The sequence below is a fragment of the Benincasa hispida genome, unplaced genomic scaffold, assembly GCF_027475165.1.
Source record: "Benincasa hispida cultivar pf3 unplaced genomic scaffold, pf3_genome.v1.1 HicScf715, whole genome shotgun sequence".
NCBI lineage: Eukaryota > Viridiplantae > Streptophyta > Magnoliopsida > Cucurbitales > Cucurbitaceae > Benincasa > Benincasa hispida.
The window spans coordinates 1-57,477 of record NW_028326839.1 but is presented as its reverse complement, the minus strand read 5'-3'; the positions used below and the strand labels follow the sequence as shown (position 1 = coordinate 57,477).

At 34.0% G+C, this 57,477-nt stretch overlaps 4 protein-coding genes, 1 long non-coding RNA gene and 1 other non-coding gene across 9 annotated transcripts; 4 read left to right on the top strand and 2 right to left on the bottom strand.

Moving 5' to 3' along the window:
- Positions 1-23,912: 23,912 nt before the first annotated feature.
- Positions 23,913-26,889, top strand: LOC120075886 (14-3-3 protein 7-like). Of its 2 annotated transcripts, XM_039029620.2 has the most exons (7): positions 23,976-24,312; positions 24,696-25,002; positions 25,249-25,336; positions 25,474-25,583; positions 25,717-25,865; positions 26,560-26,597; positions 26,691-26,889. In XM_039029620.2, the coding sequence occupies exons 1-6, from the start codon at positions 24,246-24,248 to the stop codon at positions 26,589-26,591; spliced, it is 753 nt and encodes a 250-aa protein (XP_038885548.1). In that variant the 5' UTR covers positions 23,976-24,245; the 3' UTR covers positions 26,592-26,597; positions 26,691-26,889. The 2 variants fall into 2 exon arrangements, with proteins under 2 accessions (XP_038885547.1, XP_038885548.1); XM_039029619.2 differs by having other exon boundaries at positions 23,913-24,312; positions 26,560-26,889.
- Positions 26,890-26,963: 74 nt separating this feature from the next.
- On the bottom strand, positions 26,964-29,340 carry LOC120075885 (uncharacterized). Its single transcript, XM_039029618.2, has 4 exons — positions 28,705-29,340; positions 28,231-28,323; positions 27,573-27,640; positions 26,964-27,480 (listed from the first exon to the last, which is right to left on the bottom strand). Exons 1-4 carry the CDS (start codon positions 29,338-29,340, stop codon positions 27,366-27,368), a joined length of 912 nt encoding a protein of 303 aa, XP_038885546.1. The 3' UTR covers positions 26,964-27,365.
- Positions 27,370-29,655, top strand: LOC150029993 (uncharacterized). Its single transcript, XR_016527222.1, has 2 exons — positions 27,370-27,661; positions 28,679-29,655. It is a non-coding gene; the product is annotated as an uncharacterized LOC150029993 (long non-coding RNA).
- Positions 29,656-35,099: 5,444 nt separating this feature from the next.
- LOC120075773 (multifunctional methyltransferase subunit TRM112 homolog A-like) lies at positions 35,100-38,706 on the top strand. 3 transcript variants are annotated; one of them, XM_039029437.2, is made up of 4 exons: positions 35,224-35,364; positions 35,446-35,525; positions 35,748-35,799; positions 37,921-38,706. In XM_039029437.2, the coding sequence occupies exon 4, from the start codon at positions 37,957-37,959 to the stop codon at positions 38,323-38,325; it is 369 nt and encodes a 122-aa protein (XP_038885365.1). In that variant the 5' UTR covers positions 35,224-35,364; positions 35,446-35,525; positions 35,748-35,799; positions 37,921-37,956; the 3' UTR covers positions 38,326-38,706. The 3 variants fall into 3 exon arrangements, with proteins under 3 accessions (XP_038885366.1, XP_038885365.1, XP_038885364.1); XM_039029438.2 differs by lacking the exon at positions 35,748-35,799 and having other exon boundaries at positions 35,100-35,364; positions 37,877-38,706; XM_039029436.2 differs by lacking the exon at positions 35,748-35,799.
- Positions 38,707-39,639: 933 nt separating this feature from the next.
- Positions 39,640-39,711, top strand: TRNAP-UGG (transfer RNA proline (anticodon UGG)). The gene has a single exon. It is a non-coding gene; the product is annotated as a tRNA-Pro (tRNA).
- A 10,180-nt stretch (positions 39,712-49,891) lies between these two features.
- Positions 49,892-55,102, bottom strand: LOC150029991 (uncharacterized). Its single transcript, XM_090310185.1, has 8 exons — positions 54,525-55,102; positions 54,298-54,438; positions 53,968-54,195; positions 52,819-53,029; positions 51,704-51,840; positions 51,055-51,135; positions 50,542-50,608; positions 49,892-50,454 (listed from the first exon to the last, which is right to left on the bottom strand). Exons 1-8 carry the CDS (start codon positions 54,863-54,865, stop codon positions 50,146-50,148), a joined length of 1,515 nt encoding a protein of 504 aa, XP_090166311.1. The 5' UTR covers positions 54,866-55,102; the 3' UTR covers positions 49,892-50,145.
- Positions 55,103-57,477: the final 2,375 nt, after the last annotated feature.

The following is a 57,477-nucleotide window of genomic DNA, read 5'->3' as shown; positions in this document are numbered from 1 at the left end:
GAAATATTTTAGGAAGAGATTAGGATAGAAATTAATAAGGCATTAGTTCAGCAATTCGAATAAGGCATCATGAGAAGCCTAGGCAGGGTGAAGGCGATTGAAATTTTGAGAAATCTTTAGTTTTATGCTTGAGGGCAAACATTGTTTTAAATTTGATGGTGTGATAACTGGTAGAAATACAAGTTATTAAAGCTCAAATTATTAAAATAATGAGAGAAAGTGATGTTGAAATAGACAATATTATGATTGAATGCGCCAAACTAAAAGAAATTGTGATCGCTAATGCTCATCACATAAAAGCAGTTAAATTGCGTTATTCTGTGCAAGTACAATGCGATGGTGCGTCTGAAATTGCGATCCAAGGGAACAATGCGATGGCGCATTTGAGTTTGCGATCTAAGAGTACTTTAAAAAATGATCACGTAAAGACCTTACATAAAGGCGACAACATAATAAAAGATGATGGGACGTAAAGCTGATAACGATCAATTCTGAAATACGGTTGATGGCTGGTGAAGACCATACCGTTGCAAATACATTGAACTTCCAGTGACTTTCAGACGACGTAACAGGGTATGGAAATTAATGTCGCCCATCCATGCAATCATTAGTGAGAAGAATTGCTTCGCCTAAAAGTCTATAAATACCCAATGTTACCAAACCAGAGTTAGCGCGCAAAGAGAGGAGGCGAAGCTGAGGGAATGGAATTCTTGCGAAGAAATTAATTTTCGGAGAGGTCGCGAGACTGCCGAAAACAACACCTAACCCTTGCAAGAGCAAGATTCTATAAATCGGAAAGGAGTTAAAGTGATAAGAGCAGTGTAAAAAGCCAGAAAAAGCAAGACATAGCTTACCTGGCTTGATACTTCTTACCCCATTTATTGTTTTATACTCAACACTTTATTTGCAAAAATGGAAACTTCATTTCAATTTATCAGTCTCTCCACACCATGCATGAGTAACTAAATTTGTGAATGGGTTGAGAAGTATTTAGCTGGCATGACTTAATCTATGCACTTTATGCGATCATCTTGTCTTATGTATGCTTCATTCATCATTTGAACTACTTGAGAGAGTAGTCTAAAGACAAAATCTAGGCTTAAGAGAGTTGAATTAGATCGCATAAGCAAGAGTAGAGACTTAGAAATAAGTTCTATCTGCTACATTCCATACACATTGCATGCATCCTAGAAATAGGAAATGTGGCATTATGCATTGAGAAATGTAGTGCTTAATATTTATGTATAGCATGATCGCATGACTTGTACAAAATATTAAGAAATGCTAGCTAAATCTCTTATCAACCTCTTCATCGCATACTTGTCACAACACCACCCTTTCATCGCTTCGCATTTAATTCCATCGCATCGGAAAATCTAAATTAAATCACCATCTACCTCTTTATCACCATCGTAATAGAATCAGAGAGTCTGTCGCATATCTATTTAGTAATCCCTGCGTTCGACCCTGGACTTGCCAGGACCCTAAGAAGGCTTATACTTGGGCTTTGTTAGAAAAACTTGTATGATCATCGCATCCACACATCCCTACATCACATGATAAATCAACGCATCAGTTTCCTTCCTCGAAGAACAGCAACCCTTACTCCAAACTTCTTCACGAATGACTTAAACTTCAAACTAACTTTGAATTACAGACTCGATAGCAATTAATTATGCCCTTAAAACACAGGGGCCTTTACAATTAATTGGAAATTTAAAAGAATTAATCAAACTGAGGTTTCATCCCAGAAAACTCCATTAATCCGTACATCCACAAACAATTTAACTATTAAACAGAGAGTAGATATGCTGCACCCACCGAGAATATATATGCAATTCTTTGCATCAATAAAATTGGAATATCAGAAACCTAGCTCTGATACCATTGAAGGAACTCTAATATAAGAGTACTTATGAGCGAAAGCGGATATTTCCAATTTCATTGTGACAGAATTACCACACATATATTCTAACATACAGATTTGCATTGTAAAAACTAATTACTGACATGCTTTAACAATAAATACAAAAGACCAAGAGAACGTACCAGTTGAAGACTTTCTTCAATCGAACTCGATCCAACGCGAACGAACTCCTCTCACTCTTTCTCGCCCAGCAAGAAATCGCACAACAGCACCACGGTCGTCTACACAACCAGTAGCGCACGAACACCAAGAAATTGAGGACGACACCACCACTCGTAGCCCTCAGTATTCTTAGAGTGAGAATCCAAAGGGTAGACTTTGATGGAATTGGTAAAGGGGAGGAGGAAAAGTGATATTGTACTATGAACAAGCAAGTGGGAGAAAAGGGAAGACTATCATATAGTCAGGTATGCTTGATCGTTTAGATTGGGGTACATGATCGTGTAGGTATAGCTAAGTGATCGTCTATCAAAAGGTAAGCGATCGTTTAGTTCTGCTCAGCGTGCTAAGCGATCGTCTGGTAAATGTAAGCAATCGTTTAAGAAATCGCGGGCGATCATTTAGTACGCGGGTGCGCGATCATTTAGGAAGGTGGGCACTATCGTATAGCTTCTCAATGGTAAGTGATCGAATACCACACACTGTGAACTAATATTCGGATATCTTGCAAAATGAAAACTATTTTCATTTTATTCTTCAGTTATAAAAATTGAATCGAACTTCCTACTTTCACACGAATTCGAAGAAAAACTCGGCCAATTATCTCATAACCACCTAATTAATTAATTAATTAATATAATCATATTATATTCTTAACCTATAGTTTAATATTATATATCAACTATAGTGTTTTCTCCTCTACTTGATATAAATCATATTTATATCCAATTTCCCCCCAGAATAATTTATCCCATACATTTAATCAATCATATCATATATAATTAACCAATTCAATTATATCATATATAATCGAACTCCCTCTTGTCAATTTGAACATTTCAAACTGACCCAAAAATTGATTCTCAACTTTTATCCAAGCTACCAAGGGGACCTTATGGACCTATGGCTCGAAACTCCAACCGTACGTGAATAGCTGACTAAACTCTTTAGCCACGAGATCCACCATCCGTTAACTGCCAGACATTCCACTAAAGACCGACAGCTGAACTTTACCACTAATATATTTATGTGTCCATTGGATATAACCAATCATGAGTACGGTAACCCTTCACAGATTCTCATAAGTATAACTGAGCCAATTTACCATTTTGCCCCTGTAGTTATATCTCACTCCTTAAGTATCATTGATCCCTCTAATGAACAATACAACATAGTCAACCTATGTGTGAACACCTCTCGGGCCATGAAAAGGTGTGTGGCGCTATATCGTTCAAGCCCTGGAATCAACCTTTAAGGGAGCTATCTATCTACTTACCCCTACTTCGAGGAAGGAGTGAATTCCATCTTGTGTAGCTGAGTTCCCAGCTCCCAAATCAGATGAATCCCCAAAGTGTTAGGTTTGAGTCGGCGGCCTGGCCACTGGCACCTATGCAAATCAAAAGACCACCCTCAATGGCAGGAGTTCCCAACTCACTCAGGATTGAAGTCATGTTACCTATGGTCATCCTAGTGAAGTGAAGTCTTTATCATGAACGGTGTTATATAATGAGACGTTAACACTTCGTGGTCAAGTCTTATACAAACTCTTTGTATAGGACACCCCCGCTCGCATGTCCCCTACACGAATTATCAGGATCAGACCATCTGTGACAAGTCACAACACTTGTAACTCTTCCATAAAGCGGGTCGCATCCGTAGCATTGTCAGGATAAGGTTTCCCTCCTATATCCATATACTACAGACCATTTTGATTATCCCTTAAGACATGATCCACTTGTATGTCACCACATACATGCTTAAGTTATATAAAGACAACCAGGGATTTTAGTTTATTGGTTTGTGGTAAAACAAATAAACATTTAGATGAGCAAAATCAAGAAGTGAAGTAAATATCATATATTATACATCACAAACGTTCGTACAAATTGTTTACAAACTACAGGACACGAGACTTTAGGGCATCAAACCCAACAGTAAGTACTTTCTCTTTTCTTTCCTAGTATCCTCAAATTGAGTGATCTCCCATCCTATGCACACGATATGTTAAAACATTTTCAATATTTAATAGCTTTCTAAATGTTAAATGTTGAGTTAAAGGTTTGAGTGTTTCTTCATTAAAAGATGAAAAACGTAATGTCAAGATATGTTAAAACATTATATATTTGTTACTAAGTTTATGAATTAAATATTCAAAATCAATGTTCACTATAAATAGGCCTCTCACATTGCTCTCAAAACACACCAGCAATATTCAACATATCTTTCTCTCTTACTTTTTCTTATTAGTTCTTTTAAGAGAAATTGGCCAAAAGAATGGCGTTTTAGTTATGGGCTTTGAGTTTAACCTTTCAGTGTAGAGTGGTTGATATTATAAAAAGATACAACACACGACAGAGGGCTTAAATCTTTTTAAAAGAGAGCGAGATATCTGTGTCTCATCCTAATTGTTTACGTGCCTGTTTCTCAATATTTTCTCCATTTTCCTTTGTTATTTGTAATTTCCTCATCAATTTTAAGGAGAATCATAGAGGAAGTCCACTATTGAGAAATCAAATGAGAATGTCAGAGATCTCAACAAGCCATTTTGATTTAAGGGAGCACACTTTAAGAGATAGAAATGGAAAGTATTATTCTACCTTAATCTTCTCAAAGTGACCTATGTCCTCATAGGAAAAACCCAAAGAAGATTGATACTGAAAACATGGACCTTGAAGAGTTCATGGGAAACCAAAAGAAAATTGATAAGTATGAGAAAGATGAGTACAAATGTTGGTATTATCTTTTAAATTGTCTTGTTGATCATTTTTATGATTATTATGATACTACATTCACATCTGCCAAGAAAATATGGAAAGCTTTGCAGAGTAAATATGATACTGAAGAAGAAAACGCGAAAAATATGTTGCAAGTTGCTTCTTTCGCTTCCAAATGGTGGATGAAAAATTTGTGGTAGAGCAAGCACAAGACTTTCAGATGATAGTGGCTGAAGTAGCATCTAAAGAGATTAAGATTGGAGACAATCTTATCGTTATCGACATAATTGATAAGCTTCCACCATCATGGAGAAAACATCAGGAAAAAAAAAAGTGTCATAAGCAAAAGGGAATCTCTCTGGAAGTAGTAATTACTCGCATTCGTGCGGAGGAAGAGACAAGAGGGCAAGATGCTTTGATTAAAAAAGAAAATCTTTTCTAATGATAATTTATCTAATGGTCATATTCCTAAAAACAGTCATTTAAAGCCAAAGAAGAGTCATATGAAAAAGAATAATACGTCTCAATTTCTAATAAGAGAAATCCAATGGCAAGTGAATTTATATTCCTAAAAAGAAAATCTTTTATTCTTTCCTTCTAGACACACATTACTATAAATGTATATATATTTAAAATCTTTTCTCTTCAAAACCAAATTCCAAAATTAAAAGTTAATTTCCCAATTTAAATTAAATCTTCAACTTTAACTTAAATGTCAAATTAATGCGACGTGAAAATCCAAAGTTTTTCCTTTAAACAACTAAATCTCAAAATTAAAAAAATGTCCTCAACTAATACAAAAATCATAAATCCAACTTTACGAACTTACTGGTTGTTACATTCTTTCCTCCTTAAAGAACTTTCATCCTCAGAAGTTCATGCCTGAAAAAGTTCCAGGTACTGAGCTTTCATCTCATCATTTCACTCCCAAGTAGCCTCCTCGAACTGGTGATTCTGCCACAAAACCTTTACAATTGCTATTTCAGCGTAACGTCTTCACCACTTCGGCGAGAATCTACATAGGCTTCTCGTCATAACTCAAATTCTCATTCAGCCGTAATGGTCCATAGTCCACCACATGCGTTGGATCTGTCACATATTTCCTCAGCATCGAAACATGGAAACATTATGAATCGAGGAAAGTGATGGTGGTAATGCCAATAAGTAAGCCACAAGGCCAATTCATTCCAAGACCTCGAAAGGCCCAATACATTGTGGACTCAGCTTTCCTTTCCTTCCAAACCTCAGAACAACTCTCATGGGTGCCACCTTCAAGAACACCTTATCACCAGTTTCAAATTTTAAGTCTTTATGTCTCATGTTGGCATAACTTTTCTATCTGCTCTGAGCTGTTTGCATACGACCCGAATCTTTTGTATTTCCTCATTCGTGGTATGTACTAGCTCAGGCCCTAGCAACTTCCTTTCTTCTACCTCATCCCAACAAACCAAAGATCTGCAACTCTTCCCATAAAGGGTCTCAAATGGCGAAATGCCAATAGTAGCCTGGTAGATGTTGTTATAAGCAAACTCCATCAAATTTAGGTGAGAATCCCAACTTCCTGAGAATTCTATCACACAGGCACGAAACATATCTTCTAATATTTGGTTCAAACGTTCTGTCTATCCATCAGTTTCTGCAGGTGAAAAGCTGTACTAAAATCCAACCGAGTACCTACAGCTGCTTGAAGACTCTTTCAAAAGTTGGATGTAAAATGAGGGTCTCTGTCTGACACAATGGACACAAGTACATCGTGCAATCTCACCACCTCTTTCATGTATGTCTGTGCCCACTTATTTACTAAAAAATTAGACTTCCCTAGTATGAAATGTGCTAGCTTAGTGAATCGGTCTACTACAACCCAAATCATAGTGAAGCCTTTTGCTTCCGAGGCAACCCCACAATGAAGTCCATAGACACATGCTCCCACTTCCACTCTGGAACGCTTAAGGGCTGCAATAAGCCTGTTGGCATCTATCTCGAGGCTTTCACTTCTGACACACCAAACACTTACTGACGAACTCAGGTATCTCCCTCTTCATGTTGTTCCACCAGTAGTAATGCTTCAAGTCCTGGTACATCTTGATACTGCCTGGATGTATCGAGAATAAGGAACTGTAAGCTTTTGTCAATAATTTGCACTTAAGATCACTATTTGTTGGTACGCATAAGTGTCCCTAATAGAGAAGACCATCCTCTGCGGATACGGAGAACTCACCACCCTGTCCTGACTCCACCTTATAAACTTTCTCGATCAGATAAGGATCACTCCGTTGAACATCTATAATCCTTTATCTTAAACTTGGTTTCATTGATAACTGCGCCAACTATGTCACTTCCTCTACTACTACTGCAATCTCTTCCCGCTTTAGGTCCTTGCATAAAGAAATCTATCTGGTAATGAGGGTTGTTGAATGAGCTACCTTTCTACTTAGGGTGCATCAGCCACAACATTCGCCTTCCCTGGGTGATATAAAATCTTACAAACATAATCCTTCACAAACTCCAACCACTTATGTTGTCTCATATTCAATTCATTCTGAGTGAAGAAGTACTTTAAACTCTTATGGTCATTGAAAATCTGTATCCTCTCCCCATACAAATAATGTCTCCAGATCTTTAAAGCAAAAACCACTACTGCCAACTCCAGATCATGGGTGGGGTACCCCGTTCATGGTTCTTCAACTGACGAGAGGCATAAGCAACCACTTTACTCTGCTGCATCAGCACACATCTCAATCCTTTCTTGGTGGTGTCATTGTAAATAACGAAACCACTTGATCCATCTGGCACTGTAAGAATGGGGGCTGAAACTAACTTCTACTTGAGATCCTGAAAACTACCTTCACAAGCCTCACTTTAGATGGCGAAGCTCCCTTTCTAGTCAACTGAGTCAAAGAAGTGTCTATACGAAAAAAATCCTTCACAAATCGCCTGTAGTAGCCTATTAACCTCAGAAAACTGCGCATCTCGCTGATTGTGGTTGGGCGGGGCCAGCTCGAAACTACCTCAATCTTTGTAGGATCCACGGAGACTCCTTCCTTCGACACCACATGCCTTAGAAAGAACACTGACCCAACCAAAACAAACACATAGAAAACTTAGCATACAACTTATTGGCCCTCAGCGCCTTTAAAACTTTTCGCAAATGCTCCTCATGTTCTATCTCGTCTTGGAATAAACCAAGATATCATCAATGAAAACTATCAAAAAGACCGAATAGATAGCTGTTTATTCGGGATTATCCTTTGATCTGCATAGGTGAGAGTAGTCCAACAACATTGCTCAATAAGCCTCCCATTTTGGGGATAAGACTGGATAGATAGCTGGGGACATAGCTTTGCAAGAAGGAATTCACTCCTATCCGACTTAGGGTCAGTAGATAGGTTGTTCTCTTAAGTGCTAATGCCTAGTTTTGAACAACGGGGCCCCGATGATTTATAGGTTGTACTATAAATCAATTGTTCAATAGATGATAGTGGGAGCTTAAGAAGCAAGATGTATTTACAGGAGAAAAATGGTAATTTTGACCCAACTGTAAATATGAACGACCTATAAAGGATCGACTTACCGATTATGGTTAGAATGGATAAAAATACATCTACAGCGAGGAGAGTGCAACTATCGAGCTATAGTGGTATGTCTTGATAGTTAACGAATAGTGATTTATTCAGCTTAAAGAGTTTAACCGATTAATTGCAAATCGTTGGAGTTCATGATCTGTAGGTCCATAAGGTCCCTCTACTAGCTCGTAAATTGGATTAATGAATTGAGTAATTTTGATGAGATTTAAAATTAGGGTTAAGAATTTGAAATGTTCAAATTCAATTAGGATTTCAATTAATTGAATTCGATACAATTGAAATGTTTAATTTTATCAAAATTAAATTGGAGAATCAATTAATGTTTAAATTATGATTTAAATGTTAATTACATGAAATTGAATTCATTGTAGTGAAATTGGTGTTTTATTTATTTAATATTAAGATATTAAATTAATAAAATTTATTAAAAGGTTTAATTAATTAGTATTTATTGGTTTTTTTCTAAAATTAATTAATTTTATAAAACAAATAAATTAGTTTATTTGTTAAATAAAATTTATTTTTAGAAATCAATTTTTGAGATTTAAATAAGAAAGTGGAAAATGGAAATTTTCAAAATGTTGGAAAATTCCACTTTAGGTGCCAAACACCTTATTCACCAAAATCCACTCAATCTTTCATTAATTTCATGAATTAGGTGTTGGCCTTCATGCAAGCATTCTAAATGCATGGTAAAGACTCTATAAATTGATACTTTAGGCTAAAGAAATAGCCACGCATGTGGTAATGGGCAGAAATGCACGTTATTATAGTGCAAAGATATAAAACAATGCAGAATCGCGACGGTAAAAATATATAATATTGCGTCCAAAAGCATTAAGTTTACAGCATTGTGGTCGCATGCGTCCATCGCATTAAAACAGCTAACCCATGTATTTTATGCAGGAAAATGCGTTAACGCAAGGCGAAATTGCGATCCAAGGAAATTAGCGTACGAGCGCATAAGAGATTGCGACCGCAAGGCTGTACGATCGTTTGCGTTCATGAAAATCTGCCCAAGAAGGTGGCCGCATATAGCCAGCACATCAAGATGAAAGCTTAATAAATCACGATGGGATAGAAAGCTGATGATGGTCGATTCTGAATTAAGTTGACAAGTCGTTAACGACATACTGTAGCAAGTACACTCAACTTTTCAGTGACAAATATTCAGCGCATCAGACAAAGAATTAATGACATCCCATCAGTGCAATCATTCGAGAGAAAAAGCTTTTCACCCTGAAGCTCTATAAATATCGAAGGCCACCTTTGTTTAAGAAGTTCGGATAGTTTGGTTCTGCTCCTCAGACTTTAGAGTTCTTCTTCACCATATACTTAGATTTTACATACTTAGAAGGCAAAAGCAAGTGAAGGGAGATTACGTCGAGAGATCATCCTAGTGAACTCAGAAAGTGCCAAGAAGCATAGAAAATAGAGAAAGGGCCAACTCTTGTGGAAGCAAGAACATCTTTTGGGCAGAATAGAGATAACTCAGTGTAAAAGCCTTGGGAAGCAAGATATTGCTACAAGCTCTCTACCCTTATTTTTCCATTGCCATTTCTATTCTGAACTTATTTATAAAATGGAAATTGCATCTTTATATATGTCCACTCTCTTTACATTATGCATGAGTAGCTAAATCTGTTGAATGGGCTGAGAAGTACTTAGCTAACATAACCTAGGATCTTCACTTTATGCGATCATCTTGTATTATGTATGCGTCATTCGTCCTTTAGAGATACTCGGGAGGGTAGTCTAAGGATAGAATCTAGGCTTGGAAAAATTAGATTAGAATCTAGGCTCGGGAGAGTCAGATTAGAACCGCATAATCAAGAGATATAAGCTTAGGAATAAGTTCTGTTTGTTATTAACGCATCGCATGCACCCTAGAGATAGGATATGATTGTATGCGGTCACCTTGTATCTGTGCGCATCTTTCATCATCACATAGGCAAGAAGTAGAGACTTAGGAATAAGCTCTATAGACATCATCGCATACATCGCATGCGTCCTAGAACTAGGAGATATCGTATTTGCATTGGAAAATGAATTGTTGTCGCATGAGTGTAGCATGATCGCATAGCTTGAACGCATTCTCAGGAAACGCTAGCTAAAGACCTTCTCAACCCGTTCATCTGCATACTCATCGTATCTTTCGCATAATTAACTCTTTCCTCAAATCCACCGCATACACTTTATACCTTAAACAACAAACCATCCAACGCATTGATTCATTTGTTACCGCAAAGTAATCAAAATTTACCATCGCATACTGTGTCCTTAGTCCCTGTATTCGGCCCTAGGCTTACTGATACGTTATTTTATGAAGTGAAATTATGGATGAAATGCGGATGGAATTGCGTTGAGCACTCAAGTTTTCTCAGTGGAATCCAAGTGTAAACCCCACTGAGTTCCTGGTAAGTTCAGGGTCGAACTCAGGGACTTGGGAAAACAGGTTGTGATGGAATCTCTTATTTATATAGTTCTAATCTTGCTCTCTCGAGTCTAGATTCTAACCTAGCTCTCTTGAGTCTTAGGTTCTTTCTTTAGACTCTCTCTCGAGTAGATCTAAAGGGATATTTGGCACAGCATAATATAAGATAATCGCAAGCAATGAACTTCCTAGGTCATGTTAACTTAGTTCTTCTCAAACCATTTGACTAGTTTAGCTACTCATGCGTACTAAGAGAGTGAACAGATGTAGAATAAGAACCTCCATTGTATAAATATAAAGTTGAAGTACAAAACAACAAGGCAAGAATAGAATAAAGAGCTTGGTAGCAATCTCTTGATTCCCAGGCTTTTACACTGTCTTTCTACTCATGTCAAAAGATAATCTCGCTCTCTACTTCTACGCCTCCGGGTTCTCTCTCAAGTTGCCTAGATCGATCTTCCGGTGTCTCACCTCTTCTCGTGCTCCGCCTTAAAATAAAAAGGAAACTATGAACACGGCTAAAGCTCTTAAATTCGTGAACAGGTGAACTTCTTTTCTGAAGGATGCCTTCATTATTTATAGAGCTTCCAGGGTGGAAGGCGGCTTCTCTCTTATGATTGCACAGATGGGATGGCTTTAATTCCCTGACTGATGCGCCGAATATTTGTCACCGAAAAGCTGAGTGTACTTGTTATCGTTAGCGGCTATCAACTTAATTCAAATTCGACCATCATCAGCTTTTTGTCCCATCGTGATTAATTATGCCTTTCAGCCAGATGCACCCACCAAGTTGCGCCGACCAAGTTGTGGCAATCCTTCTTCAGCAACTGTTTGTAACACAATCACCGTAAAGTTTTGCGGTAATGCTACGTTTGACCAATGATTTCCTATGATCGCAATTTCCGCTTTGCGTCAACGCATATTCTGCATAAAAATACAAAAATTAACTGTTCCTATGCGATGAACGCGTGCGACCGCAATGTAATAAACTTAATGCTTTTTGGACGCAATCTAACACATTTTATCAACGCAAGCTAGCATTGTTTACGAACTTAGCACTATGATAACATGCATTTCTGCCTGTTATCACTTACCAGGTAACTTAGTAGGATTTATACTTGGATCTTGTTGAGAAAACTTGCATGCACAACGCATATTTCACCAACACATTCTACACCATTATTTCATTGCATTAAACACACATCAGCATGCTGAAGATACTTCCCAATATTCTGTAGAAATTAAATGAATAGGGTCTTATAGTTCCGCCTTGCACATTGTCTTCAAAATTAGGGGGTATGTTCATACTATTCTAGAATATCTGAAAATGGCGGGCCACGCTGTGAAACCCGGATCTCCATTTTCCTACTTAAGTAAGTGATGTAGGGTTAATTAGGAGAAAGTTAAATCCTATGTTATGTAAATAATCTAATAATTTTACAATTGTCATAATAACTGTAATAATTGTCACCTTCTGTGGATCAACAATTAGTAAGAGTGAATGTAAACTTTAATGGTTAGGTATTATAGTTACGATAACCATATTTGATCCTAGAGTATGAGTAGAGGGGACCCTAAAAGGATAAAAAGAAGAGAAAACCTTGAAGACTTAAATCCTGAATAGTGAAGAAAGGATTGAAGAACTGAGGAAAATATAGAAAATTATTTGGGAAAATTCGTGTGGAAGTTGCACGGAGATAAACCATATTCACAATAGCTAACGAGATTGGAAAGAATGAGAGTGGAGAGAGCGACACCAGCGAGAGAATGGGAAAGAGCGAGATTGATTTGAGTGGGAGAATGGGAGAGAGCGAGATTGATTTACGCGAGAGAATGGGAGAGAGAGCGAGAGTTTAAGCGAGGAAGTTGGAGAGAGCGAGAGTTTGAGCGAGAAAATGGGAGAGAGCGAGATCAGCGAGAAAGTGGGAGAGAGCGAGAGCAGCCTGAACGCCTTATTCGAACGTCACGCCCACGCGATCGAAGGAAACCACCTGTGCATCGAACGGTCGGGCATTTATGCATTGAATTTGGCAACGATCTTATAGATTATGCATTGAAAACCCTAAATTGAATACAAACAAAGCTTGAAGACGTAAGGGCAAATGTCAATTAAAATTTAGGTGTCCGATTAAGAGAAATTCTTAAACCCTAAGAAATTGTGTTAGATGCGTTTGGGAAGAACACATTGAACCAAGGTGAAGTCAGCCTACGTTGATAAAGGGAGGATTAAACATATGGCCATACAGCCAAGTAGGTGGTGTCAACACCATAGAAGGTTTGGACGCCTATAAATAGAGCCTTTGGGATTTCATTTCCAAATCACAAATCATAAAATTCGTAAAAAGAGGGGGAGAGTAGAGTGCATTGGACAGTGAGGATGAAGAAGAATGCATCAATTTGAGATGAGGAGATCTCCCAATCTACTCGAGCGTTTGATGTAATCCTAAATGCATTTGAAAGATAAGAGAGTCTAGTTTTCATGGTGAGGCTGTCGAAGAAGAAGCTCTAAGGAATTGGGCTGAAGAATGAGAAAAAGACAGAGGGGTCGAGCTATCGGGTAAGTTGGGCTAGACTTGATGTTTTTGATGATTCCGGCTAAACCATGAAGAGTTATGAGCTAAGATTTTATGGTAAGCTTCTTGAGACATTTTAGAATAGTTTTGTAGAAGGAAGTATCTCAATCTAAGGTTTAGAACTATGAGTAATCTAAGCTGTAAATTGGATCTGAATTCTAGGGGTAAAAAGGGAGCCCGAGGTAGAAAAGGGAACTATTAGAAAGACTCCTAAACAATTAATGTGAGTGTTATAGCTTTTATAATTAACACATAGTGTGAGTGTTATAGCTTTGATCATTAACACATATTGTGAGTGTTATAGCGTTATAGTTCCGATATATCGTGAGTGTTATGTTGCTTTGATAAATAAAGAATATTGTGTGTTTATACAGTGTTGATAGTAAATGCATATTATGAGTATTCACTTAGCTTTATTCTTTGATATTGGAATATATGCATCTGTAGATACAAAATACATGCTTTTGGTGATAGGATAATTGCCATGATATTGTTTGTGTGTGACTGTGGAAACTAAGATTATGCCCGGGATATAGTTAGCATACTTAACAAAAGGTGCTTGGCGGGAAAAATATGGTCGGCTTCGGTCGGCGGAAAAATATGGCCGGCTTTGGTCGACGAAAAATAATAGTCGGTGACGACCGGCGGGAAATATGGTCAAGTACTTAAGCATGACTAGCGGGATAAATAAAATGGTCGATGTGTACATTGGCGGGAATTGAGGTCATAGGAAGGTTTCCATAGATGATTGTATTGATTGATGATATGATATGCATGCTACGTATAGCTTTTGGGATAAAGATTACTGGTTGCATGATTATATCTTTGACTGTGCATGAGTTATAATGCGAGTGTTGGCATGTGATTGATTTTCCAAAAAATGATGATTTTCAAAGTGATTTCTATCTTAAAAGAACCACTCACTGGGCTTAGTAGCTCACACTCTTCAAAATGTTTTCTTAATCCCTCTCCTCCCCTAGATAGTGAAAGATGAGGAGTTCTAGGGTGCTGCTAAGGTCAAGGTCTGCCACATGCCCCCATTATACTTCCGGAGGGTTTTTACGGTTGTCGTTGTAAACTTTGTTGTTAAGTCCTTAAGTTGTATAAATGTTATATCACTGTCGTAATAAAAGATGGACCTACTTAATCCGTTATAGTTTATCTCCTTGACTTAATCATTTCGCTGTGTATAAGTTATAGTATGGTATCAGAGTTATTCCGCAAGAATCATTAGGCAATAAGTGTCAGCTCAAGGGTTGATAACTGCTATAGTCGTAGCCCTCTCCCAGGCTAAGAAGGTAGTCTGGGGGCAGGGTGTGACATACGCTTATAGAATTACTAAGTGTTAGTAAGTTCTTGACCGAAAACGGTAGCTAAAAGACTATTGGAATATGAGTTATTCTGGAAATAATATTTAGTCAAGTATATCTTGTTTTAGTGAAGGAATGTTTGACTGCCTCAGGTAGCACTTATTCTAACTCACTGTAGTATCGTTGCAAATAAATAAAGAAATATGAATACTTTATTAATTTTTGCTAAAATTGGAATTAATTTCATAAGTTTAATAGAATTTGTTTAATTTTTCAGCAATGTCGAACTCCATTATACAACTTCTTGCTTTCGACAAATTTAGTGGAGAGGGTTATTCGAACTCCAATCAAATTTAAACACAATATTAGTAGTTGATGATCTGAGGTTTGTGTTGACGGAGGAATGTCCTCCTATTGCCAATTCGACTATAAACCGAAGAGTTCGGGATGCTTATGATAGGTGGGTAAGGGCAAATGAAAAGGCAAGGGCCTATATCTTAGCGAGCATATCTGATATGCTCAACAAGAAACATGAAGTCATGCGCATAGCCCGTGAAAGTATGTTTATAACTCGCACATGAAAGATGGATCCAATGTCAGGGAACATGTCCTAAACATGATGGTTCATTTTAATGTTGTAGAAGCTCACGGGGCTACCATAGACGAAACGAGTCAAGTTAGTATGATATTAAAGTCTCTTTCGAAGAGCTACCTAACCTTCCATACTAATGCCATAATGAATAAAATTAATTATTTACAGGGGAAAACAGTAATTTTGACCCAGCTATAAATATGAACGACCTGTGAAGAATCGACTTACCGATTATGGTTAAAATGGATAGAAATATATCTACAGTGAGAAGAGTGTAACTATGAGCTATAGTGGTATGTCTTGATAGTTAACGAATAGTGATTTATTTGGCTTAAAGAGTTTAACCAATTAATTGTAAATCGTTGGAGCTCATGATCTGTAGGTCCATAAGATCCCTCTACTAGCTCGTAAATTAGATTAGTAAATTGTGTAATTTTGATGAGATTTGAAATTAGGGTTAAGAATTTGAAATGTTCAAATTCAATTTCGATTTCAATTAATTGTATTCGATACAATTGAAATGTTTAATTTTATCGAAATTAAATTGGAGAATCAATTAATGTTTAAATTATGATTTAAATGTTAATTACATGAAATTGAATTTATTGTAGTGAAGTTGGTGTTTTATTAATTTAATATTAAGATATTAATTAATAAAATTGATTAAAAGGTTTAATTAATTAGTATTTATTGGGTTTTTCTAAAATTAATTAATTAAATTGATTTTATAAAACAAATAAACAAATAAATTAGTTTATTTGTTAAATCAAATTGATTTCTAAAAATCATTTTTTAAGATTTAAATAAAAAAGTGGAAAATGGAAATTTCCAAAATGTTGAAAAATTCCACTTTAGGTGCCAAGCACCTTATTCACCAAAATCCACTCAATGCTTCGTTAATTTCATGAAGTAGGTGTTGGCCTTCATGCAAGCACTCTAAATGCATGGTAAAGACTCTATTAATTGAAGCTTTAGGCTAAAGAAACAGCCATGCATGCTGAAGATACTTCCCAATATTCTACAGAAATTGAAACCCATATAAACCTTCCTCAAATTCATCTAAATTCAGCTTAATTTAGTGTTTCCACCACACAATCCTTGCTAGAGTTTAGTAGAAAAGATCTTTTTGGTGGTCTGCTTGAAGTTTGAAACACCAATTCGTGATATCCTGCTGAAATTGAGGAGGATCCATCAAAGGTAATTTATTACTCAAACCCTCTTATAAAATAGTTTTGAAAAGCATGTTTTAAACTCAAATTAAGTGTAATTAGAGTGCTTATTGATTCTGATTTCTTTCATTGCATGTTAGTATACTCTGGCTGCTAGAACCATGAACGAGTGGCGCAAGCTCTATGTCGTACGAAGGCGCAAGCTCTCATGATTTATAGGTGGGGCATGACGGCAGCTTGGGCACAGGGAGAGGCACGGTGCGGACGACGAGGAGGTTGGTAGTGAGCAGAAAATGACTAGGTGTGGTGCGTTGGCTTGCTTCGAGTAGGTGTCGGCGGCGGTGGAAGAAAAGGGTTTTTTTTTGTGTGTGTGTTGGGGGGGGGGGGGGGGGGGGGGGGGGGGGAAGGAAGATATTTTTAAAAGAAAATAAAAAATAAAGTAAAATATTATTTGGTTTTACTTTATTTTATTTTATTCTTTCCTTCTAGACACACATAACTATAAATGTATATACATTTGAAATCCTTTCCTCTTCCTCTTCAAAACCAAATTCCAAAATTAAAAGTCAATTCTCCAATTTAAATTAAATCTTCGACATTAACATAAATGTCAAATTAATGCGACGTGAATATCAAAAGTGTTTCCTTTAAACAACTAAATCTCGAAATTAATAAAATGTCCTCAACTAATACAAAATTCATAAATTCAACTTTATGAACACACAGGTTGTTACACAAGGAGTTAGATGAATAGGGGTAAAACGATAATTTGACCTAGCTATACTTATAAGCGTTGTGAAGGGTCAATGCACCGTTGATTGGTTATATCTAATGGACACAGAAATATATTTGTAGTGCGAAGAGTGCAACTGTCAATCATTAATGGAGTGAACAACAGTTAATGGAAGTTGATTAATTTAATTAAAGAGTTTAATTAATTAATCAACTACTATTAGAGCTTCAACCTATAGGTCCATAAGGTCACCTCAATAGCTCAATTGAGATAAGTGAGAATCGAATTAATTTTGATTAATTTGAATAGTTCAAATTAATATAGGGAATTAATTATATGAGATATAATTAATATAATGTATATGATACGTTATAATATAAAGTTTTATTTGAGATAAAAATAAATATTTAAATATGATTCAAATATTAATTATATGAATGTGATTCATATAAATACTATAGCTTAAATGAGAGAATGTTAAACTATAGTTTATATTATATATGATATAATATAAACTATAGTTTATATATTATAGTAGATATAACATATAATTTTAATATATGATATATATAGCAAATTGGTTAATATATATAATTTAAAAGTGTTTTTTTTAATTAATTCGTTATGGAGGGAGATATTTCTTCCCCTTTATTCTCCCGTGATGTGTAAGTGGGGAAGTTGGTTTCTGGGATCCATCTTCTCCCTACAATCAACGTAGAAAACATTCATCCTATCCCACTAAAGATCTGCAAAATTTTCTCTCAACAAAATTCCCTCCCTACCAAAATTAAAACGAAGCCCACACACTCTCGTCAATTCTCACCCTTCAAGAATACCGAGGTTTGATTATGCTGGTGTCTTGTATTGGGTTATGGTGTTGCTGCAATTTTTTGGTGTGTTTGAGCCTCTGGGAGAATTTGTTAAGTTCATGACCAGAAGGGAAGCACGAAGATAATCTGGTCTTCAAAGGTGAGTGAAATCTTCATCCCTTAATTCCTCTAAAAATTTTGTATAGCATGTTTAATTAGAATGTATTCTATCTTTTCGTCCTTTGAAATTATGATTGTTTCTGTAAAAATAAAACTGGAGCTATGATCCACTTCTGCATCAGGTGTTCACACATCCTTTAGAGTTATCTTCTTAATAAAGTTGGCTTTAAACAGACTATGGAATCTGATCAGTATATGATAACAAAAAAAGGAAACTTTTGTTGGAAAAAGTTATGCCTGTGATGGAATATTTAAATTGAACATTGAAAATATCAATAAAGCAATCTACTCGTTCAGTTTATATGCTCTAATATTTAAATTTTTTGCATGCTCATTTATGTCATATAAATAATAAATATGTGGGGATGATGAGTAGCCTTGGATTAATTCCTAGCTTAAAAAGTAATTTTGAGAAATGTGAAATATGCAGCAAAGCTAAAATCACAAAAGGACCTCATAAAAGTGTTGAAAGAAATACTAAATTAATTTGTGTGAATTTGAAGATTTTTAACTAGAGAATGAAATAGATATTTTATCACTTTTATCAATGTTTTTTAAAAAATATACTCATGTTTATTTATTGAAAAATAAAAGAGTGATGCTTTTGAGAATTTTTTTTTTTTTTAAAAAAAAAACTCCTCGAAGTTGACAATTTGGTAGAAAAATTAAAAGAATTAGAAGTGATAGAGGTCAAGAATATGAATCATCTGAATTCAAATCATTAGGAACTATTCATGAGATTGTTCTCCCATATTCACATACTTTTAATGGAGTAGCAGAGAGGAAAAATAAAACCTTAACTGGTTTGATTAATGTTATGCTACTAGAATCAAGTGCATCTTTTAATCTTCAGGGTGAAATGGTTTTGACTACTTGTCATGTGTTAAACAGAGTGCCACATAAAAAGACAAAGATTACATCTTTCAATTATGGAAATGGTATAAGCCAAATTTGGGATATATAAGAGTTTGGGGATGTTTAGCTTTTTTATGACTAATAGATTCTAAAAGGCCAAAATTAGGGTCTAAAGCTACCACTTCTGTTTTTCTTAGATATGCAATTAATAGATAGGCTATAGATTTCTTGATATTGAACATAATGTGATTTCTGAATCAAATAATGCAATTTTTCATGAAGAAAATTTTCCTTTCAAGTCAAGAAATAGTGGAGGTCAAAGTAATGAACAAACTTCTAAGTTTGGTTCCTCTACTCCTAGTGATGACAATGATAACAATTCTCTAGTTGAACTGAGAAGGAGTAAAAGAGCAAGAATTGTGACAAATTTTATGTTTACAATGTTCAGGAAACATTAATATTTTTGCAAGAAGTTTTAACATCTCCAGATGCAATTTTCTGGAAAGAGGTTATAAATGATGAGAAGGAATCATTAATTTCTAATAAAACTTGGAAATTAGTTGATTTACCACCAAATTGTAAAACTATTGAGTGTAAATGAGTCGTAAGAAAAAAATTGAAACCAGATGGTAGTATAGACAAATATAAAACTAGATTTGTCGCAAAAGGTTTTAAACAAAAGGAAGATTTTATCTTCTTTGATACCTTTTCTCCAGTTACAAGAATCACATCCCATTAGATTGTTACTTGCAATTGCTACAATTTTTTATATGGATATTCATCAAATGGATGTGAAAATAACTTTTCTAAATGGTGATTTAGAATAAGAAATTTATATGAACCAACTTGAAGGTTTTATAGAGCCTAGACAAGAGAACAAAGTTTGTAAGCTTACTACTCCATATATGGCTTAAAGCAAGCTCCAAAGCAATGGCATGATTTTTGCATGCTAAACAATGTTTATAATTTATAAACGAAATGAAGGTAACAAGTGCATCTATTATAAATCAAGAAAAGATTCTCATGTTATTATTAGCCTATATGTTAATGAATTATTGATCTTTGGCTCAAATAATTTTTGTTATAAATGAAACAAAAAAGTTGTTGAGCACTCATTTTAATATGAAAAATCTTGGTGAGGCTAATTTTTCTTAGTATGGTCTGTTTCGTTCTCCCTCCAGCATGAATGTGTTGTATGTCTCTCTCGTTTCTCGGCTTTCTTGGAATGTGTTGTATTCTTTTCATCTCTTCGTTCTAAGCTTTGGTCTCTGCATGTATTTTTTTTGTTTTCTATGTACAGTCTCTTCATTTCTCATTTTTTTGATTCGGGGTTTTTTGGTTCTCTATATGTCTTATTATTTTCATTCGTTTCATTGTAGATCTGGTAGATACAAATGATTTTTTGCTAGTCTAACCAATAGTTTGGGTTTTTTTTTAATTTTGTAGTAGATCTAGGTTTTTTTGTTCATATCTTTTTTTTTTTTTTTTTGTGATTACTTTGTTCTACACCAAAATTTTGTATTAAATTCGTCTTGATTTCCTCATACATGTTTTGATATTATTTTTTTATTTCGATTCTAGTTGTCCAAAGCAAAACCTTAATAATTTTTTCTTCCTATTGTCTACTGTTCCACTTGCTCAAATGGGTTATATATATATACGTTATTAAATTCGTCTTTGTTCTTCCTCATACATGTTTGTTATTCTTCATTGCATGTTTGATGTTCTTCCTTCTTTGTTTGATTTTTTTATTCAGGACTGTTAAAGGTTCTATTTTGCAATTCCGATTCCGGACTGTCCAAAGCAAACCTTGATAATTTTTTTCTTCCCACAGTCTATTGTTCCACTTGCTTGAATGGTTTTTTTTTCTTTCAATCCATTATATGTTATTAAATTCTTCTATGTTATTCCTCATGCATGTTTGATATTCTTCCTTGCATGTTTAATGTTTTTCATTCCATGTTTGATTTTCTAATTCGGGACTGTTGAAGGTTCTATTTTTATTTCGATTTTGTACTGTCTAAAGTAAACCTTGATAAATTTTTTCTTCCTACTGTCTACTATTCCACTTGGTCAAATGAGTTTTTTTTTTAATCCATTTATATGCTATTAAATCTGTCTCTGTTCTTCCTCATGCATGTTTGATATTATTCCTTGCATGTTTGATGTTCTTCCTTCCATGTATGAATTTCTTCCTTGCAAACCTTTATAATTTTTATAATTTTTTTCTTCCTCTTACAACTACTGTCTACTGTTCTTTCCACTGGCTCCAATGGGTTATATTTTTTTTATTCATTTATATTGTATTAAATCCATCTCTGTTTTTCTTTCCCTTGCTCATATCCGTTCTGCTTCTTGACTCTTTTCCATACTTTTTTATCCAGATTTTCTCTTGCTGCTTCAATATTAAATCATGTAACCTTCCCTTGTCGTTTTTCTTATGCTTTTCCATCTAAATTGGAGGCAAGTTAATTCCTAGTAGGGGATGTAGACTGTTATTAGAGTTTGGTGGGGTCAATCCACCCAGTAACAGGTTTGTTTTCTATTTTTTTCCCCTAAAAGCCGATGATGATTTGAAACTATTTTTTTAGATTAAAAAAGTGCATGCATCTATGTTTTTTCTTATCTTTTGAATGATTTTTTTTTTTTGTTTATTTCCTTTGAATCCGTTTTTTCTTATCTTTTGAAACTATTTTTTTTGTTTATTTCCTTTGAATCCGTTTTTCCTTATCTTTTGAAGGCCAATGATGATTTGAAACTATTTTTTTAGATTAAAAAAGTGCATGCATCTATGTTTTTCCTTATCTTTTGAATGATTTTTTTTTTTGTTTATTTCCTTTGAATCCGTTTTTCCTTATCTTTTGAGTATGATTTATGTTTTAGTTTTATTTCATTTCAACCTGTTTTCTGAGTGAATGTATCTTTTGCTTCATTCCATTAAATTTGTTTTTAACATTCAAACGAATATAATTTTTGTACACTTAAAATTGACTTCCATTTTAGAATTGTTGAAACTGTTTATTTTGTTTGCTTAGAGTTGGATTTGTTCCGATGAAATAGCTTTTTGAAATCCTAAGGTCTTCTAATTTGTATGATATATTATGTTGTATTTATGTCATTTTTTAGCTCAAACACCAAATTAATAGTGACCTGACCATTACTTAATTTATTTATTTTTTACTTGACTCTCTTTAATATGGGTTTACTGTTTGAATTTATTGAGGTTAGGTACACTTAAGTTTACCTAACCTTCATGACCAACTCTACTTATTGTATTCTCTACTTATATCCCAATCTGACTTCATATTTTTTTAGACTTCTCCATAGACTCCTTTGTAAACTGTGTTGGTAAGTCCCTCGACCTTCCTTTTCATTTCAACTTTCTCTTAAATTCGTTTTCCATTCTAGTATGTGTTGTTTGGCTGTTGCAATATACTTTGTTTCCTTCTTCCACCACCAAACTCAACTTATTTCATCCATATAAGGCATGCTTGCTTCTTTCCTTATAACCGAATTAAGATATGTCTCTAACATTTTCTTGTTTTTGTTAGGCCCTCAACCGATTATTTTGCCCTCTAGTTGTGGACCATCTTCACCATCGCTCACTCCGAACAGAAACAAAGGTATGATCTCGTATATTTTATTACTACTTCAATCGTATTAACATACATTATCATTATGGTCTAACTGCACTTCTTTTTCTTCTATGTAGGGTCTAAACTAATCAAACATATCTTTCGTAACTAGTTTGAGGTTCGTAAGTTTTAAGTTTGAAATGATCTTCATTCCTGTCTATTCTTTCTTTCTTCTACTTGTTAAGGTCTGTTTACCTCAAATGTATCATGATTATGTATTTTGGACTTGTATGTTGGACATTTTCTCCTTGTGAGAATGTGGAGTTTTTTTTCCCTATATTTCTTGAAGAAGACTATGTCGAACACAAAGTTATTGGGAAAAATATTATCTTGTATTGTTAAGTTTTGGGTTGTATCAATTTAAATATTCATTTATCAAACGAATTAATTTCAATCATAAGTTTAATCAAAAGTATATTCATTTACATATTCCACTATCAAAAGTATATTAAATTATAAACATGGTATCAAACTTATAATTTTGTTAATTAAATCCCTACATCTTCACAAACAAATGAATTTGAACTTAGAACTTTGTTAATTACTTTCATTAGAACTTATAAATTTGTTAGTTAATTCTTATGTTTTCAGATATTAATCCAGCATTAATTCTAATTCTAGTGTACGATATGTGAAATAATAATGTTAAGTTAGCAAGATTCAATATATATACATACAATATACTAATTCATTAGTAATTGGGATAATTACCTTCAATATATATACATACAATATACAATATACCAATATATATACATACATAATAGATTAGCAATATGAAATATATTTTGGTGGTATGTTTTACATATCGAAGAGAATTAGAATTATTATCGTTTTTTAAAAGAATTTATGAAAAATAATCTATTATGTTTATGTTTGAGAAAATAGGTGTATAGTTGAAAATTAATCAACAATAGCAAAACATAAAACTAAAAAATAAAAAACAAACAAACAAAAAATTAGAACTAATCTCATTCACAAAAAATTGTATCAGATACTCAACTCAACTCAACTCTGCATCCAAACAGAGACTTTCAAATACAACTCAATTCAATTATGCACATCAAACCCAAATAATAATTATCAATTCAACTCTACACAATAAACACAACAATTTAACTTTAAGATAATTTAATTCTCTAGATAGTAATTACTAACTTAACTCAATTAACTACTTTTGCACAAAACGCCCTCTCATTGAGTTTCCTTTTTCCATACCGACCCACTTGACGTCACAGTCCCCCACATGGACCGTCACCAACGCCTTTTTCTCTTGGTCTCTTTTCCTACCTTGTGTTTCCCATCACGCGCCGGATTCAACGGTTCCACAATCCAACGGCTCATCTCCTCCATTCACGAGAATCAAGACTCTTCACCAAATCCTAAACCCAATCCTAGCCGTCCAAAATGCCCAAGATTCTCCACTACCCTCCATCCGACGGTCATCCCACGAACTACAGTATCTCAGGAAGCGGTTATGTAGAAGCAAGAACAACAACAAGAAGAATCAAACCAAAACACACGGCCGAAAAGGCATTTCTCGGACGGAGAAATTCCACTGAGCTCTGGCCATGGAGAAGGAGAGAGAGCACCTTGTTTACTTGGCCAGACTTGCAGAACAAGCTGAGAGATATGATGGTGCGTTTCGTTAAACCATTTTGTTTGTTCTTTTAATCCAGTTTTAACTCTCCTTTTTATGGTTCTTATTGCGGTTTTGTTGAACTGGATAGTTTTGACGATTAGGGTTTTCTTTGTATTTTGAAACTTATCCGGGAACTTGTATGATCTTCGTTTTAACCTTGGAAACTTGAAATTACTTCATGAAGATTTTGGAGTATTGTACTTTAATTGAAGAAAATAGAGCGATGCATTTCGTGCATATGCGGTAAATCGGCTGACCTGTGATATGTGACATTTGAAATTTGTTTGGGTTGAGGACGAACTGAGAATAGTGTTGTTGTGTTTTGTTTTCCAGTACTTTTGATTTGACTGATACATGATTTCATCTGGGTGTATCTCAGAAATGGTGGAAATGATGAAGAGCGTAGCAAAGTTGGACGTAGAACTTACTGTGGAGGAGAGGAACCTGGTCTCTGTGGGATATAAGAACGTTATTGGGGCAAGAAGAGCCTCATGGCGTATTTTATCATCTATTGAACAAAAGGAGGAAGGAAAGAAGAACGAGGTTAATGTGAAGAGGGTAAAGGAGTACAGGCAGAGGGTTGAAGACGAACTGGCGAGAATTTGCCACGACATCTTAACTGTTGTCGACAAGCATCTCATACCATCTTCTTCCTCCGGAGAATCCAATGTTTTTTACTATAAGATGTAAGGATCATTATCATCTGCTTCTGTTTTGTTTCCCTTAGTTTTTAGTTCAGAGTGCTGAATACTTACATAAATTCAACTATTTTTAAAATGCACATGACTTGATAATGTAATTGATCTTACCTCCCACTATTGAACTTTATTATACATTTTATTTAGTTGCTCCACAACATTTATCTCGCTATGGCTTTGATCTGCCTTTTTATTATACTTTTTAGTAAGATTTTATGCATTCTTCAAATGCAGGAAGGGGGATTATAACCGATACTTAGCGGAGTTTAAATCTGGCCATGAACGTGAAGAAGCTGCAGACCAGTCGATGAAGGCCTATGAGGTAAGTACAATTCTTTTGGTGTTTTCTGAAGCCTCCGTATGTCGTTTTCACTTCCATTTGTCTGTCTTTCTCTGTTTTTTCTCTTCGACAGTCCTATGTCTATTGTCAGATTAGTAATTGAAGTTATTTTTATGCAGTCTGCCTCAAGCATTGCAAGCTCTGATCTGCCTCCAACACATCCCATCAGACTTGGCTTGGCGCTCAACTTTTCTGTTTTCTACTATGAGATATTAAATTCCCCAGAGAGGTTGATTTTACCTCTTCGATTTTCTTTTTACTGTTGCATCATTTTTCATCACATGACATGGAGTCTATTATCTGATTGCTTCAATAAAATAAGCTGTCATCTCATCGTGTCCAATATTATTATTGAGTGACAGGGCATGTCACCTTGCAAAACAAGCTTTTGATGATGCCATAGCTGAACTCGACGGTCTCAATGAAGAATCCTACAAGGACAGTACCCTCATTATGCAGCTGCTGAGGGATAATCTCACGTTATGGACCTCAGATCTCCCAGATGAGGGAGGTAAATTTCAATGAATCCTCGTTTTCCTTTCCCCCCATCCTTACCTACAGTCAAACTTCACTTGTTCTATATTGATGATTGAAATGGACTTTTAAGTAGTATTCATGTCTCAGTATAAAGATATATTAGTCGCAAGTGTAACTTTTTATTGAAGAATCACCTTAGGTTGGCTCAGTAGTCCCCAGTCGGAGGGGGAGGGCCAAGCTGTGCTATAAATAAATAGCCTTTAAGGTCATGCGGGAGCTCCAAATCATAGTGACCAACTCCGCTTCTCCTAGAAATTGGGGGACTGTCGTGGTGCATTTTATGAGAACTGTTTGCAAGAAAGATTTTTGTTGAGTATATTACAGGTCCCGTCATGGGCAAAGCTGGTATCAGCTTCCCTATATTGAACTAGTACCTGAAATGTATTTCATTTTGATACAGACCAGTTTTAGTCTAATATAAATAGTGCTTTGGAGTCGGGAGCTATTAAAAATTACCATGAATCAAATGGAATTTCTTTGGAAACTTTGGCCTAACTTTATTGATTTTTCACGCTTATGTTTATTATTTTCAAGAAATCATGATACTAATTTTCTGTTATAGTTCATGCATGTTCAAGTTGGCACTTGAGCATTGTGCAGGTATTTGGCCATGAATAAAAATTTTGTATACATTTGCAACCTAATCTTCTTTTATTTAATTACCACAGGTGAGCCATCTAAAGCTGCTGATGAATCTTGAGCAGAGGCAAGATATTCGAACTATCTTTAGTCAGTCGAGAGACATCTTTTTTAAGAACTTCCTTGCAACAATTATTGACTATCTATATATTTTGCACAGCTAATTACTGTTGACATGATCGTAGGAGGGCAGGACATATATAGCTGTGCCACTTTTCTTGCTTATTTAGTAGTGTTATAGAATAGTAATCTATTATCACTTTGTAACCATTAGCTTTAAAAATTAAGTGAATCCGTTTAGTATGAGAACTATTATCTACTTGATTGACTGTGGTTGCAATATTATGCTTTATTATCAATATATGTTCCCACAATCTTTTCTGGTTGATAACGGAAAAAAAAACTATTGGAATGGAATAGAATAGGCTCATAATTATAGAACTCATGGTTTTACTATTTCATATTATTTGATGCTAGTCCTTGGTCCCATTAGTCATCAGATGGAATAATTGCCAGACATTAAAATAGACACGATAATAGTACAAGAGAGGTACACCTTAAATCTTGTAAGTTGAGGGACATGGGACACATTTTATGGTTAAAGATTTCGGAGTCTAGAACTTCTTGGAATTAAGAGACAAAATGGCAAATATAAAAAATTCCTTTAAGAAATTTAATTCTTTAGTGTACCAATTGAGCTATGGTCAAGGTATGTTTCTTCTCTTGTTACTGATCGTTTGATCACTCTAGCTTTTGATGTTGTTCATCTTATTTTTCTTGATGATGTCGTTTGTGAATTTGAACTGCGGAAACATCGAGGGATGAGGAGGTAAGGCTATGAATCAACCAGAAAAGAAATCAAATGGTTGAGAAACTCCTTTGGCTCCTCTGAGTTGAAGGCATGGCCTGCATTCTTGACAACTACAAGCGTAGCATTGGCCCCTAAATGCCTACTTCAAACGAGTGACCAACACATTTATCATTTGGCTCTAATTTGAGAATATTTGATCTATGGTTTGCTCTAAGGAGTTGGATTACTCACCTTTTCAATCTGTGACCCAATTCTAATGGAAATACTTGATCATGTTCTCCCCACATTATCATCGTCCGCTGCAACGGAGTTGGAAAATGGTAAATTACAAGTCTAGTATTTTAACTTTGGAATTTTAGCCTGTTTGGTTCAACTTCTTTCAATTTTATGTTTTATAAGTTCCTAAATTTCCAATTTCATAAGTTCTTGAACTTTTCAATTTCAAGTCTAATAAATCTTTGATATATTAGAAAATAATGATAATAAATCGATATAGATTTCAATACTACGTTCAATGAAATTTTAAACTTTCAATTGTGTGTTTGATAATTAGATGAATTTTTAAAAATAACAAAATATATTAGAATTTGACGTAAAATTGGAAGTTTAAGGGTTAGTAATCAATCAATTTTTAAAGTTATCTATTGTACACCAGATTAAAAGTTTAAAGAATTATTAAATATTTTTAAAAGTTTATCAACTAAATTGATACAAAGTTCAAAGTTAATTCCTGTAATTTAACCCAACTCTAACTTTTTGAACCTTCCCAATTTCACTTGAAACAAACGATCAAATATAATCATAATCATAATGGAATGGTATTGAAGACAAACAGTTAACGATCTGTTTAAAGCTAATGTGGATAAGTTGTAATGAATAGCAATCCCACCTGGTGAATCTTGGGAAGGTCTGAAAGCTTTCTTCCTCTGGGAATAGTTCGAATGAGCTCTCTCTTTTCTTCAATATGGTCTAAACACATTGACTACCACAATGCCCAAAGTTAAACTAATCAAATTAACACACACAAAAAAGAGGGCAAAATGAGTTTGTTTCTTATAGAACTATAAATTGGTGTATAAATATGTAGCTTATGTTTGGGTTTGTATTCAACCTGAACTTGTGCAACTTAATAATTTGAAGAATTTAATATGTAATACCAAATATAGATGTCATGAACTTAATATTGCACTGGAATTAACAAAAGAATGTATAGATTCACAATTAATAGTAACATCTCTTTAGATCAAATTGATAATGTAGGTAGGAAGTTCGAAAAATTAGTTCGGCTAAAAAAGGTCGACTTGACTATAGTATTGGTTTTGGTATATATTTTACAGGTTAGAAGTTCGATGACAAGCCTTACCTCAATGAAATCATTGAGCAAACAAGAAGGCATCAACCGCAATGGCGGCGGCCGGAAAAACGAGTAACCCACCAACTGTTTAAGCTTATCTGGTTTTTGTGGCACCAAAATGGCTGTGGCTTCCTCCAAATCAGAGACTTTCAACAAGCCATCTTTGAAATCCTTCTCTTCCACACAAATCCCAGAGCAACAAATCACCACTTTCTCCACCATTTCAGGGCGCAGCGCCGCGATACTGTACCCAACAAATCCTCCATAGCTAAGCCCAACCAAACTGAGTTTCACCACCGAGTTAGCTTCCATAACTCGGATTAGACACTGAGCTTGAAACCACTCTGTCCGGTCCGGGCGAGTGGTGAACGAGTCGCCGAAGAAGATCAAATCGGGGATGTAGAGATTGAAATGAGGTACGAGGGCTGGAATGAAATCCCCCCATTGCCAAAGTGCATTAGCTCCAATGCCATGGATTAAAAGGAGATTGGGTTTGGTGTGAATTGGGTTGTTGGGGACCCAACAATGGACTGTGGTGCCGTCTTTGAGATCTGTAACGGTGGATCGGAGGCCGGATTTGATGAAGCTATAACGATGGCACCAATTTTTGGTCTCTGTGATACTGAAGAAGAAACACCTTGTCATTTGAAGAACATGGAAGAATCAGAATCAAAGTCAGAATTGGAATCAATGGAGACTCTATTTTTAGAACCCAAGCAAGCCAATGGGCAGGAAGAGAAAGGCCTTTCAACGTGATAAGCATGTGGTGAACCGTCCAGAGCCAAGAAAGGCCCATGCTTGTTGTTTATGTGGCTATACTCCATTGTCTGCTTTAATTTGTTAGTTTTTAACTAAACTAACAGTTTTGCATTGTTGGATGTATTAAATGACAATAAGTTATAAATTTAGTTCCTCGATTTTTTAATTTTTAACAATTTTGACACAAAATTGAAAGAAAAATTGTCCAGCAAGATTTCACCAAAAAAGTCTAAGAAAATCGATGGTTTGAATGTGTTTTTAAAATAAGCTAAATTTTTAGTTTGATCCCAATATCGATTCTGGTCGAGATGTACGAGATGAACATTAAAATAATTGTCTAAAAAGGGTGTAAAATGAAAAACTTTGAGGACTATTTTTTACGTATATCAAAATTGAAAGTTTAGGATTTTATTATATATAAAATTGAAATTTACATATAACTAAGATTAATTGATTTTTAAAAATTTTTAATTTGTCAAAAACTTATTAAATACACAATTTAGAGTTTGTTTATATATAGAATTAAAAAACTTAAAAATTTACTAGACACTTTTTTTTTTAAAGAGACGAAATAAACACAATCGCTTATGGACTGAACTTGTAATTTAAGTATTAGGAAAAAAATTCTAAGAATATCTCAAATTTATATATAGTAGTTATTAGGGAATGCATGTTTTTTAATCTATATGGTACTCTTATTATGAGATCGTCACATTATACTGGCTTCGTTGAATGTCTTTATAAGATACATTTTTTTTAATTATTGAAAGCAATTTTTTTTAGAAGTTGTTTGGATGAAATTCAATCCCTTTATTTTATGAGTAATACTTAAATGCTTTCCTCTATATTTAGAACTCATTTTAACCCAACTGTGAAAAAACTCGAAAAGATTTATTAAAAAGATTTATCACATGAAAAAATTGGATAGGATTTCAAAACAATAATTAACATATTTTAGAAAAGAAATAAAAATAATTTGTCCCAGGATAAATTATGTTGAAATAATTTAATGAAATATACCACGTTTAGTATTATCCAATATGCATTTAAGCATTTTTCTAGAAACATGAGTGCATTGGGACCAAAGCATTTTTTTGTTATTTTAAAGTCGATTTGTGTTGTTTGGGAAGCAATCAACGGATGTGGTGTCTTTGTTGATGAAATAGGAATCTGAGCCATTGATATGGATGGATGTCAATTTCAATGGATTCGTGGCCATTCTTTTAATCTTTGGCTGTAAATTAGATAGCCGATGAATTTCAAGGCTTCCCATCAACTTGGTGGGTGGCTAAGAATACCCAATTCTTCAATGAACTCGAAACTTGCCTCAATCATTGAGAAGACAAATCTAAAATATCAAATTTTGCACAAAAAGCACGTGCTAATTTGTAAATTTGTATTGATGGTTCATGGTAGTCAAAGTAAGGTTTAATTCAACAATAATTAGTATGATTTTCTTTTCAGAGGTAAAAAAATTCAATCTTTCATCTCTGTCACGATCAAAGATTTTTCTATGAACAATACAAATCGGAGTTAGGAGAAGGAATTCTCATACCCGAAATAGACAGGAGAGAATTTATTCAATCACATAATTTGGGCTCTTAGAATATAGCACCCTCTAGGGCTTTTTATTTGGGGTGACAAGATAAATGACAAAATTTAAGGTTTACTTTGGACAAATAGCAAAAAAAAATTTTAAAAAAATGGTAAAAATGGTAAACACCATAAAATTAATAATAAAAAAGGTGTGAAATTGTCAAAAATACCCCACCTGAATTAAAGCACCAAACTTTCATATATAAAATTTGAAGAGTTTCTAGACAATTAAAAAAACATCAAAATACACTATAATCAAACAACTTACCAAGGTAATCAATGCACGTGCCAAACCTCAAATCAAGACCTACTTGACAAGATTGATGCACAAATCAAGGAGTTCATTCAAAATCCCAAACAATCTTCTCCAAAACAAAATTAGGGATTTCAAACATTTTCAACCAACATCAACAAACCATGAAGCGAGAACGAATTTCTTTTCGGGCAACCAACCACAAACCTTCACTCATCAATCCACCTACAACAAGAAATCTATGCAAACTCTCACAATAATCGCGTTCATTCTAGTAAGTGGCTGTAAATCATGGCCTTCTCATATAGCTCTTCTCTAACTTTCGTTTATCTAACTAAGGGAAATGGAAACTCATAGCGTTGAAAGGGACCCCAAAAGTGATATTTTAAGAGCAAAAACACGATTCCAAGCAACCTATTTCATGAAAGAAGAAACTTGTTGATTTCCATGATCTTCACATCGTCTTCACATGTAGCGAAATCAGAAACATCATACAATTTTTCTTTTTGACAATGTAGTGCAATCTCCTATATACGTGGTTCCAGACCATTAAAGATAACAAATAATTGTTGAAAATGAATGTTTGGATGTTATATGTAGAGATGTTTATATTTTTAAAAAATAATTATAGATTTAGGAAATAGTATTAAATTAATATTTTATTTGAAATATTTTGGCAAGAATTTAAAAACAATAAACCCTTTTAGATACATTCAAAGAGGATTAAAGTTATGAACAAAGAGAAAACTGAAAGAAGAACGAGGGCTAGTGAAAGATTGAGGGTTGCTAGAATAAGTGGTGGTAAAAAGTTGGCAAACGAAAAACCAATAATTCCCAAAAGTGGGGACGAGGTATGTTTCAAAAGCTTCAAAATCAATTATTTCGGTATTCCAATCTGACTGTTGGAAGTAATGTTCTATTCTGCTAATTCACTATTCAAATACACTGTATTTCTAGAAGTACCAAACGATACGACATCAACAACTACACATAAATCACTATGAGGGAATTTCGATAAAACTACCATAAGCCACAAACATCCTTATCTCAACGGTTCGAATAAGATTCTAAATTCGAATTGTTGGAACCATCTCAGTAAACTTTCAAATGACACATAGAGATTGTAAGACGAAAAAAGCTTACCTTGAATACAATCAACAATTTGTCGAACGAATAATTTAATGGAATATAAGTCTCAACAACACGATAATTGTGATATTTTATGAATTTCCATTCCATAATTCTCACTCGTTGTAGAATCATAAGGAAAACAGAAAGATTGAATTAGTGGACAGTTGTTTGTAGAAAATACAGGCCTTTCTTGAGATATTGATAAAATGAATAGTATATCCAAAATATTAAAATAATATAATAATATAATAAGATGATAATGAATAAAAGATTGTTAAAAAAAACAAAGAATGATAAATAAAATCCAAATTAGAATCACAAATTTTAATCAAACTTAAAATAATAAAAAATGAATAAGATAATGAAAAATCTAAAGATAAATCGAAATCGTGACAAACAAATTAAAAATCGATTAATATGGAGTGACAAACAAATTAAAAATCGATTAATTCTTAATATTTTCAAAGTAATTAAATCTAATTCAAAATTTAAAATGGGAGAAAAATTTGGCACCTTTATCTTGTGAATCCGTTAGGTTGAAATCTCATAATTGACGATTCTAATTATACTGTATTTCTATTGAGAATTGATACACGGTCTCATAACCGATGATTCCATTTACACTGTATTTTGAGAATTGATACACGGTCTAACAATTACATAGTAATCAAATCATAAAAGTTGTTATCCAATCATACCAAGGGCAAATTGGGGATTAAAAAAGTAAATGACATGTGCACGGCACGCTTTTGCCAAAAATCTTATTATTGTCGTTTTTTGACAAAAATCAAGAGGACCCCTCTAATTTTGCTATTTCCTCCAATTTTGATTATATCGAAAGGCTCAATGAATTGAGTTTTTCCTATTGGGCCAGGTCATTTCGGGGCAAGCAAATCGTTTATCACGAAAAGGATGAGTTTCAAGAGAATGATTCGGAGTTCTTAAGAGTGGAGTCGTGTAGTACCAGACACGAGATAGATCTTCCAAGTAACAAGACTTTTTTCGAATAAGCCAATTCATTTGGAATCCTGCAGATCCACTCTTTTTCCTGTTCAAATATCAATCTTCTTGTCTCTATGTTTTCACATAGAGAATTCTTTACAGATGTCAAAGGGGCTGCTTACTTCCCAAACAGATCTTCCTAATCTATATATAAACTTGTTATATTAAAAAAAAAAGTTTCTATCTTACTTTGATTTATATGGATCATTGTATTTTTTAAATAATTATTTTTGTTTCTATATTTTTTAATTTTTTAAAATTATCTAAAGTCATTATACTTTCAAATTATCTACTTTAAGAAGTGATTATTTTAGTTTATATTCGTAAAATTTTAAACTATAATTCTATACACAATTTTTTAAAAAAATCATACAAAAGTTATGACAATATTTCATAAAACTAATTAAGTGTAGTATTGTATTGAAATTGTGGTAATAAAGATATTAAATTGGTCACTTTTAAAAAGTATAGAGATGAAACAAACTCCTGAAATACATGGACTAAATTATACAAAACCTAAAGATACGTGGATCGAATTAGATGTTGAAAGTACAAAGGATCTAAATAAATAAAAACCAAAATGGTAAGACCATAACAACATTTTAATCAACATTCATTTATTTAGGTTTACTAATCATTTTTTTTTATATATATAAAACGATTTACTAACCTTGGTGACTATAAAAACTTAGACTTTACTGGATAAACATTTGAATTTTGAAAATTGTGTTTGCTTTTTATTTTTCCTAACAACATTTGAATTAATAGCCAATTCAAAAAAATAAATACTACTTTTTTAAAAAATACAATTCATTTGATAACTATTTTGTTTTTTAAAATTAAACTTATAAACACTAGTTCTCACCTATTGATTTCTTTGTTTTGTTATGCAATTTTAGGAGTGTCCTAAAAATCCAAACCAAAATTTAAAAACTATATATAAAAAAGTATTTTTTGGTAAGTTTGGTTAAGAATTCAAGTGTTTAGTTAATAAAGATGAAAGGGATGGTGAAGAAGTTGTGAGAAAATAAACATAGTTTTTTAAAAAATAAAATAAAATGGTTACCGAATGAGATATACTTTGTTTAGTTTTAAAAATATAATTTTGATTTTGAAAACACTACTAAAATACACTTATACGTAGAAGTAGTATTTATAAGTTAAATTTTGAAAAATAAAAAATAAAAAGCTAGAACATCGTTTAATAACCCTTTAGTTTCATTTTAATTTTTAATTTTTGAAAATTAAACATATTTTCTTCAAATTTCTAAGACGATAACCCATATTTTAAAATTCACAACCAAACAAAATTTCAAATTGAACGAAACATAAGTGAAAGTAAGAAATTTATTTTCGTTTTTTAATTTATTTTTACTTCGAAATTTGTTGTTTTCAATAACAAATTATTGGATCCCTAAACAAATCACATTCAAATGTTTTCTCACATTCTTCTTTCTAATTTATTTTATTTGAAAACCTAAAAAAAAAATAAAAAAAATGAAGGATATTAGAAAGGGGAGATAAAAAAAAATTAAGAAAGGTCGTTCAAATTTACCGTATTATTGTATAAAAAAAATGCTAAAACAAATCTAATTCAATTAATTGGAATGTACTAATAAACATGTATAAGTTCAAATTCACGAACATAACTCAATTGAAATTCAAATGTCCTAATAACCATATATAAGTTCGAAATCTCTTTCCCCAATGGCTGCACTTAAAAAAACTGGGATTAGGGTTTGCCTTGTTTAAAAAAAGAAAAAATAAATAAAACTTCAGGTTAATCATAAGAAGCCGCCGACCCGCCTCATCATCATCTTCCCTATCTTTTTCGTGAGCGCCAGCAGCCACCCGTTCTCTTCATCTTCGCCGGCAGCCTCCACACCACTCCACCCGCGCCGCCGATTATCCTACGCCGTCCGTCACCGGTAAATCTCTTCTCTCTCTTTTCTTACCCCTCTCTATTACTGTCTCTCTCTCTTTCGGCCTTCTCACGTTGTTCTCCTCAGGTCGCGACCACGGTGCACAACCGTCGCTCTCGCCGTCTCCGCTGTTTGATCGTCAGAAGCGTCGGTCAGCATCGTTTGAGGTGAATTCCCGGCACAGTTTTGTGGGCATTTTCAGTGTGATTTTGATTTTGGTTTGGCTTAAAATAAATTCGGAGTTTGCCGGGGACTATAGCTGCTGTCCAGCGGGTTTGGAGACTGGTTGATGTCTGATAAGTGTTAAAGGACGTCGAATCTCTTAAAATCTTGTTGTGGTTGCTGGAATTTTGGTTTTATTAACCTTTAATTTCGCCTTTTTTTCCCAGATTCAAGTTATAATCGGTGTAACTTAGTAGTTTTGGACCAGGGGATTTTTGGGTAAGTGTTTTAAGACTGTTTAGCGAAGTTCAGTAGGTAATGCCTTCAATCATTTTCGCCAATTCGATTAAGTCTCTGCAAATTAGTTCCTAATCATCGGGACATTTCTGTTTGTTAAGCATGTTGTGGTTTTTGTTGTTCAGTCTTTAAATATATTGTGGTGTCAAGCGTGTTCTGTTAAAATTGTCCGAAAAGTATAATGTTAAGGTTGAAATCATGTTGGTACTTTGTTGACAATATGTATGGTCTTGGAAGCATGCATTAGGGTGTGTATGTCTGGGTTGCTGTGAGGCTGTTTAGTGGTTAGAGAACCTTGAGCTGTGATATTAGGTCCTCGAGTTAAGTGGTTGAGAGCTGGTTGAAGGCTGGTATGTTGGGTGTTGAGTCTTGAGGCAAGTGTTGATGTAATGTCCCAAGTCTAGGATTCGAATCAGGGTTTGGAATTTGGATTCAGCACCTGATGGCCTTGATATTCCACTGGATTCCCTGCGGTTTGGCTATGTCATCCTTGCTTGTCTTGAATGCTTTTAGAAGTGAAAGTTGTCCCCACAAACCAACACTGGTTCTTTTAGCATGCTTTATCCTCACTCACATGTATCCTATGAAAATTTCAAGGAGGTCACCCAATATAGAATTGCTCCAACTTAAGCACAGTTAACTATGAAGTTTCTACGATTGAGCCACCGGAAAGGAATGTGCACCTTGTTGGTGTAGGTAGTAACTTTCAATTCTCTTAAGCCTTTCTTAACCATACTTTCATGTCTTCAGAATCTTTCTCATTCGAATGTGATATCGGTTTATTCATGTTTTCTTCCTGAACTCGGGTCGTTACAGTTGAGGCCTTGGGTTAAATGGTCAAGGATCAATGTTCTGAGGAAGGTTATAGAATTTCGAGGTTTTGGGTTTAATAGTTGAGGATTGGTATTGTTTTAAGGCAATTAAGTGACTGTCAAGGCTTCAGGTTGAAAGCTTGAGGGCTGGTATGTCACCATTGGGTGTCAAGGCCTCAGGTTAAACAGTTGGGGGAAATGCCAATTTTGGATAAAGAGGAGAGTTGAGAAAGAGAAACTATTAGCTAGTTATTTACTTTTTGTTGGGCAAGCTCTAGTTGTTTTAGTCCTCTAAGTAGATGAATTTAGTTGTGAACTTCTTGAGAGCATTTTGTTCTTTCTTTGATATGTGGTTGCATCTTAAGTTCGAGTCAGCATTGAGCATTGGGTAATATGTTTAGACTTACCATTTGGGTCGTTAAACTTGTTTAGTAGTTGAGTCTTCTTGGAAGTCTATCAATTTTTTTGGTCTATTCTTTGAATCGAGGAATACTTGTTATTTACACCTGGTTTTAGTTGGAGTCTTGAACATGTCTTTAGACTACTCTTTTGAATTGAGTTTTAATTTAACGTTGACCTTTTATTTAGTTATATCATCATGGTTCTTTATATTTTAGGTCGTGAGTTTGGATTTATGTTTACAGGTCATTACACTTCTATATCATAGAGGTCTTATCATAGGAACCCAGAATTGTTGTTTATCAGGTGTTAAACAAATGGGCACTCTTTTGGATTGAGTTTTAATTTACATGGTTCTTTATATTTTAGGTCGTGAGTTTGGATTATGTTTACAGGTCATTACACTTCTATCTTATAGAGGTCTTATCATAGGAACCCAGAATTGTTGTTTACCAGGTGTTAAACAAATGGGTAGTTTAGTAGCGTATCCCAAGTTAATGAAATTTTGGGAACGTTACATTAAAAGTATGGTTCCGATTTTCGTTTCAGTCATTGTCTCACTGTTCTAGATCCTAATTTTGTCTGACATTCTAATGAATTGCTAGTAGTTCTGAAATGTTTATGAAATCTCTTAGTTAAGATGCTGTTTTTGAAATTATAGACATCTTTCAAACAAAAGGCAAAGTTCAAGAGTTATTTATTTATTTTTAGTACCCAAATAAAATTATGCTTATATATATATATATATATATGTATGTATGTAAAGATAATAAGCCTGCCTAGTACCTTGAAAGTTATTATAAATCCTCAGGCAGCTCTTAAAAACATGAATTTGGTATTTGGTACAGATTCTCTTGTAGTGTTGTGATACTGAATGCCTATTACCTAACAGATATCGAAAGGAAGAAGGCAAAGAGAAGAGGAAAAGATGAGGCTACTGACTCATAACATGCTCTCATCTAACATCAAGGGCATCATCAATGGCTTTCCGCTTCGAATCGAGGTCGAGAAAGTCGTTGAGAAGCCAGTCGACTTCAATCCAGACTTCCTCAAGAACATGTTCTCCAAGATCGAATGGAAGCCCCTTGTCGATGCTTCTCGGACTATGGGCTATGCCGAGCTTCCCGAGGAGGCTGAGGCATCAATGCTAGACTCCCATGACTTTCTGCAACGATTCCACCATGCGCTTCTGGAGTTGCATCTCGAGGAAGGCGCTCTTATTTGCCCGGAGACTGGTCGTCGATTCCCTGTCAATAAAGGTATTCCCAATTTGCTTCTTCACGAAGATGAGGTCTGAGTTTGAGATTTTACAAATTCCTTCTATTTTCAATTGTATTCGGTGCTAGAAAGGAAAATCCTAGGGTTTCGCTGGACCAAGCATAGGGTTTTTGTGGATGCTTTGTCATGAACTGGGAAATTAGGGTTTATGCCTTTCTTTGCTTTTGTTGGGCGTGATGGGATTATTCTCTGTTTACCAATTTGATGGGTGAAAACTAGTTCGTAGCATATAATTTCTATACGATTTTTAGTACTGCTTAAAGTAAGAAATATGCAAAATGGGAAAATCAAAGCCCATGGCCAGAGGCCAAAGGGGGGCTAAAATTATTCTTTATGTATCGACCTCAATTGTCCAATATTTCACATTTTGACATTTCCATTACGTAGATCAATTTTGCCACATCTTCCTTGTGTTGTTAGTTGAATGCTATTTGGCTTTGAGAGTCATCATGGTCATACGATTCTTTCCCCCGTTATTGTTATGCATAGATTTTGTTATTTTAAATTTACAGCTTCATAGATAGAATCTAAAGCACCAAACTTTTAGAATTTTAAAAATTTGGGCTCCAATAATTATTTCTATTACTGTTTTCTCCCAAGTTTCTTGGGTACTTAGTGTACTAGTTATTGTGGTAGTCCTAGTACGAAGTGGATAACTGTAGAAAACATCTAAGTAGTAAGTTCACTCTCAACTTCTCTCATGACTTTCTAGGGACTCTAACTTTTATTTGATTGATAATTATATAGAGTGAGATATTTAAGTTAAATGTTCTTGCATGCGTATGGAAATAGATTGAGTAAATCTCAAGTAATCTCTTCCTCTATTGGATAAAAGAGATTTTGAGTTTGCATGGTCCAGTAAAAAAATTTCACCATTATAACACACAAGGCTTCAACGAAGTAGCAACATGACTATAGTGCATATTTTGGCATGCATGGGATCGAGGGATCTTTATTTAGCTCAAAAAAAAAAAAAAAAAAAAAAAAAATCAAAAGTTCACCCTTTCAAAGCATTTGAGTTATAAGCCTAATCTTTGTTTTTTTCCCTTAAGAAAAAGCACCTAGTTTTTTTAGTCTTCAAAATTTGAAAATGATAATGTAAAGTAAATAAGTCTAATTGCAAACTACTCAAATTTCGAGTAAAATAAAAAGTAGTAGTAGTAATTGTAAATAGTATATATATATTTTAATTTCAGTATGTCGAGTTTTCAAAAAAGGGTAAGTCGAATGTTAAACACTCGACTTCTTCATTGCCTTTCATTTTATTATCTCAATATTCTTCGACTTCACTTTTTCATTTTATTATTTAGTCGAGTGTTAATCATTCAAGTTAGGGCATTTGGTCTAGTGGTATGATTCTCGCTTTGGGTGCGAGAGGTCTCGAGTTCGATTCTCGGAATGCCCCATTGAGTTGAATATTTGACTTTTTCCTCCATTTTATTGTTTTGATATTCGATCTCTCTTTTCATTTTATTATTTATTATATTCGACTTCTCTTTGTTATTATTTTTTACTACCATTTTCTTAACTCTTAATAATAATATATTGCTATTCTAAGATATATCATAAAAAATAATATTCCATTCACGTTTTCTTCCATAATTTAAAAATAATAAAATGTAAATTAAAATATTCATATTAATACAACTATTATCTCATTCATTTAAAAGTAATTAAAAAAAATTAATGTGATCCACAAGCGGATGTCGTTGATTTTGAGTTGGTTGTCGTCGTTGACTTCGAACTTGAGATTGCTTTGGTCTCTCTTAATGTTGCTCCCGTACTTCTGCAGGCGCTTCATAGTATAGATATTCATTATGCTTTCCACGGTCGTGATCATGTCCATGCACGTATAAAGACGATGGACTAGCCTCTGAATCATAATATCCTGAACCAAATTTTGGCATCATCATCAGATTAACATAATCAGTTTGGCTATGCGTTTGCATCATAGGGGTAATTCTTCCACATTGTGGACAACCTCATCAAACTCATATTTTTCTTCTCGAATAGGTCCCCTACGTCTAGGAACTGGTTGAGGAATAATAGGTATGTACATATAATGTATCTCTTCCATATAGCTCTTGTTGTTACTGCATATAGCAAGAATCTGGTTCAGATCATTTGCAACATCACGGAGTCTGCTGCTGTTCGATCTTTGTGAATTATAAAACAATTAGACAATATTTAAAATAAACTTAAATTGAAAATGATTAGATAATATTTATTTATGTACTAGATGACCCAAAACCATTCTCGGACGACTAACGTAGCGTCTTGTAATATCATTATATTAGTTGATATAGTTTTGAGTGACATCCCTATCAAACTGCCCAATAGAAACCCCATTGCAATAAACCTTGTGTGATCACACTACCAAATGTGCAACTTTTTTGGACCAATCTCCAGTTCTTAAATCGATATGCAGGTTCAGTATTACAAGGTGATGAGACATCTTGCTGAAAATCGAATTGTCTCATTATCTTGTGCGATCACAATACCAAATGTGCAACTTTTTTGGACCAATCGTCAGTTCTTAAATCATTATGTAGTAAGGGTTCAGTATTACAAGGTGATGGGACATCTTGCTGAAAATCGAATTGTCTCATTATCCTGTCAGGAAAATGTCACTCACCAATGTGAAAATATATGAGAAGACTTATCGTCTGCCACATGTTTTGACCGTTTGTACAGAAGGGTAAAGTGTCCATAACAACTTTTAAGGCTCCCAAATAATCTGAAACACAAAATATTACATTGAAAAATATTAAAGACATACAATAAAAATTTGTATAAAAATTCAATTTGGTTCAGTATTAATGTATCTGATCAGGTTGCAGCAGATCAAATATGTATCTGTACTGGCTAACTACATGTGTGGCTGTCCTAGTCACACAAAATTTGTCTCTCCACCTAAATTTTAAATTAATAGATTTTGAATTAACTAGATCAGTCATATAAAAATTAAATTGAATTAAAATAATATACCGAGAACCGTAGACTCGTCCAGCTAATTGAGTGTCATTTACATGTTGAAATTGTGGAGCCATTGTTGAAAATCTTTCCCAAGCCCATAGTTGCAAAAGTATCATAGGCCCAGCAATCTCGCGAACTTCAAGTTTTGTTGCTTTGCACAGCTATCTATACAGCCATGCCAAACATACTTCACCCTAAGAATACCGTCCCGCATCATAGAGGTTAGCTAACAGTGACAGGAACATCAAGTGAACAAAATGACTTGATTTGTTAGAAAATAGACTTCCACCCATCATCTGTTGTATATATGCTTGTGTTTATCTCATGATGGTTTCCTTGTTCGCATTATCGGTGAGCTCACTGAATTTTATTCCTAACCATATTAAACTTAACGTTGATCATTTAATTTTATCGACGGGTGGGTCCACATCGAGGTACAGTTGACAAATATGCAACCAGCATCATACATCACTCTAGAGATTGGCTCACCGTCAATAGGTAATCAAAACAACACTTCTATGTCCTGTAGAGTGATAGTGCACTCTCTAGTGGGCACATGAAACGCATGCGTCTCAAGTCTCTATCTCTCAACCAGTGTTGTGATGAGATGTAAATCTAGCTAAATGAATCCCAATCTGACAACATCATAAAATCCAGACGTACGAACTAATGGTAGTATTCGAGGGTGGGGTGGGATAGTGTGATGTACAACTTCCTCTTGACATCTACAGGATATCTGGCCAATGGTACGATCTTTCCATACAACTGATGATCGATGAATCGATTGGTCGTACAGAACATTGGGATAAATAGGTTCTGGATTTAAAGCCATGATCTAAAAAAATATTATTTATTTTCGAGTAAATAATGTACAACTTAGTAAATTATAATTAAAAAAATATTATATGCACAACAGAAATAGAATTTATAAGATAACAATATTATTTACACAATAAAAATTGTTTTACAAGATAAAAATGTCAATACTAAAAATCCACAACTGTCTGGAGTCTGTCTTCGTAATGAAGGACATTTGTTCGATTATGGCCTAACTGATTATAAAACCCACATTGTAGTCAAGTGCTTGATTCTGTCCAATCCATCTCGTTATGATATCGTGAACTTTTTGATCTACCAGGTTTCCTAAAAAACTATGGGTCAGCATGTAAGACAAACATATTAGGGTGTGTGATCCAGTAATCTTCATGCGGTAAAGGTTGAAATTGAGGAGAGTAACATGCAACATACGTTGACAATTTATAGTAGTCCTCAATAAAATCTTCGTAGTTCGTGTTAAAATGTGAGCAGAGTACCATAAAATACGAGCATGAAATGCCAAACACTTGCCACTTGTTACATAACAGTATTGCTCAGACCCATTTAACCTCAATATTTGAACATTTCCTTGTTTAGTATTGAGGTTGTGACGTCCGGTCTTCCCATGAAACACACCTTCATATCGATTGTATGATTGTACTTCATGTTTACTAGATCTTGCAACCCATTTATTATTTTTACCTGAATTTTTACTCACTTAGTATTATAAATATACTTGAAACAAATTGTTAGTTACATAAGAAAAAATAATATTAATGGGTGTATTTATCTTGACACTCCAAAACAACTCTTATTTCTTCTTTCTTTCTTTGAAATAATTTATGCATTTGAAGAATGTTATTTGAGCAAGAGCATTTATCGGCAACATTCGAGCTCCTTTGAGGACACCATTTATGCACTCTGATAAATTTGCCGTCATCCACCTATATGAACCCTCCATCGTGTGCTTGAGTTAATCGCTCTATACCAATGTTATAAAAAAAAAAAAAAAAATCAGATAGCTCCGATTTATTCCTTTGACGTCCTCAATGGATTTATTAAGCTTTTGAAATTGAGATTGACATCCGACACAACAAACATAATTTTTAAAGTGTTAAATTTGTATTTTTTTTTATTGAAGTTGCTGACGATATGTCGTAAGCATAATCGATCGTGACATTTTGGTCTCATCAAACCATTTGCTGGATTGTTCACTACTGAGATAATGCTAGCATGTTGATCTGAAATTAAACACCACAATTTCTCTCTAAGTATTTTAAGAACCATCCCCATGAGTCTGCAGACTCCTCATTTGCAACGGCAAATGCAAGTGGAAGAAGATGCCCGTTTGAATCAACTGATGTGGCAATCAGTAACTTTCCTCGATATCTTTCATATAAGTGGGTACCATCTCAAACCTCTTCATTAAGATAATGAAAGATGTTACAATATAATTGAAAAGACACAAGAACAAGAAAGATGGATCAGCAAGTGCACCCGGACATCTCAACTAGGTTGACATCTCCTTAGCACTCTCATCATATCCTAAATAGAAAAGTAAAGATGACAAAACAATGACATAAAAGCCGTGCCTGGTACAATGGGCTTACACAAGTGTAAATAACCTAAACAAAATACATTCAACATAAGTTGGAGGAAATATGAAGGCGTTCGAGTTGAGGCTGATGTCTTGAATGGAGAAATCTTCAAAATCTTTGTATAGAGAGCACCAAGAAGAGGCATTAATACGGGCTGTCTCGAATCTGTACGTCCAAGGAGAATCTTTGTCATGAAACACTATTTGATTCCTTTCGAACCATAATTCTGATAACAAGGCCTTGATTGCATTGATCCAAATTAATCTTGGCTTCTTTTTCATTTTAGGACCAACCAGAAGTTGGAGGACATTAGCCTTGAAGTCATTACTGAATACCCAATTGGTATTAAAGCAATTAAGCAAATAGAGCCAACATTTTTATGCATACACACATCTAAAGAATAAGTGTAGCAGATTTTCAGAGTTTGCCAAGCAGAGAGAACAAGCCCGTGGTGAGATATAGTGAGTAGGGAACTTCTTTTGCAGAATATCTGCACAATTTAGCTAGGGATAGTAGAGAGGTTGTTTCTTTAAGTGCTAATTTCGGGTCTTGAACGAGGGGTTCACCATCTAATTGGCCCCAGAGGAACTCGGTTTGATGATCGGATCACAAAACAATTGTTCATTAGAGGATCAACAGGACTTAAGGAACAAAAGATAATCTCAGGGGTAAAACAGCCGGCCGACATCTATTAAAAGCTTCTATACAAGAACCAAATGCCCAAAATATAAAAATTAGGATAACATGTCCTCAGTTGGCGTTTCTTTCAGTCTTCTCTCCACACGTGTTCCAGGATTGGTCTGCTTAACCATATACAACCACTTGGGTAACAATTTATATGACTCATCCCAGTCACCGAACACTTTAGCCAACACCTTTCTTTTTCTTTCCCACACCCTATGGTAAGGAAAGTGATATCCAAATTTTGTTTTTATGTGAGATTACGGTTGTGCCACGCTGATAGATGATTCTTCTCTTATGGCATCACAAAACTCTAGTGCAATCATCAATGAATCTAACTGCACATGACTTTGACTAAGTTCTGAGTAAAAACATGTATGTTGATCAATATGCATAGTATTCTCAAACAAATCATGTGACTTTTTCTTTGTTGCACGAAGTCTCCATTTGTAACCTTTTTCCTACTTTTTACACCGAATTACCCAAATCGTTGGTGTCGATTCCACAACCACATATGGTGCGTGACATTCAATAGCAAAACATTTAATTGCGTGTTGTAGCATTTCTTTGTCTTGACAAATCACCCCCTTATACAATTGGGTATTGTCAACAACCACATGAGCTACAATTGGGTTGTGTTCTCAAATGCTATCTATTACATTCATATCCAAATCGTTAAATGTATCTGAAGATAATTCACGTTTACGACCATCAAAATCCAACTCTTCAAATTCATCGTTAGTTTCTATTCTAAAGTCTCTATATTGATTGTTAGCCACCATATCTTCATCATCACAGGGTGGTGCAACTGATTCTGGATCAAGGTCAATACATTGAGTCGGATCTTCAAAATGACTAAAGGGTGCATTCAAGTTTTTATCCAACTCTACCCTACTCATATTAACATATAAATGCACTAAATTGGGGAATGACTCGTAATTGAGAACATTAAGTTCCTTGCATGACATAAACCTTATTGATCATGATAGTGTTAGATTAGGATGTCTATATATTATTTTTAACTGATTTGCTCTCATATCTACACTAAGTGACATCCCTACCATTTCAATTAATTGTTAAAAAGCCAAGTCAACTGTTCACATTTATGCTAAAATCCCCACATGGTAGTTGGTCATAATAACTCTATCAACACCATCAATCACATTAACATTTGTAAAACATAAATCCCAAACATCTGTCCGTCATTTTCTAAAAGGAAAAAAAGACAAACAATACATTATTAATTATCAAACTTAAATAAAACCAAAAAAACAAAAAAACAAAAAAATTAAAAAAATAACTTAGTTTGAACATCAAAATTATAAAAAACTAAAAGAATTGGGAAAAAAAAAACTTTTTATACTAAAAAAAACTCTAAACTTCAAATTAATACTAAACTTTTTAAAACTATTTTTTCAAAATTAATACTAAAAAAAATCAAATATTATAAGAACTATATTAAAAAAATCACAATAATTTTGTATTAAACTAAAAATACTAAAGTTTTTAAATTATAAACATAAAAGTTTATAAGAATTATATATATAACAAATCACTCAAATTACTATTTTTGTGTTAAATTATAAACTAAACTTTTTAAGCTATAGACATCAAAGTTAAATAAAAAAATCAAATAGTATAAAAAAATATAAAAAGTCATTAAATTAGTAACTTTTTTTTTAATTAAAAACAAATAAAATACTAAACTTTTTAACTAAAAAACAATACTAGAAGATAGAATGTCATATAAAAAATGACAAATAAACAAGATTACTTTTTTTTTCTATTAAAAAATAATAAACAAAAAATGTAGAGATAACTAGAATTAACATGGTATGAACAAGATATAATGCCTAAAATCTAATGTTTTCAACAACAACAATAAATCCTAAAGACCCTTAACACTAATATTATTTAAAATGCAAAATAAAATATTAACACAGTAGATCTAACATAATATAAATAAAGAAAACTAATAACATTATTATATCAATATTAGTGATTCAGACTATTAAAAAACTATTATTAAATTGAGACTAACATGGTATAACATATAACATATAAGTATTTGATACAATATAAAAACTATAGGTTATGTATTATATTTGATATAACATATAAGTATATATACGTATAATAAGTTAGTTATTATATATATATATATATATATATATATATATATATAAATTTATTTTATTTTTTAAAATTTTAAATTTAAAAATTAACCCCTCCTCTTAATTCTCTCAATTCGACGTGTTGGTGGGCAGTTTTTTCACGCATAATTATTTTTTCATCATCTTCTTCATAGAGGAGTAAGGTGTGAAAAGTTCTGTTCTTTTCCTAAAAAATTTTCCTCTCTCTCAAACTCTCTCCCTCTTCCAAAATCTCAGAGCCCACACACTCTTGAGAAGTTCTCTACTCAAAAGAGAATGCAAAAGGTTCTGATTGGTAGTGTCCTCACGAATTGTTCGTGACCGATTCAAGGGTTTTGTGAAGAACAGTTCTTCAAGGGTACGTATTTCTCCCAACATTTTTTTGTAAAGATGCATGTTGTAATTTTTCTCGTTAATGAATATTTTTGTTCAGTGATTTTTGTATTATGTGAAAATTGAAAATTGGATCGATCCCTACTTCAGCTACGAACTTCATAGTTCCTTTGATTGGTATCAGAGCGATGGTTTTTTGTCCCAATTTTTATTGTTCTAGAACTGATTTTATAGATTTGTTGGTGGGTTGCATTCTGTTTTTTTTTTTAAAAAATATATATATATATATATATGATGAATGAATGTGAATGTTTACGAGATTGGACCTTAGTTTTATCGCTTTAATTTGACAAATTTTGGTTTGTAAGGGCCCTTTGTTTTTAGGCATTGATTGTGATAGAGTCCATATTTCTTTGTTTTTGAGTCGTTCGTGAGTTTTTCTTTTGTGCTTTTCTAGGGAAATTGAGGCCAATATCGAAGGAAATTCGAAGGAATTCGCAACTGTATAGTGGCTACTGTACAGTAGCGTTGCAACGTTATGCCCTAGCGTTGCAACACTGCGAAGGGCATGATGGAATGTTCTTTCCATAGCATTGCAACACTAGGTCACAGTGTTGCAATGCTCTGAGACGAAAAGAATGAATCTCTTTGTGCGCGGTCGGTTTGTGGCTCAGTTGATTCGTGTCTGGTTCGCTTGGTTTGAGCGATTCGTGGTTGGTTCGGGTGTTGAGTGGTCTGGTTCATGCGGTACAAGACCTAGTTCGTCTGTTTTGAATCGGTTGGCTATTACTTTTGTAATAGCTAGTTGTTTTTAATTAATTAAATTAATATAAGTGTTATATTAATTTAATTAGTTGTTTAGGAGTCCAATCTCGGTCCAATAATTGTTTTAAATTATGCATATGATGTATGATTTAATTTATATATTTATATGTCATAATGTATTCCATATAGTAGAATCCCACCATAGGTTATGAATTATTCATGCATCATTTATATATAAATTTTACAATATATAGTTGCATGATTTAATTTTATAACATGCTCATGCATCATATGATATAAATGTTGTAATATATGTTTGCATGCATCAATAACATAGCAATGCATCATTTATATCATAAATGTTATAATATATAGTTTGAATGTATGGATGGATGTATGTTATTAATTATTTCATTACCTTAGTATATAAGTGTTATGTATGTTAAGTAATAAAATGGTATTGCATGAAGCATGTCACTACTTTAGGTTATTTTATAATTGTTATAATTTACCTAAATATGCTTTAACATGCAATAATTGGTTTTAATTTATTTCAGTTCTTTTATAAAAGTTATAATTAAATGAAATTAGAAATTAAAATCAATAATTTAGAATTGCATACAAAACTTACATTAAAATCATTTTTCAAAAATAGTTTTAAAACATGATTCACATAAACCTACGGTCATATTTCTAATGAAGTTAGAAATTAGATTAATCTTTTAATCAATTTAATAGGATTAAACTGATTTTAATTAAAAGATTAAATTTGTAGTAAATGTATCCATAAGGGACCTTTTGTCAAAGGCTAGTTTTGTCTAAGTTGGGGTATTTAGGCTAATAAAAATGGAACACCCCTACCTGAGAACTGAACTGGAAAGGTGAATTAGATAAATTTGCTACTTATTGATTAGGGTTTATTAAAGTATTTAATCAATATCAATCAAAGTTGTTTAACTATTCAAAGCAGGTGTTACTTTTGGGCAAATTTAAATAATCGCTTAGTAAAATAATTAGCCGTATTTTTCTAAGTTAAATTAACCCTAAGTAAAACACTCAATGGGAGGAAAATGAGTATATGATACTTCATTTTTCTTTTTCTTTTTCACATATCTACCTATAAGTTCACACCGTGAGATGTATACTCGATCTTGATGCACCTTTGCTTGTGTCACCCTACGGGTGGTGTTTGTATAGGTCAATACCAAGGTGAATGGAGAGACTGTTTATAGTAAGTAGGAGCGGGACATGTGTCAACGCATCTCTCGATCTCTCTCATTAGTTTGTAGTAAATTTTCATGCTCGGCCTTGAGGCACCTTCATCTTTGCGACACTATGAATACAGTCCGCTTTGGAGATGTTACAATTGTTGTAAAGTGCTACAAATGATTTGATCCTGATCATTCATGTGGAGACATATGAGTGGAGGTATACTATACAAAGAGGTTTGTATAAGACTGCACCACAAAAAAATTAGTCTCATTATATAACACCATTCATAATAGAGATTTGCATTTCACCAGAACTCAGCCTATGAAGGCGATCTTTTTATTTGTATAGGTGAGAGTAACTAGATCACTGACTCAATAAGCCTACCATTTTGGGATTCGTTGATCAGGGAGTTGGGATGATTCCGGGGCTTGAACAATATGGTGTCACATCCTCCCTTGGCCCAAGAGAAGTTTGGTCATAATTGGACTATGACTTATTGTTTATTAAAAGAATCAGTTGTACTTAAGGAGTTAGATGTAATTCCAAGGGCTAAAAGGTAATTTTGGCTCATCTGTACTTACGAGCAATTTGTGAAGGGTCATCATTTTGTTGACTGGTTACATCTTATAGACACAGAAATATATCTGTAGTGCAAAGAGTCTTTAATGGAGTGGTCGGTCATCATTTTGTTGACTGGTTACATCTTATAGACACAAAAATATATCTGTAGTGCAAAGAGTCTTTAATGGAGTGGTCGACAATTAATAGATGTTGAATAATTTAATTCAATGAGTTTAATTAATTATTCAACTACCATTGAAACTTCAATCTACAAGCCCATAAGGTCCACTCTATAGCTCAATAGGGATTATTGAGAATTAATTTTGAATTAATTTGAATTGTTCAAATTAATTGATGAGATTAATTATATGTGATATAATTAAATTAATTATATATGTGATATAATTAATATAATATATTTGATACATTATAATATAAAGTTTATTTGAGAGAAAATAAATATTTGAATATGAAAAAATAACAAGTTTAATTTTTAATAACAATGATTATCAAATGTTTTATCATTTAATCATCCTATCCGTTGACTGTCATTTAACAAATGAGAATTTCGTCCATAAATCAATGGGTATATGGAAAGCACATCTCCATACGAATCATGTACTCAAATGACTGCTAATTCTATAGCACGTAATGATAACTATATTTATATAGTACGAACATTCTTGACCAAACACTACAAAGATTTGGTCACCCTCAATTCAAATCCAAGATCCAAGGCTTCTCTCAATACTGCTTGCCATTCTTGCAGCGTGGCGTTTCACAAGGGGGAGGAGGCACACCGAAAACCCAATCGAGAACGTTCAAATACTTGGATCGAAATACCTCCCTTTCCTGAGCATAACAATGCATTATAATGGAAGTTGATATGCTGAAAACTATCACATCCGCTCTCTTGAAATTCAACGATGGCGGCAAGTATCCCAAATCCGTCATGCTGCTGAAGAAGCTCTCGATACCTCTGGCGAGGCAATAGAGTGAGATTTCTATCCTCCTGCTTTTCTTCTCAATGGCCAGTGCTAAACCTGTTAAGAACTGCTCAAAAAACAGAATTTTATCAGGCCTAGAATGAAAGCTCTTGCTCCACCTAAAATTTATTGTAAAAGATAGTTCAAGCAATACCGTTGCAACAGCAACCAATGGAATGTTTATTTTCTTGAAACTCCTTGCGGTCAGGCATGTCCACATCCTGAAAAAGAATGCAAACCTTGATCTGTTAGAGCCGAAGCTTGATGTTTAAGAAAAAAAGTTAGGTGATGGCTCGGCAGCATCCTATCTTTGTGCAGCCTAGCCAATTAAATTGTCATGTGACAATTCTTTTTAAAAGAAAACATTAAATTATTATTATCTTTTAGTATCTTACAAAAAATGATGCATGATATATGTGTGGCTTAGGCTGCTCCTGATCATTGTCCATTATCAAGCAATTAATATTCTTTTGTAATCACTTATGATGATTTTATATAATAGTCGACTTTTGTTTGTTGACTTAGCATGTTGATGTTGTTACTCTTTTCCCCACAGTATCAAATCAAATCTTCAAGTGAAACAAGAAGTCCACATAAAAGTGGAAGAAAATAGTAACGACAAAAATAGAAGCCAATGCACAGAATATAGGTGGGAAGAGATACGAACCAAGCAGATGCACAATATGCAGAAAGGAAAAGACTTGATCTAGCAGTTCCGAGAAGTCCCCTTGCTAAAATTTCGTATGGCCTGCAGAAAAGGTCATATAACATATTCTTCATCTATCCAAAACATGGAAATTCGAAAAATACAAAATAATAGTTGGAAGAAGGCACCCAGAAAAGTCATCTCGATAAGCAAATATTTCGTAACAGTCTTCAAGAGCAAAATTATATTCACAAAATAGGTGGCAATCTAATTACTTGTTCTTGTTCAACCATGAAGGAATTGAATTATCATTTAAGCCAGATACCAACCCAAGAGTGAAACCCAAGAAAACGCCATTTAAAAACTGTCTTAAAAAGCTATATTTTTCCAACGAAAGGTTTGCATCAGTAAATTTCCAAATGTGTAAAATGAGCTGGAAAAAAAAAAAGAAAACCCTCGTTGCTCATGAAATAAAATCCTATGAAGGCACTCGAGTAACTAGGGGGCTCTTTAAGTGGTTCACTTGTGATGTAATCAGTAATCTAGACAATCTTTCAACCAGAACAAGCTGGGGAAATTAATTAAAACCTTACTTGAAATCATAATCTTAATTGAACCAAAACGTTTCATAATGTGTATAAATCATATGATAGTCAAATTGAAATGTTACCTATTCATGAGACCTTCACGATGAACTATTAGAGCTGGGATAAGATAAACAGGGAGGTAAACTGGCAATGCTCTTTTATATCCTCGAATGAGAAAGGAAAGAAAATGGCCACCACATGATTGATTTCCATGTATAATCTGCATTAAGCAAGAAAAAAAAAATCCTTAAAGTCTGAACTGCAATTTTAGAGAGACGTGAAAGCGAAAGCCTATGGGGTCGTTATGCAGACTGAAAATTTTAAACTTGAAAGATAACTGCAGATAGGGTATACTCTCAAAAGTAATTGCAATTTCTAGCTAGGGAGACTTCATAATCATTTCAGACATACAAATATCTAGTCGTCATCATAATTGACTCAATACAATTTGTGAGAAAACAAAACGAACTGGATAAATTGTGGAAAGATATTTCCCAAGTAATCAAGGAATACATTGAAGGGGTCTCCACTAGAAAAGTCCCTGCAAGGTCTTGGTACAAGCCTACAAATGGAAACGTTCATTTATAATATAATCTTTGTTTTCTCCCAAATTCCCACCCCAAGAATTTGTGGGGTAGGGAATGAACATAACTCATTTCTAATGTTCTGAAATGTGCCTTCAGTTTTCAAATGAACAGAATATCATCTGTTTTCAGATATTCAATTGCATTTAGTTGAACAGGATAATTGTTGTAGTTGTGTGTGCATGTGTGCAGAGATCTGTTATGACTATTTTGTATGTGCATTTAGATTTATTTGAAGCAATCTGTTCATATAATAGTGCTCTAACTTGTGCATTTTTTGTTCATGGAGAAGCACGGATCTTCCAATATTACAACTAGACTTCTTTGGGATGGTAACCAGCTGACAACTGAAAAAGTTCAAGATGCCAAGTAAACTGGGAAACAGGATAGAGTTGGACCAGAACAAAAGTTCAATTTTGCATCAGGTAAAATTAAGCATGTTAACGCCTAGAGTTGTTGTCTGCTACAATGGTTGATGTTCTAATATCTGAGTGCATTCACATATTTCATGCAACATATTAGGTACAAATACATATAATTTTACTTTTGAGAACAAAGGAGTTCTTTTTCATCTGGTTGAACAGAGATGAATACAAAATAAATAAATTACATACCATGCATGGAGTCTTCATTTGCAGATTTAATCTGACATTCGCACCCATGGCACTATAGTACTTCTCAATCGCTTTAAATTTATTAGAAGAAGGCATGCCTGATACGAAACTCTTTAAACCTTCCAAGATTACAGTATCCTTTCCACCATGTGTATTGAGAAAGGACCTAAATGATGGTGGTAAGCTATCTTGCTTTAACACGTAAGCAGACCTGATAATGATTCTCCTAATTAAGTGTTTGCTATTGTAATTATTAATCACTTATATGGATACTACAAAGAAATAGCACAAAATAATTTCACATGCCAGCATAAAGTAGTTAAGCATAAAGCACAATATGTTTCATCGGGATGATCAGAGAAATGACCAACATATTCCTCCACATATAAAGAACATATTGAGAAGAGGTGAAACACAATAAACAAACAAAAATTAGCTCATCACTAGATTTATTACTTTAGTTTAACCAATCAATGGTTGAGTTGCTTCAGTGCTGTGCACTGTAAAACAATTAACAAGGGCAACCATTCTGTTATGCACGCTATAAAATTAACTCAAGGGAACCGAGTTGTTCCCCCCACCACCACCAAAAGAGAAAAAAAAAAAAAAGTATTGATAAGCCAATCTAAACTTAGTCAACCATTTTTTACTTGTCAAGCTCAAGTCAGAACTTTTTCCAAGAAAGCTTATAGGTACTGCTAATAAGAGGAGTATTAAGAATAATTTTATAATAACATATATCAACCTGGTATAAATACATGGAATAAGTTTTTGGCTACTGTTTATAAGTTCTAGATGTCCGACGCATATACCATCCTGCTGAAATAACAATGAAACACAGTATTCACAACTGCATTATATCCAAAAATAGATTTTGTTCGACTGTTACATCATTTGTTTATAATTATGATAATACAAGTCATTCACTGGTTTCCCATCTGCTTGGGTTTGCATTAGTGTACTATGGATTAGGTGTAGTGATGTGAGGGTTGAAAGCTAAATTTATGATTCAGATGCCACGATCATGCAGGAAAATATGCAACGGGATGAGTAAAGCTTAAAACTGGAAAGTGACAATATTATATAACACTGTAGACCTACTATATTTGAATTAGCAGCAAAACATGGTAGAGCAGAAATATTTCTTACAGGATCTGGGAAGAGGAGAGACACATAAGGAAGATATCACCATAAGACCACGTGAGAGGCTTACAAATATGCCCAAACCGCTTGCTTTTAATCCCACAGCGCGATGCCAAGACCGCAGCACGCATAAAAATGTAGATAGCCAAGGTCTTATGTTGCGTATTTAACCCAGTCAGAAGCATCGACGGCCCAGCTAATGCTCCCGCTAATAGTGCCCTCCAACTTGCAGTCCTGAACTACAAGAGAACACTAAAAAAATCAAAAGGATAACCAAAAAATTTCTAGAAACAGCGAGAATTCAGGATTACAAGATCAGAATAGAAAAGAGTCTACCTACGGTGGCCTCCCAGATTGCCAACTATCTCATCAATGGAAACGAATGTACCAGCAAAGGTTCCAAGAAAGAGACCGTATCTCAAAGTCTCCTTCAAAGCCATGGAAATCGCATCTCGATTCGTAATCACTCCTTTCTTCCTAAACCAAACATAAATCGATAACACATTTGTTTACACACGGTAACATGCAGATAACCTTCACAACCAAATTTCAAACAACCTTACCCGAGGGAGGCCAAAGCCTTTCTCCGCTTCAATCCAGCGAGGACCGAGAAAAGAGAGAGACCACCTTTGAGACCAGCTCCAATTGTGAAGCCTTTAGCAGAAGCAACAAGGATCCGCCATAGCTTCCCGGACTCTCTCAACCGCGTCGAATCAAGCCATAGAGAAGAGGAAGAGCAGGAAAAGGACGGGAAAGATGATGAATCCGCTGAACCACAACCACAATGCTCGCAATAGGAATCGCCGGATTTAGAGTTAGCAGGTGCTTTGGCATCCCCATTCTGATGAGCACGGCAATCACATCCGCCGTCGGCGTCGAAGCTTCCGACAGCAGACGGCGACATGATGGTCCCGGAAGCGGAGGCTAGGGCTCCCCCTCACGAACGTGAGTTGAGTGGAAGAGGAAGCGAGATCCCAAATGGTAGCAGAAAGGAATTGAGAGATAAAACAGAGAAGCTTTGTGCTAATTCTTGCTTGAGCATGAATTAATTAACGTGAAATCCCTGTGAGTTTATAACACTTGAGTCTTAACCCATTTCTAACTTTATCATTTTTCTCTCTTCCTTTTCTCTCTTTAGTTTTGGTATGATTAGTGTCTTACATACTTAAAGAACGGAAGGGAAATTTTTTTTTTTTTTAAATTACTTCTTTTTTTTTTTTTAATTTTAAAAATTTGACTTGATTTTTTAAAATATAGATAACAAAACATGAAATTTATACGTTCAAGAGATATTTATAGGTAAAGATGTTCATTCTCCTCATGAGGTCCGTCTCGAATAGGATTGTGAATCGTCGATTGGATAGAAAATGGGAGAGAGAGCAGGGGGAGAGATTTCTCCCTACTAGCTAAACGAGGACAGGAACAGAGAATACATTTTCCGTCCACGGCCTTGACCCTGTCCCAGTCTCGATGAGTATGAGAATACATTTTCCGTCCACGGCCTTGACCCTGTCCCTGTCTCGATGAGTATTACACACACATAAATACATACATAATAATAATAATAATAATAAAACTCACATTCTGTACAGAATGTAAGTTTATAATATAAAACACATATATATATATATATTTGAGGAAATAGAAATTTTCTCATTAGTATGGTTAGAGAGGAACTTGAAGTAGAAGATGTCGCATCAAATTTTATAAATTGAGGTGTTACGTGGCAACTGGAAAATCTTATTCACTATTAAAATTTATTGAGTTAGGTTAAAGTCCACGCTTTCTTAAATTAGTTATTTATTATATAGTTTAATGCAAAGGATAATAGTACGAAGTTTTTGCTGTTCGTACCATACCTAAATAAAAACATGAGGCAAGGAATTAATGAAGGAAAAACACGTTGCTCCACCAAATCACGAATTTTAGATGGTTGTCTCTGATAATGAGAAAAATGAATTGCTCACTTCCAATGCTTTTCTTCCTCTTAACAATAATGAATATGATTGAGTGTTAGTTGAACTAGTCAAACATAATTCATAAATGATGTTCGAATTTTTCACTTATCGAACTTAAAAAAAAATAAAAAAACACGAAAGTGTTTATGATTAATACCATGAGCTATTTGAACAAGGGGAAAGAAAAAGCTTAATACCATGTGCCCAACAACACAAAAACCAAGTTCTCGTGAAAAATAGATTTTTATATTTATCAGAAAAAATGTGATTGTTAAAAAAAGTGAAAATGTCTCAATTTTATTAGGAAAGTATACTCTTTTTGTTAATATGGCTTGATAAATATAGAGTACCGACTTGATATTTCTCACTTTCTTTTGAAAATGATTTTGAGTTCGTTCGAATTATCTTTTCAAATTTTTAATTTTTAACAAAAGTATCTTTGACAACTACTCAAAGTAACCTATTAAAAATGATTTTGAGAAGTTGTTATAGATGAAAGCACATTGATCTAAATTCTATTTTTTTTTCTTTTTAGTGTTTAATTGAAAGCTCCTCTCAACAAAATACGAAAAAGGACCAAAATATCCTCGCACTTCACTTCTGCACCCGCCTACTCTACCAACCATCAATGGTAGTTTGACGATGTTTTAAATACAAATTTGAAATTATTAGTTCATAATATTTAATAATTGTCTTTCATAATAATTTAATATTTATAAAAACATTTTTATATACATCAAACCAAACATGTATATACTATATTTTTTTTTCACATGAAAGTTTTAATTCCAAATATCTTTTATTTCCAACCTGTGACTTTTGACATTGAACTGCCTTATCTCAAGTTTGGCAGCCAACCAACACCTACATTCAACTGTTTCTGAGGAAAAAAATAAATATTCCAACTACATTGATTAGTTCCTTACTTTTTTATGCCTAAAAATATTTAGAGTATCAAAGTATTTAATGAGAGCAAGAAAAATAATAATACATAATCAGGCCAAACATTTTACAGAGCCATAAACAGAAGATTTTCTTTGAATTCATATCTTTCACGATAAGTACATATAATTGCATTATACTACACGTTTTTTCTTACATTGAAAATTGTATGAATCCCAGTTGGTGAAAATCCTTACATACCTAAAATCTGGTATGTTACAATGAAAATATGAAAATTGGTTTCTGTGGAACATTCTTTTTCAAAACGAAGCTCCTGTAGCAGTCAAAATTTGGCAGTGATTAATATGCTCTATGAGCAGCACTCAGTCCAAGGGGAAAGAAGGAAAAAAAGAAGAAATAAAGGGATTTTAGGACATTGAAGAAGCAACTGTATTTCTTAAACTGAGAATTAACAGGGAACACAGCCAGCAAAAGCAATCATTGATACCATAATCTGGTCATGTTTCAAGGGTATTTCTAATGCTCAACTGTGAATTGTATTGGGCCAACTGATCAATCTCCTCCTACATTCTGTTGTCATTGTTCATTCCACTTTAAGGACAATCTTCATGAACTCATAAACGAAAAAACTTATGGCAGCTGAAGGAAGTACCTG

Coding starts and splice junctions, on each gene's coding strand:
- LOC120075886 (XM_039029619.2), top strand. CDS start 24,246: ATGGAGAAGGAGAGAGAGCACCTTGTTTACTTGGCCAGACTTGCAGAA. Junction 25,337..25,473: donor AGTCGATGAAGGCCTATGAG/GTAAGTACAATT, acceptor ATTTTTATGCAG/TCTGCCTCAAGCATTGCAAG. Junction 25,866..26,559: donor AGATCTCCCAGATGAGGGAG/GTAAATTTCAAT, acceptor TAATTACCACAG/GTGAGCCATCTAAAGCTGCT.
- LOC120075885 (XM_039029618.2), bottom strand. CDS start 29,340: ATGACAAGGTGTTTCTTCTTCAGTATCACAGAGACCAAAAATTGGTGC. Junction 27,641..28,230: donor ACCTTCCCAAGATTCACCAG/GTGGGATTGCTA, acceptor ACTCCGTTGCAG/CGGACGATGATAATGTGGGG. Junction 27,481..27,572: donor TTGGGTCACAGATTGAAAAG/GTGAGTAATCCA, acceptor CGTTTGAAGTAG/GCATTTAGGGGCCAATGCTA.
- LOC120075773 (XM_039029438.2), top strand. CDS start 37,957: ATGAGGCTACTGACTCATAACATGCTCTCATCTAACATCAAGGGCATC.
- LOC150029991 (XM_090310185.1), bottom strand. CDS start 54,865: ATGTCGCCGTCTGCTGTCGGAAGCTTCGACGCCGACGGCGGATGTGAT. Junction 54,196..54,297: donor AATCTGGGAGGCCACCGTAG/GTAGACTCTTTT, acceptor CTTGTAGTTCAG/GACTGCAAGTTGGAGGGCAC. Junction 51,136..51,703: donor CGTGAAGGTCTCATGAATAG/GTAACATTTCAA, acceptor CCTTTTCTGCAG/GCCATACGAAATTTTAGCAA.